Source organism: Mobula hypostoma, chromosome 2, assembly GCF_963921235.1.
Source record: "Mobula hypostoma chromosome 2, sMobHyp1.1, whole genome shotgun sequence".
In the NCBI taxonomy this organism is placed as follows: Eukaryota; Metazoa; Chordata; class Chondrichthyes; order Myliobatiformes; family Myliobatidae; genus Mobula; species Mobula hypostoma.
Window position 1 is genome coordinate 246561102 of NC_086098.1, and position 71190 is coordinate 246632291.

Here is a 71190-nt window from a genome sequence, read left to right on the forward strand (position 1 = left end):
AGGGATACGGACAGGTACACGGATAGGAAAGGTTTAGAGGGATACGGACAGGTACACGGATAGGAAAGGTTTAGAGAGATATGGACAGGTACACGGATGGGAAAGGTTTAGAGGGATACGGACAGGTACACGGATAGGAAAGGTTTAGAGGGATACGGACAGGTACACGGATAGGAAAGGTTTAAGGGATACGGACAGGGATACGGATAGGAAAGGTTTAGAGGGATACGGACGGGTACACGGATAGGAAAGGTTTAGAGGGATACGGACAGGTACACGGATAGGAAAGGTTTAGAGGGATACAGACCAAAAATGTACAAATGGGGTGGGCTTAGATGGGAATCTTGGTCAGCATGGTCTAGATGGGCTGAAGGGCCTGTTTCTGTGCTGTGTGACTCTATAACTCCAGAGTTGGACTACCCAGAAAGCAGAGAAACTGACCATGATATCCATCCAGGCTCTTTTAGTCATCCCCACATCTCCTGCATCTTTTTCCTAAAAACCCCATCCAGGTTGTTTCTGGGAAGGACCCATTCAATCTGCTGTGTCACCAGCCGCTCGACAATGGTTTTCGGTCGGGCACTGGGCACTCAGAGAGATTTGGCGGGGGGGGAAGGTGCCCGGCGCTCGGCCGGGGGCCGTGGTTGGGTGGTCGGCGACTTGGGCCGGCCTCCCCACCGGACTTAGCCTGGTGAGGAGGGTGTGAGGACACCCAGCAGGACTATAAACAACAAGACCTGACAAAGGGTGGATGAGCTCCTTGTGAGCCAACGACCACCTTCCGTGGAAGAGATTAAAGCCTCACCTCGTATCTACGAATCGTATGCTATGCACCTCGTTAGAAGAGACGTGATGAACTTGGGCACTGCATCGTGTGCCTGGACCTGCCCAAGGCCTCCGGCTAAGGAAGGGCCGAGCTCGAAGAAGCGGCTGGAGACCGACACGGTCTTGGGCTCGAGTTCGGCGGGGGCGGCGGCGGGCGGTGCCAAGGCGGCCAGCGAGAACAAACTGGAGGAGAGGCTGCACTCGGTGCTGTCACGAGATTGAAGAAGATGGAAGTGCATAGCCGCCAAAAAGGATACATGTTGGAAAAATGACCTGGGAAGTAACATCACTCAGCTCCCTTTGGAAACCATTCCCAATTCCAAACAACACAGACAAAATGCTGGGGGAGCTCAGCAAGTCGGGAAGCATCTATAGAGAGGAATAAACAGTCAGCATTTCAGACTGAGACTTTTCATCAGGACTTGGGTCCTTGACATGTTTATTCCTCTCCATAGATGCTGTATGACCTATTGGGTACCTCCAGCATTTTGAGTGTGTTATTCTGAATTTCCAGCATCTGCAGATTCTCTTCGGTTCCCAATTCTATGTGCCTCGATTGAATCTCCTCAACCTCCTGCTTGTCTCTGGCTCCAGGGCACGGAGTCCTTTAGGATCAATTGAAATGCCTGTAAATATCCTCCCCAGGTAACCCAAGGAAGGCCCAGAATTTTCAGGGGGCCTATCCTGTTTAGCAAATACCTTTCCTTCTGTACTTACTTATTTATGTAAACAATAATTTGTGGGAAGAAAAGAAAGGAGTTTGGCTATAAACCAAGCAAGATAATAGATTTTTGGATGAGATAAGAGAGCAGGGAGCTCTGCTTTGTTTCCAGGCTTTGGGTCTTCCTGGTCTCAGGCCTCATCTTGGTCCACTTAACCTCGCAATGCTCCCTACGCCCCTTGCACTTCTGGGGAGAGCTCAGGGCGCTAGTTTAAAGTTGTACGGTTAAATGATCTCTGAGTTAAGTGAAATTAGCCTGAGATTTTTATCTCCAGAGGAAGGGCGTTGTACAAGGCCTCAATGAGGCCTAGCTGTTTCCGTGGCAACTAGAGCCAGCTCCTCTCCACCATAAGGGGATATTGCGTGGATTTCTTTTTTTTTGATCAGCGAGGAGTGACCGCACTTCTATGCGTCAGCTCGTTGCTTCCTCCTTGTCGACGGTGAAGGCAGGAAGAGTTCCGTGCTAGCAGCAGAGGGCTGGCGCCTTTGGGTGAGTCGGTGAAAGTCTGTTGTGCAATGGGTTGCAGGGGGAGGTGGGTGTGCTCAAACCTGGTCTGCACTGGAGTCTGAGTGAGCGAGGGAGAATGTGTACAGTCCCCGTGTCTGCACGTTGGTGTGGAGGGGAGCGGTGGCAGGGTGTGGAGGGCCGTGGACAACTCTGGCTGCACATGTGTTCTCTGTAGGAGTTTGCGAAAATGTGTGTGCGCACAGGTGGATGAGTCTGTGTGTGCAGAGCATGTGTGTGAGTGTGTGCACAGGTCAGTGAAGCTGAGAGTGGGAGTTCAGGAGTGTCTCAGTGTGTTGTGATGTAAGATACTGTGCACATAAGTATGTGTACTTGTGAGTTGTCTGTGTGAGTGGAAATGCACGAGAGGGGGAGAGTTTGTGGTGCATGTGTGCAAGACAAAATTTGGGGTTATGAGAAAGAGGGAGTTTGTGTATCTGAGAGTACGTGAGAGAAAGAGTGTAAGACAGAGTGTGAGAGAGTGCATGGGAGAGATTGAGAGTGTGTGTGCAATACAGAATTTCTGTCTTACAGTATATGTGTGAGAGTGTGTGACTGAGAAAATGTAAGAAAGAGTACAATTGGGAGTGTGTGTCATAGTGGAGTGTGTGTGTGGGAGCACATGTAAGTCTATATGCAAGTGTATGTGTGTTTGTGTGTGTATGTATGTGTGTGTGTTGGTGTTTGGGTGTGTATGTGTGTGTATATGTGTATGAGTGTATATGTGTGTATGTGTGTGTTTGTGAGTGTGTGTGGGTGTGAGTGTGGATGTCTGGAGTTTGTGGGTGTGAGTGTGTGTGTTTGTGAGTGTGAGTGTGTGGATGTGGATGTGTGGAGTGTGTGGGTGTGGGTGTGAGTGTGAGGGTGTGGATGTGAGTGTGTGAGTGTGGGTGTCTATGTGTGGAGTTTGCATGTTCTCCCTTTGACCGTGTGAGTTTCCCCCGATGCTCTGCTTCCCTCCCACATGCCACCCATGTGTGGGGTCGGTGGGTTCTGTAAATCACCCACCTAGTATGCATGTGAGGGGGGAGAATCAGGGCGGAATTGGTGGGAACGTGGGGAGAATGGACAGGGAATTGGTGTAAGTGGCTGACTGGTTGTCGTCATGGACTCGATGGGCTGAAGGGCCTGTTTCTGTGCTGGATCGCGGGATCCTTCTCAGTGACAGGGTGTGGGTTCACCCCCTGGGTGAGGACACGTTCCCCTGCACTTTGTCCCAGAAGAGGCCCTGGTGGGGAGGTGGGCGAGAGTTGGAACGAAGGTGATGGACAGGACAACGGAGGGAAGTCCAGAAAGATGGGACTTGAGCGGAGACCTGGTCCGCTTCCACCCGACCTTGTCCACTGGGCCCCGATAACCCCCCCAAAGGTGATGGGTGAGGGGAGCTCTCTGCACACAGCAAGATCCCACGGGATGCATTGGAATGCAAAGCCTCGGCCTTCTGTGACAATATTTGGAATGAGGGCAGTTCAGTCAGCCTCAGCCTCAGAGCCCCGGAGAGATTCCCTGCCCTTCCTACCCCTCAACTTTAACAAACCAGAGTGAGGGCAGAAGGGTCAGGGAGATGAGGAAGGGGGTTAGAGATATGGGATGGGTTGCAGGGCCCAGATGGGGTCAAAGGGACAGGGTCAGGGTGGGGGGTGGTGGGTGTTAGAAAAGGAAAGGCCTTTTCAGATGATGTCAGTGGGGGTGGGGGTGAAGGTGGGGAGGGGAGGGGTGGGGTGGAAGTGCACTGTCACTTTAATTAAAGGCACCCCACCCTTTCAGCCGTCAGCCACACCGCTACGTGGGTAGGTGGCAGAGAGTGGAGGGAGACTTCCTGTCGGCTCTCTGCACTGTCCTCGTTGGTTGGGCCCCACCTACCCAGAATCTCTCGACCTCTGCAGGTAAGATCCCGTGCGCAAACCGCGGCCCCGGGGATCACTCCCCGGCGTACGCCGAGCGGGGTAACCGGACCCCCCCAGGTACACCAGCAGTGGTGGGTTCTGTGGGTAGAACCTGCAGCGAGGCCGATAATCCTTAATGAGCTACTGCCAACAGATCGTGATCATTACTGAAGCCAACGAAATGTCTGACAACTTCCTAAAAATCAGCGGTTTCACCCAGTTCACTATTAAAATGTGCTACTGGCCTGGGCCGACAAATAAGCCTGAATATAGGAACAATTGGCAGATTTCTCTCCCCCCGAACCCAATTGACTTCAGCAGATTCCCGAAATGTTTCTTTTAATTGGAGAATATGTACAGAAAATATGTCTTAAAGTGTGGCTGCAGCTTATATGTGGAGCAACTTTTTTTTTGTGGTTTCTAGACCACATCCTGGGCCTCAGAAGACAGCAGGCACTCGGGCTTGAGATCTCGATTGTTCAGTTTCCTCTCTGTAGCACCGTCTGCTCCCTATGGAGGGAAGTAAATTTGCTGAATATGCAAGATAAAATATTCAGTCTGGGATAACACAGAGTGAAGCTCCCTCTACACCGTCCCATCACACACTCCCGGGGTCAGACACAGAGTGAAACTCCCTCTACACTGTCCCATCACACACTCCCAGAGTCAGACACAGAGTGAAACTCCCTCTACACCGTCCCATCACACACTCCCGGAGTCAGACACAGAGTGAATCTCCCTCCACACCGTCCCATCACACACTCCCGGAGTCAGACACAGAGTGAATCTCCCTCCACACCGTCCCATCACACACTCCCGGGGTCAGACACAGAGTGAAACTCCCTCTACACCGTCCCATCACACACTCCCGGGGTCAGACACAGAGTGAAGCTCCCTCCACACCATCCCATCACACACTCCCGGGGTCAGACACAGAGTGAAGCTCCCTCTACACTGTCCCATCACACACTCCCGAGGTCAGACACAGAGTGAAACTCCCTCTACACCGTCCCATCACACACACCCGGGGTCAGACACAGAGTGAAACTCCCTCCACACCGTCCCATCACACACTCCCAGGATCAGACACGGAGTGAAACTCCCTCCACACCGTCCCATCACACACTCCCGAGGTCAGACACGGAGTGAAACTCCCTCTACACCGTCCCATCACACACTCCCGGGGTCAGACACGGAGTGAAACTCCCTCTACACCGTCCCATCACACACTCTCGGGGTCAGACACGGAGTGAAACTCCCTCTACACCGTCCCATCACACACTCCCGGGGTCAGACACGGAGTGAAACTCCCTCTACACCGTCCCATCACACACTCCCGGGGTCAGACACAGAGTGAAACTCCCTCTACACCGTCCCATCACACACTCCCGGGGTCAGAAACAGAGTGAAACTCCCTCTACACCGTCCCATCACACGCTCCGGGGTCAGACACAGAGTGAAACTCCCTCTACACCGTCCCATCACACGCTCCTGGAGTCAGACACAGAGTAAAACTCCCTCCACACCGTCCCATCACACACTCCCGGGGTCAGAAACAGAGTGAAACTCCCTCTACACCGTCCCATCACACGCTCCGGGGTCAGACACAGAGTGAAGCTCCCTCTACCCCGTCCCATCACACACCCTCCAAATCTTTCCTATCCGTGTACCTGTCCACATCTTACCTCTCACCTTAAACCTGTGTCCTCTAGTTTTAGACCTCACTACGCTGTGGAATAAATCTGTAACCATGCACCCTATCTGCACCCCTCGTGATTTTATAAACCTGTGTAAGGTCACCTCTCAGCCTCCTCCTTTCCAGTGAAAACAGTCGCAGCCCGTCCAGTCTCTCCTTTCAGCACAAGCCCTCTAATCCCAGTAACACCCTGTGAGCACTGAACACTGAAACGACTGGATAGATTAGACGTTGACAGTACGTTTCCACCAGTGGGAGAGTCTCTATGGGACATGTGAGCTCATTCCGATAAACTTATGGAATTTTTTCCACCCCCTCTCCAGTTTAATGAAATCCTTTCTATATCTGGGTGACCAGAGCTGTGTATGACACTCCCAGCACGATCTCACTAAACTCTTGTACAAGCACAACATGACGTCCCAACACCTGTACTCAATGCCCTATCTAATGAAGGTGCGTGTGGCGAACGCATTCTTTGCCACCCTGTCATCACCACTTTCAGGGAACCATTAGCCTGCACACCTCAGTCCCTCTGTTGTAAAACACTCCTCAGGGCCGTTCACAGTGAAAGTCCTACCTTGGTTTAACTTACCAAAATACATCATCTGAATTAAATTCCATCTGCCATTTCTCAGCCCACTTACCAGGGTGATCTCGATCCTGTTACGATTTAGGTAGCACTACACCATCAAATTTAGTGTCATCTGCTAATTATATTTTTATTTTTTATTCTGTAAAAGTGTTGAATGTATTTTGTTCTGTGTAGCACCAGCACAGCACAGTAATTTCCTAAAACATGTAAATGTACTGTGGATAAAATTGACCCTTCGTGACCTTGTTGACCCTGATGGCAATCAACAGTGGGCCCAGCTCCGGTCCCTGCGGCACATCGCCGGTCACTATCTTGCGATCACAAGAACAACCTCCTGCTTCTGTAACCAACCTGCACGCTTCCATCTGATCATTCACCCTTACAGCAGCTCCCCCTTCCCCACCGCACGTCGTAGGAGGGAACCAGAAAACACTGGGTCACAGAGAGAACATGCAAGCCACACACACACACACACACACACACACACACACACACACACACAGCACCAGAGGTCAGTCGGAATCAAACCCGGATCTTTGGGGCTGAGAGATAGTGCCTCTACCCATGTCACCACTGGACCGTGGGTGACACATGAATTGCCCGTGAACAGTTAGGTCAAGGGCCTGGAGTGGAGAAAGCAGGAAGTTTAGACTGACACATCTCACTTCAAGGAGCTTAAACCTGAAGTAAGTCTAACGTTGTTAAATTGGGTACAAGGTACAGTGAAAACTTTCTTTTACCTGAACCACACAGATCACTTCATTACACAGTATGGCTAAGGGTCTCCGCCGGTCAGGGCAACATTGGACGTAGCGCTTTGCTGTCTCGATACACAAGCCTGGGCAGTACAATACGGAGAGCAAGCTGTTGCCCAGGTAGCAAGCTCCCCCTCTCCACGTTCCCCCTCCGATCCCAAAGGAACGGCAGAGGCCGATACATTTTGACATCACCAGCATCGCAGGAGTTGCCAGTCGACGTTGAACTTAACTTAGGGACTCCAGCTCTGGATCTTTCCCTTGGGATTTACTCCTGAAGCCCTCCCCATGAGTGGGTACAGCCGCAAGGCAGCAGAGGTTTGAGATCAGAGTTTTCCTTCTCCTAGATGAGCTGCCAACCACAACTGATGAGCCCCATCTGCCTGAAGCGACTGGTTTTAACCTGCCTTTGCCCCTTCTCCTGGCAGTGGAAGCGTTTCCACCGGACGTAGTAACTAAGCCACACATGAAGGCCAGGAGCTGGACTTGGTCGTCAGAGGCTATTTGAGGCCCACGCCATTGGGAGCATTTAATAGGTAGTGGGAGTTTGTGTCCATTCCCATCCCTGGCCATAGCAACCTTAAGGAACCACTGAACAGTAGCACAAGGGAAAAACAATAACAGAATGCAGAATAGAGTGTCACAGCTACAGAGAGAGTGCAACACAGGCAGACAATAATGTGCAAGGGCATGAAAAGGTAGATTGTGAGGTCATCATTTCATACTCGGGTCTGGTAACAGTGGGGGAGAAGCTGTCCTTGGACCTGGTGGTACGAGCTTTCAGGCTTTGGTATCTTCTGCCTGATGATGAGAGAATGTCCAGGATAGTTGAGGTCTTTGAAGACGCCGGCTGCTTTACTGTGGTGAGAAGTTAGACTGAGGGGAGGCTGGTTTTGGTGATGTGCTGAGCTGTGTCCACAATCCTCTGCAGTTTCTTGCGGTCTCAGGCAGAGCAGTTGCCGTGGCAAACCATGATACATCCAGACAGGATGCTTTCCATGGTGCATTTGTAGAAACTGGTCAGGTTCAATAGGGACTTGCTGAATTTCTGTAGCCTCCTGAGAGAGTAAGGGCGCTGGTGAACTTTCTTGGGCATGGTGTCTACGTGATTGAACCAGGTCAGGTTATTGGTGATGCTTAAATCTGGGACTTTGAGATTCTCAACCCGCTTGAGCTCAGCACCATTACTGTAGGAAGGAGCGAGTGCAGCCCCTCCTTCCTGAAGTCAATGGCATCAATAATCCTGATGGGACAACTTAGTTCCTTCTGTCCTTCAACGTCCTTCCACCCGAATCTCAATCTTGCACTGAGATCCACCGGCATTTTGTACTCCACCTCAATTCAATTTGGGACAATCGGAGGTAGGCAATAAACGCTGGAATTTACAGCAACATGGGCATCCCGATAAGGGCACTGCGGTAGTCGTGTACGTGGACATCAATAAGGATCCGGTGGGAGACTGTTCCAAAAGTTTAAAGCCCATGGAATTCAGGGCAGCCAGCAAAGTGGATCGGAAATTGGCGATAGGTGGCAGAGGGTGATGGGGGAGGGTTGACTCAGAGTTTGGAAACCTGATGTACCAGCCAAATCAGTGGTGGCACTGGGACGGCTACATTGTCGATCTGGATGTGAATGTAGAAAGTGTGATTATTAGGTTTGCAGACGATACAAAGATTTGTGATGCTGTTTACAGTGAAGAGAGTGATCAGATCTAGAACAATGAGTCGGTACGCTGGGCAGAGAATATCCGAGGGAAGTAAATCCTGGCTTGGCTGTGAAGAGGTGGAGGGCGTTATTCTGGCTGGGACTCTGTGACCAGTGGCGTTCTGCAGGGATCAGTGCTAGGTCCTCTGTTTGCAGTACAAATAAATAATTTGGACAAAAATGTTGATGGATGGGTTAGTAAGTCTACAGTTGACATAAAAATTGGTGGATTTGTGGGCAGATGCAGAACAGAACAGTACAGTGAATTTCAGGCCCTTCGGCCCACGATGTTGTGCTGACCTTTTAACCTACTCCAAGATGATGGTAACCCTTCCTTCCCCCATAACCCTCCCTTTTCCTGTCATCCATGTGCCTAAGAGCCTCTTAGATGTCTCTAATGTACCTGCCCCTACCACCATGCACCCAGCACTCTGTGTAAAAAAACAAACTTACCTCCAATTCCCCCTCCTATACTTTCCTCCAATCGCATTAAAATCATGCCCTCTCATATTAGCATGGGGAGAAAGGAGCTGGTTGTCTTCTCTATCTACACATCTCATTATCTTGTACACGTCTATCAAGTCACCTCTCATCCTCCTTCACTCCAATGAGAAAAGCCCTAACTCGCTCAACCTGTTCTGATAAACCATACTCTCTAATCCAGGCAGCATCCTGGTAAATCCCCTCTGCACACTCTCTGAAGCCTTCACATCCTTCCTATAATGAGGGGTCTAGAACTGAACTCAGTACTCCAAGTGAGGTCCAACCAGAGTTTTACAGGGCTGCAGCATCACCCCGTGGCTCTTGAACTCAACCTCCCCCCCATCTAATGACGTCCAACACTTCCTTAACAACCCTATCAACTTGTGCTGAAACTTTGAGCGATCTGTGGACGTGGACCCCAAGATCCCTCTGTTCCACCACTCTGTTAAGAACCCTGCCATTAACCCTGTCCTCTGCCTTCAAGTTTGACTTATCTCAGCAGAATATAGATTAGTTGGAGATATGAACTGCGAACGGAGGTTAATTCGGACAAGTGTGAGGTGCTGCCCTTTGGGAAGTCAAATGTAAGGTGAAATACACTACAGTTAATGGCACTGAAGTTTGAAAAGATAGTGGAGTTCAGATCCACAGCTGTCTGGAAGTGGCCATACAAGTAGAGAGGGTGACAAGTCAAACGGCAGGCCTGCCTTCATCAGTAGGGACATTGAGTATAAACACCGAGAAGTCAGGTTGCAGCTGTATAAAACTCTGCTCAGGCTGCACGTGGAGTATTCTGTGCAATTCTGGTCACCTCATCACAGGGCAGCTCAGGAGGCTTTGGGGAGGGTGTAGGAGAGCTTCACCAGGGTGCTGCCTGGATCAGAGGGCATGAGCTACACGGAGGGGTTCAATAAACTCGGGCTGTTTTCTCTGGAGCAGCGGAGACCTGACGAATTACCAGAGGCATAGACAGGGTAGACAGTCAAAGTCTCTTATCCCAGAGCTGAAATATCTAACAGTGAAGGTGACAGGGCTGAAGTTCAAAGGAGATGTGCGGGAAAAGCGTTTTTCATTCAGAGACTGGTGGGTACCTGGGGTGGATATAAAGGTACAGTAGATACCACAGAGCTGTGAGACAGACACACAGTATGAATATGCCGGGATGGGGTTGCGGGGGGGGGGGGGATACGAACCATGTACAGACAGAGCAATTTAGTTTAATTTGGCATTGTGCTTGTCACAACATGGTGGGCCAAAGGCATTGTTCCCTGTGCTGTACTGTCCTATGTTCTCGGATCCAAACCTTTTCCACCTTACCCTAAGCCTATCCCTCTAGTTCTGATGCCTCGATTATGAAGGAAGGTTTCCCACTCTCCATCGTATCAATGCTCTTCATAATTCCATCCGCCTCTATCACGCTCAGCCTCCTCGGCTCCAGGAAGGACAGACCGAGCCTTTCCCGTCTTTCCTTAAAACTGAAACACTCTGTCCCAGGCAACAACCGGGAGAACCGCTCTGGATTCTGATGGGAGGTCTCAGCCTGAAACGTTGACCGTTTATTCCACGCCATAGATGCCGTCTGACCTGCTGAGTTCCTCCAGTATTTTGTGTGTGTTACCCTGGATTTCCAGCATCTGCAGAATCTCTCGTGTTAATGACTTGGTGTTCTTTAATGCTCCCCGGGGTCCTACCATTCCTCTTCCCTACGTGTACCATCAACATTGTTCTCGACCGTGGAACAGCTCAGGACAGGAACTGGTCCTTCAGCCCACGATATCTGTGCGGACAGTAGTGCTGAGTTAAACTGAATCCTTCATGCCTGCACTTGATCCACATATCTCCATTTGCTGCATATTCATACTTTCCTCCAAACTCCTTAAAATTATGCCCAGACGAGAGAAAACCTGAAGGTGCTGGAATTCCAAGCAACACACACAAAATGCTGGAGGAACTCGGCAGGCCAGGCAGCTTCTCTAGAAAAGAGTACAGCCGACGTTACGGGCCGAAACTCTTTGGCAGGACGGCATAAAGTTTGGCCCTTTTGTATTAGCCATTGCCGCCCTGGGAAAAAGATGCTGGTAGTCCACTCTGTCAAAGCATCTTATCACCGATACACCAAGGAAACCGCCAGGAATCCATCCACCTCCCAAGGAAGCCCCGTGGGTTGGAAGGGAAATTGTTCCCCTGACTTTCAATGGCTATTAGGCTATCCCAACATACATAGCGACAGGGAAAGCCCTCTATCACAGCAGCAGTCACCGGCGAGCTTGTCCTCCCTCTCAGACATATACGGTCTGGGGGGTGGGGAACAATTTTCAATGGAAAATTAACCCAATGACTCATGCACCTCCAATTCAATTTCAAGTTTATTGTGAGAAATGCCTCGAATATTAGCTTCCTGCTGCAGCAGCACAGTGCATTGCAAATGTGACAAGTGTTAACATGAAATTAACAGATAATTTAAATAACTAATGACAGAATAAACAAAATTAACAATAACAGTACTTGGCAAGTGGAAGGAACCGGAGTCTGAGGTCGTGTTAGGGTTTTTCAGGTGTGTTCAGGAACCTGACAGCAGTGGGGAGGAAGCTGTGGTTGATCCTTGAAGTGTGGTTCTCCAGGGCTCCTGCACCTCCAGCCCGAGGGCAGCCCTGAGAAGACAGCTTGTCTTGGGTGGTGGAGAAGCCCTAATGGGGGCCGTCACTGTCCTGAAATGCCACCTCTTGTAGATATTCCTCCATGGTGCGGCGGGGAAGCAGTACTGGAGTGGAACTGGCAGAGTCCTAACGCTCTCTGAGGAGATGCCCTCGGTGATGGTGGGGGGAGCTGTACCAGGATGGAACTGGTTGAGTCTCACTGCTCTCTGCAGCCTCTTGCATTCCTATACGATGGTGTTCCCACACCAAGGTGTGATGTACCCAGTCAGAATGCTGTCCACTGCACGTCTGTAGAAGATTGTCAGAGCTTTCGATGAGAATTCTCAAACATCGGGGTATGTGGTATGGAACTGGAAAACTCTGAGACTAGGAATATCTAATATATTATTGAACATATTCAATTGTGCGGTTGAAATGCTAACCTGGAGTATTGTGTGCAGTTTTGGTCCCCTAATCTGAGGAAAGACATCCTTGCCATAGAGGGAGTACAAAGAAGGTTCACCAGATTGATTCCTGGGATGGCAGGTCTTTCATATGAAGAAAGACTGGATGAACTGGGCTTGTACTCGTTGGAATTTAGAAGATTGAGGGGGGATCTGATTGAAACGTATAAGATCCTAAAGGGATTGGACAGGCTAGATGCGGGAAGATTGTTCCCGATGTTGGGGAGGTCTAGAACGAGGGGTCACAGTTTGAGGATAGAGGGGAAGCCTTTTAGGACCGAGGTTAGGAAAAACTTCTTCACACAGAGAGTGGTGAATCTGTGGAATTCTCTGCCACAGCAAACTGTTGAGGCCAGTTCATTAGCTATGTTTAAAAGGAAGTTAGATATGGCCCTTGTGGCTACAGGGGTCACGGGGTATGGAGGGAAGGCTGGGTTCTGAGTTGGATGATCAGCCATGATCATAATAAATGGCGGTGCAGGCTCGAAGGGCCGAATGGCCTACTCCTGCACCTATTTTCTATGTTTCTATGTTTCTATATTTCATCTGTTTAAACTTCCTGTGATGCTTTCCTTGCCTAACCAAGCCATAACATCTTCTCACAGTTCCAGTCGGTCACAAGGTACCGATTGCCTGAAGGAGCCTGAAGTCCCACACCACCAGGTTCAGGAACAGCGACTTCCCTTCAACCGTTCCGTTCTTGAACCGACCATCACAGCCCTGATCACTGTCTCAATAACAGAACACTACAGACCACCTCACGGGCTTGTTTCTGACTGTTGTTTTCCGTGTGGCCTCCTGTCCCATGATCCTCTCGTATCCCTTTTGCCGATCACCTGTCCAGCTCTTGGCTCTATCCCTCCCCCTCCTGTCTTCTCCTATCATTTTGGATCTCCCCCTCCCCTTCCCACTTTCAAATCTCTTACTAGCTCTTCCTTCAGTTGGCCCTGACGAAGGGTCTCGGCCCGAAACGTCGACTGTACCTCTTCCTAGAGATGCTGCCTGGCCTGCTGCGTTCACCAGCAACTTTGATGTGTGTTGTTTTCCCTGTGGTTTGTTTTGCACTGATAGGGTAGAGAACAAACCTTTGGCTCACCATGTCATGACAAACTCCTTAAGCTGGTAATTATTAAATAATCAGCGTGGCAGGTCATGCCTCAGGAGCCTGGAGGAGTTTTTCGAGCAGCTGACAAAACAAACCAATGAAGGTAGAACATGTCTATGGATTTTAATAAGGCAACACCATGGTAGGTCGTCCAGAAAGTCAGGTGATATGGGATCCAGGGAAACTTGGCTGCGTGGAATTCAGAACTGGTTTGCCCGTAGAAGGCAGAGGTTGGTATTAGATGCAGTGTGTTCTGCCCGGAGGTCGGGGACCAGTGGTGTTCCTCAGAGATCTGTTCTGGGACCTTCCTCGCTGCGATTTTTATAAAAGGCTTGGATGAGGAAGTAGAAAGGTGAGTGAGTAACTTTGCAGATGACACAGAAGTTGGTGGAGCTGGGGGTGGCGTAGGTTACAGCACCACGGTGACAGGATGCAGAGCTGGGCTGAGAAGTGGCAGGTGCAGATCAAGGCAGGAAAATGTGACGTGATTCACTTTGGAAGGTTGAATTTGAAGGCAGAGTTAAGGTCAACGGCAGGATTGTCGGCAGTGTGGAGGAACAGGAGGATCTTGGGGTCCACGTTCATGGATCCCTCAGGGTTGCCACACAAGCTGATAGGGTGGCTAAGAAGGCATTTAGTGTGTTGGCCTTCATTAGTCAGGGGATTGAATTCAAGAGCTGTGAGATAGCGTCACAGCTTTATAAACCCTGGCTAGACCACACCTGGAGTACTGTGTTCATTTCTGGTTGCCTCATTACAGGAAGGATGTGGAAGCTTTAAAGAGGGTGCAGAGGAGGTTTACCAGGATGCTGCTTAGATTAGGGAGTGCACCTGATGAGGAGAGGTTGTGTGACCTAGGGCTTTTCTCTTTGAAGTGAAGGAGGATGAGAGGCCATGGAGGCGTACAAGATTATGGGAGGCAGAAGCAGAGTGGACAGTCGGCACCATTGTCCCGGAGTGGCAATGGCCAATACCAGAGAACATCCGTTTACCGTGAGTGGTGGAATGTTTATGGGAGGTATTAGAGGTAGTTGTGTTTTTAAGCAGAAAGTAGTAAGTGTCTGGAACGCACTGTCTGGAGTGGTGGTAGAGTCTGATATGTCTGACACAACAGGGACATTTAAGAGACTCTTAGGTGCTTAGATGTTATAGGCCGTTGAGGAGGGGAGGGTGGGGTAGGTTCAAAGATCGGTACAACATTCTGGACCAAAGGGCCTGCGCTGTGTTGTACTGTTCTATGTTCAATGTTATACCCCTAACTAAACTGTTCCCTTCTGTCTACACTATGTCCAATTCCCTCTCACGTGCCTCTTCAATGCCTCGATTGTATCTGTGTCCACCATCACCCACCTCTCCCCATGTCAAAAACATTGCCCGGTACACCTCAAGTTCAAGTTTATTGTAGAATCCATGTTTGTCCGGACCACGGTGTGCCCACAAAACATGTCTCACACATAGCACACAAACCAAAGTATTACCACAAATAAGTTAAAACATAATTCACAATGTTTGCAGCACAGGTAACAGTAAGCAGCTTGCTGTCCCAGTGACGAGACCTTGGTGGTGGCAGGGTATTTATTAGTCTCCGAGCCTGAGGGAAGAAGCTATTCCCCAGTCTGGCAGTCCTAGTCCTGATGCTCCTGTACCCCCTTCCAGAGGGTAGTGGGTCAGAGAGATTGTGGGATGGGTGGTAGGGACCCTCAACAATGCTTTGGGCCCTTTATCTGCAACACTCCCGTTAAATGTCACAAATGGGGGGTGGGGGGGGGCAGGACCTCCATGATCTTCTTAGTGACTTTTGCTGTCCTCTGTGGGTCTTGTGGTCTGATGCCTTGCAACTTCCATACCACACAATGATGCAGACAGACAGGACACTCTCGAGGGAACTCCTGTAGAAACTTGTTGGAATGGGGGCAGGGAGCCTTCCACGGCTCACTCTCCCCGTAAACTGTGGGCACTGCTGTGCCTTCTTGACTAGGGAGGAGATGTGGGTTCAAGTTAGATCACCCATCCTATGTGCACCAAGGAACTTTGTGCTCTTCGCTCTCTTCATGGCAGAGCCATTAATGTGTAATGGAGAGTGCTCAATCTGTGACTTCCAGGAGTCCACACTCATCTCTTCTGTCTTGTGCACGTTGAGATTCGTGTTGTTCTCACACCATTTGACAAGTCTACCTCCTCCCTGTTGCTGGTTCATCATTGTTGCTGATGATGCCACTGCTGTATCACCGGTGAACCTGATGATGGGGTTTGAGCTGGATCTGGTGTTGCAGCCGTGAGTCAGGAGCATGAACAGCAGTGGCCTGAGCCACTGAGATGTTGCAGCCAACTTGAACTGACTGGGGTCCTTCCATTAAGAAGTCCAAGACCCTGTTACAGAGAGAGATGTTGAGACCTTCACAAGGACAGCTCACCCACCAGCCTCTGAGAGATGATCATGTTAAACGCTGAGCTGAAGTCGATGAACAACATCCTGGCGTGCGAGGTATCATTTTCTAGGTGGGATAGGATGGTGTGTGGGGGGGAGGGGTGAGGCTATAGTATCATCAGTGGACCAATTTGAGTATTAGGTGAACTAGAAAGGGTCCAATGTAGCTAGAAGATGGAATTTTATATGATTATTACCAGTTGCTGAAAGCACTTCATGATTGGTGAAGTCAGTGCCCAGTGCCACTGGGTGGTAATCGTTTCGGCCAGTTACCATTGCTCTCCTTTGAATTTTTCTCCTCACATCTCAGATGCACACCCTCTGGTATCAGACTCTGGGATAAAGACTCCGGATATCTGCTCTGTCTCTGCCTCTCATTCCGTCAGGTCTTCGATGCTCCAGAGGAACGTCCCAACATTGTCCAGCCTTACAGGCTCATACCCTCTAATCCAGGCAGCAGCCTGGTGCACCCCTTCTGCAGCCTCTCCAAAGCCTCTGCATCCTTCCTGTAATGGGGCAACCAGAACTGAGTGAATAACATTTTGCACAGCCCTTTTCTTCATAGTCTGTACAATTTATATTCTGTGTGTGGCCTGTCTCTAAGTGACACTGCTGCATGCAAGTTTTTCATCACCCCCGTACCTCACTGTAGTTGTGCAAATGACAATAAACTTGAATGGCTTGATTCTTTGCACCAGTTCAGTGAGGTAGACATCAAGCAGTACAGAGTGGGTACAGGTCCTTCCGCCCATCCAATCCACACCAACCACAGTGCTCACCAAGCTAGCCCCAATTTCCGATGTTTGGCCCATATCCTTCTAAGCCCTGCCCCTCCTTGTGTCATCTAAATGTCGTCAATGTACCTGCCCCAACCACTTCCTCTGGCAGCTTGTTCCATAGACTGTCCATTCTCAGCATGAAATAGTTGCCCCTCATTTACTTACTTACTGCCATTATGCTGCTGGTATGTAGGGCAGGAATGAAGGTCCTCCATCTCTGGCGGTGTTCAGGGCTTCCTTCGTCATGCCAGTAGCTTCCTCTCAATTTCCACTACTCTCAGCCACACAAGTCCCGGTCACGACTCAGGAATACCGTCACGCTCAGATGTAGAAGGATTCTTCATTGCTGTTTCCATAACAGTTTTGTTTGACCAGTCGGGGTTGTTGGCCCTGAGCTGAACCCCTGAAACCGGAGGACTGGTGGACCACTCTTAGCCTGGCCTCTACCCTTTGACCTGTTTAGCATGGGTGACTCTACCAAGAATTAAACCATAAAGTCCTGACTCCAGCCAGCACAGCTCTCTGGGTCATTGAGGCACACAAGCCTCCAAACCCTACAACCCGTCTTGGAGGGGTTCCCCTCAGGTTTCTTTTCACCCTAAACCTCTGCACCCCACCTTTTATTTCAGACTCCACTACCCTGAGGAAAAGACTGTTACCATCCCCCTCACCATGCCTCTCATCCTTTAATGGGCAACACAGTAGTGAAGTGGTTAGCATAACACAATAACAGCACCAGAGACTTGAGTTCAGTTCTGCAACTCTTTGTAAGGAATTACTACGTTCTCTCCCCCCAGATGCTCTGGTTTTCTCCCATATTCCAAAGACAAACAGGTTAGTAGCTTAATTGGTCACCTGGGTGTAATTGGGCAGGAAGTTCTTGTTGGGTGACGGGCCTGTTACTACACTGTATCTATAAATTCTTATTCTCCAATGTCCCAACAAATAAAAACTTGGCCAACCTCTCCCTATAAATCAGTCCCTTTAGTCCTGGCAACTTTTCAGTTTAATGGCATCTTTCCTATAGCAGGTGACCAAAGCTGCACACAATACTCCAAATGCAGCCTCACCAACATCTTATACAACTGTAACATCCCAACTCCTACACTCAGTGCCCTGACTGACGTTGGCTAGAGAGCCAAACACCTTCTTCTCCACCCTGTCTACCTGTGAGCGTACTCTCAGGAAACCGTGTGCCTGTATCCCTGGTCCTTCTGTTTTACAACACTCCCCAGAGCTCTGCTGGTCAAAGTGAAAGTCCTGCCAGCATCTGAGTTCCCAAAATGCAACACCTCACACTGATCTGAATTAAACTGCACTTGCCGTACCTCAGCCCACTTACCCAGCTGATCTAGGTCCCTCTGTAACTCCTGATGACCATCTCCTCTGTCCACAACAACACCGGTTATAGTGTCATCTGCAAACTCGCTAACCACACCTTGTACATTCTCATCTGAATTGTACATATAGTAACATTTGTGAATAGTGATGTCTCCTGAATTCTGAAAATAGAAGACATCTCCTCCTCAAAGTCAAAGTCGAGTTTATTGTCGTCCGCACAAGACTGTGTGTGCACAGGTTCAGTGAAAAACTCACAGCAGCACCACAGCCACAGAGCAAAAACTTAAAGCAACATCACATCAGGTACACAACATTCACAAGGAAAACATAAATTAAACATGATTCTTACAAGAAAGAGAATAATTATAACATGAAGAACACATTGTAGTACAAAGTGGTCACAGTGTTGCTGTACTGAGGTGGTGATTGGGGTTGTGCCGGTTGGTTCAAGAACTGAATGGTTGAAGGGAAGTCGCTGTTCCTGAACCTGGTGGTGTGGGACTTCAGGCTTCTGTACCTCCTGCCCGATGGGAGCTGTGAGAAGATGGATGGTGGGGATCTTCAATGATGAACGTTGTCTTCATGAGGCAGCGTCTCCTGTAGATATGACCAATGGTGGGTAGGGATGTGTCTGTGATGCATTGGACTGAGTCCACCTACTCTCCGCAACATGCCTGTGCGACTAAGTTGCCATAGCAGACCGCGATACAACCACTCATGATTCTTTCAACAGTACATCTGTAGAAATTTGTAACAGAGTTCAGTGACAAGCTGAACTTCCTAAGAAAGTCAACTTTGACTCTCAACTTAAGTTCAAGGATTCAAAGTATGTTTATTACTGCGGGACCGGACGGCATCCCAGGGCGGGAGCTCAGAGTGTGTGCGGCACAACTGGCAGGTGTGTTTACAGACATTTTTAATCTCTCCCTCTCCCAGTGTAGAGTGCCCTCCTGCTTCAAAACATCCACTATGTTCCAGTACATAAAATGACCAAGGTAACACATCTGAACAACTGGCATCCTGTCACACAATAATAAGCAAATGCTTTGAGAGGTTGGTCAAGAACTACATCTGCAACATGCTACCACCCACACCTACAATTCACCTACCGACACAACCAATCAACCGCTCTATGCACCATCTTTACACACCTGGAGAAGAAGGATGCTTATGTGAGAATGCTGTTCTTGGACTGCAGTTCAGCATTCAACACCATAATTCCCTCCAGGCTCGACAAGAAGCTCAGAGACCTTGGCCTTCACCCTGCCTTGCGCAGCTGGATCCTGGACTTCCTGTCAGATCACAGGCAGGTGGTAAGAGTGGGCTCCCTCACCTCTGCCTTCTGACCCTCAACACAGGAGCCCCTCAGGACTGTGTCCTAAGCCCCCTCCTTTACTCTCCGTATACCCATGACTGTGTCACCACCCACAGCTCCAATCTGCTGATTAAATTTGCCGATGGCACTACATTGATTGGCCAATCTCAAATAATAATGAGGTGGCCTACAGGGAAGAAGTCATCTCTCTGACAGTGGTGTCAAGGGAATAACCTCTCCCTCAATCTCACAAAAACAAAGGAGCTGGTTGTGGATTACAGGAGGAATGGAGACAGGCTAACCCCTATAGACATCAATGGACCTGGGGTTGAGAGGGTGAACAGCTTTAAGTTCCTTTGCATTCACTTCACCGAGGACCTTACGTGGTCTGTACACACCACCTGTGTAACTGGCTGCATCACTGCCTGGAACGGGAGCTGTACCTCCCTTAATCACAGGACTCTGCAGAGAGTGGTGCAGACAGCCCAGCGCATCTGTAGATGTGAACTTCCCACCATTCAGGACATTTACAAAGACAGGTTTGCAAAAAAGGGCCCGAAGGATCAGTGGATATCTGAGTCACCCCAACCACAAACTGTTCCAGCTGCTACCATCCGGGAAATGGTACCGCAGCATAAAAGCCAGGACCAACAGGCTCCGGGACAGCTTCTTCCACCAGGCCATCAGACTGATTAATTCATGCTGATTTGAGTGTATTTTGTCATAGTCATGGTCATACTTTATTGATCCCAAGGGAAATTGGTTTTCATTACAGTTGCACCAACCAAGAATAGAGTATAAATATAGCGATATAAAACCATAAATAATTAAATAGTAATATGTAAATTATGCCAGGAAATAAGTCCAGGACCAGCCTATTGGCTCAGGGTGTCTGACCCTCCAAGGGAGGAGTTCTATGTTACATTTACTGTTCCATTTATTATAAATTACTATGATTGAACATTTCACATTTAGACAAAGACATAAAGATTTTTACTCCTCATGTGTATGAAGGGTGTAAGAAATAAAGTCAATTCAATTTCAATTATTATCGAAGTACGTATACAGAATACAACTCTGATATTAATCCTCCCTCAGGCAGCCATGAAACAGAGAGAAACCCCATGGAAACCCTTCAAGAAAACATCAAACAGACAATGTGGAAAAAAAAGAACAGATTGTGCAAATGGCAAAAAGCCAGCAAACAGCTCATAGACAATCAACCATCACACCAGAAGTCCAGTAGTATTTAATTTAGTTCAGTTCAACACCACACCACTAGCCCACTGCAGGCCTGCGCCCCTGTCCGTATCGATCGCCCCGATCAAACCGCTCAAAAGCAGCAAAATAAGTAAGCCAAGTCTAGCAACACATGCAACATGAACCTTAAAGCCCACAAAACAAGTCCACAGCCTTGCCAATCAATCCTGGCGACGTGGACCTCAGGACTCCAGCAGTTTCCTGCGACCAGTCAGGTGCAGACAGACAGCACTCTCATCCTTGCCAACTTCAACCTTGTTCGATGCCTCAACCAGACAGAAGCAATGGAGTCAATCATGGCTTCCCGTCCCACCTCCAGGCTTCCTGGTGTCCAGGCCACACGCTCCAAAACTGACCAAACTCCCTGGGGGACATGTCGTGATGTAACCGGCAAGGGAGAAATTGGTTTATTATTGTTATATGTACCGAGGTTCCATTATTTAGCATGTCATCCCTACAGATAATTTCATCCCGTTGGTGCATTGAGGTAGAGCAAAGGCAAACGACAGCAGATTGCAGAATAGAGTGTTACTCTGCGGAGAGAGTGCAGCTCAGGTAGACAATAAGGCGCGAGGGCCACAACAAGGTAGACTCTGAGGTTAAGAGTCCATCTTACCATACGAGGGAGCCGTTCGACAGTCTTTCAACAGCAGGATAGGTGGTGTTTTTGATCACTTCACTGAGACAACAAGAGGCACAGACAGAGAGGAGAAGAGGCTGGTTTCTGCCATGTGCGGAGCCCCATGCACAACCCCCCGAAGTTTCTTGCAGTCAGGGGCAAAGCAGTTGCCTTACCAAGCCATGCAAGAAAATGAATCTTGGAGTTGTATACGGTGACATTTTAATAATAAATTCACTTTGAGCTTTGAACTTTGAATATATCTGGATAGGATGGTCTCTGTGGTGCATCTGTAAAAAGTGGTGAGGGTCCAAGGGGATATGCTGAATTTGTTTAGCCTCCTGAGGAAGTAGAGATTCTGGTGCATTTTCTTGGCCGTGGTTGGACCAGGATGGGCCACTGGTGGTTATACTGATGTCCTCTCCTCTTGTGCTCACTCGCAGGGCGTCATGGAGTCGTTCAGCTCGAAGGATCTGGCCCTCCGCACACAGAAAAAGGTGCTGAGCCGGATGGCATCCAAGACTCTGGCCCAGCTCTTCATCGATGACACGAGCAGCGAGATCCTGGACGAGCTGTACCGGGTGTCCAAGGAGTTCACGGGCAACAAGGCAGAATCGCAGAAGGTGCTGAAGAACCTGGTGAAGATCGCGGTGAAGATCGCCGTCCTCTACCGGCACCAGCAGTTCTCCACCGAGGAGCTGGGCATGGCGGAGGACTTCAAGAAGAAACTGCGTCAGGGAGCCATGACGGTGGTCAGCTTTTATGAGGTGGCCTTTACGTTCGAGCAGAGCGTGATGGCGAGCATCCTGGGAGACAGCCGGGACCTCCTGCTCAAGCTGGTCTCTAGCCACCTCACGCCCAAGTCCCACGGCCGCATCAAGCACGTCTTCAACCACTTTGCCAACCCCGATCTGCTGACCAAGCTCTACGGTCCTGATGAGCCATACAGGTCCCACCTCAAGAAGATCTGCACGGGCCTAAACAAGTTGCTAGAGGAGGGCACGCTATAGGGGGTGGTGTGGTCTCTAGGCCCACCCTAACCCTCCCCCCTTCCATTCCTGGCGATGCCCTCTCTTCCCCTCCCCTCCCCGCACACCTCAGGATGTCATCCCTCTTGCAAACACATGGGACCTCTTCACTCGCACCCATCATTGGGAGTTTCTTCACCTCCATCACAATCCAAAAGTTATGGGAGCAGGGATGACAGCCACTCAAACCCTCTTACCCTGTCTTTCCCCTTCACCATCCCATAAGGTAAAATTTTCCCCCCTCTAACACCTCTCCCCGCCCCCGCCCACTGATTCTCACACTCAGGATGCCACATCTCAAGAGGACGTGGTACCTTTCCAAACAACACCACCCCACTCAACCATCCTCAGGAAGTCCTTCTCCATCCACCACAAACTGAAATCTTGGAATGGGGATGATGGCCACTTGGCCCCTCTTATGCCAAGTCTATCTCCCTTTCACCGTCCCGCAAGGTCAATCTTTCTTTCGATGCTCCCCCACTCTCCCAGAGGTTAAGACTCTCCAAGGACTCCCAGAACTTTGGAAAGAGATTCACCCACCCCACTCTCTTCTATCCTAAACGGGTCTTCCCTACACCTTCACCGGTTAATTGGTGTACCAAGATTCAGTGAATTGAGTCTGCCTTTGCACCATCCCAATAGATCATTCCATACATTAGTACACTGAGAACAGAATGCAGAATAGAGTGCTACAGTTACAGAGAAAGTGCAGTGCAGGCAGACAAGTACAAGGGCCACAATGACGTAGATAGGGCGATCAAGAGTTCATCTTTCAGAGTGTGAGAGGTCCGTTCAACAGTCTGGTAACAGTGGGGTAGAAGCTGTCCTTGAGCCTTGGTGGTTCATTCTTTATGGTTTTTGTATCTTCTGCCTGATGGGAGGAGGGAGAGCAGAAACTGTCCGGGGTGGGTATGCTCTTTGATTGATGCTGGCTGCTTTCCTGAGGCTGAGAGAGGTGTAGACAGAGTCTACAGAGTGGAGGATGGTTTCTCTGAGGTGCCGAGCTGTGTCCACAACTCTCTGCAGTTTCCTGCGGTCAGGGGCAGAGCAGTTGACGTACCAAACCGTGATGCATCCAGGAAAAATGTTTTCTGTGGCGCATCTGTAAGAATTGGTGAGGGTTAATAGGGACATCCCAACTTTCTTTAGCATCCTGTGAGGTATTGGTGAGCCTTCTTAGCCATAGTGTCTATGTGGTTGGACCAGGGCAAGTTGCTGGAGATGCTCACACCCAGAATCTCAATTATCACCATTAATACAAACAGGGAGCACCCCACCCTCCCACACACACACACAAATTCGTCTTGTGCAAACTGGCCTGTGGGGTAGTTCTCCTCCCTTCTCTTTCCCATGAAACAGAACAGTTACTTTATCCTACAGATTGTCCCCTTGTCACTTTGTAGAGTTGGACCTGGACAAAGAGAGAGAGGGAGATACAGAGAGATAGATAGATGGAGAAATGAGACCGTGTTAGCACAGGACAAGAAGGCAGGATGGCTAAAAAGCCTACTCGACAGCTTGCTAGGGATGGGATGCCTGCCCCCTGCCTCCCAACCAAAGTCTGAAGTCAGCAAGATGAAGCACGGTTAATATCGAGAGTTTACAAATGGAATCCACACAACAGGCCAGGAAGGAATTAATGGGACAGAAGAACTAGACTGACTGAATGGCCTACTCGGCTGCTCACTGAAGTCGGCAAGACTAAGAACGTTTAATACTGAGCGCTTACAAATGCAACCCACGTGGCAGGTCTGGTAGGGGCTCACCAGCCAGAGCTATCTCCTGTCTTGGGTCTAGACAGATCATTCCGTGCATGAGTGAAAGGGGAGCAGCATAGAGTGTCACAGCTGCAGAAAAAGGGCAGTGCAGGCAGATGAACAACGTGCAAGCTGGACTGGGAGATCAGGAGTTCATTTTTAGTGTATGAGAGGGGTTCAAGGGTCTGCTAGCAGTGGGGTAAAAGCTGTCCTTGAGTCTGGTGGCTGGTGTTCTTTCAGGCTTTTCCAGACTGGGGGGTGGTGGGGTGTGGAAGAGATTGATTGACCGGGGATGAGGGGGAAGAGAGAGACATTAACTGGGGTGGGAAGGGAAAGATTGACTGGGCTAAGAGGGGTGCTTGATTAACGTTGGCTGCTTTCCTAAGGCAGCAAGAAGAGTAGATGGAGTCACTAGAGGGGAGACTGGCTTGAGTGGTGTGGCGGAGGGTCGTGAAAACCACAGTCTCTGGAAATTCACAGACCTTGAGACGAAGTGCACGACACTATCGCAGCTCGGGCCGTCTGGAGTTCAATTCCGGCACCATCTGTAGGGAGTCTGTACATCCTCCCCGTGGAATGCTTAGGCTTCCTCCCAGAGTCCAAAGACGTACCGGCTGCGTTAATTGGTCATTGCAAATTGTCCTGTGATTAGGTTCAGGTTAATCGGGGGTTCTGGGGCAGCCTGACTCGAAGGGCAGGAAGGCCTGCTCGGCACGATATTGCTAAATAAATGGAACTCTGCTGAGATACGAGCAGATAACATTCTCACACAGGCATGGGACTCTAGCCCACCTCAGGAATAGGGAGTATTTTCACAAGACTGAGCTTCACCTGGCCACACAAAGATGTCAAGGGGAGAGACCCTGTCCAACTGGATGTAACTTTCCCCAGGGGACTCAGAGTGCTGATAGTCATGGTGGGGTAGATGTAGTTCACTTAGACTTCAGGAAGGACCAATAAGGTTATATCTCATTGTGGATCCATGGATCAAGACAAGTTGGAAAAATGGATCTGAATTCTGTAACGGGACTGGCAGTCTTCTGCAAGGATGAATACTAGGACCCTTAATTATAACATTATCAAACTGGTTGTGAATGTACAGTATAAAAGAGAGGGGACTTGCAGATCCTATCCCGGTTTTAAACATCCCCTTTCTTTTCAGGGGCAACTAGAGATCATGTTTCAATGCACAAATTAACTCCCTCCTACCCATCGAGATTTCAATGCCTTTTATATCTTCAATGAACCTCAGTGACAGCCCCAGCGCCTGACCTGGGAACAAGTTCACTCCTCTCTCTCCCCCCACTGTGCTCCTACCACAATCTAACCGGGGTACCCCCACTTGGGGGTCTGTGACAGAGCAGCAGACAGGGAGCTTTGCTACGTCAACTCTTTCTTAAAATTAAAATATACTTTATTCATTAAAATATGTATATATGCAAATGTTTAAGTAAACATTTTCCTAACAAATAATGTTATTCCATTGCTTAACCATGTGCACATCACCACAACCCCAGGAGTGTGTGATGGGACTGTGTAGAGGGAGCTTCACTCTGTGTCTGACCCCGGGAGTGTGTGATGGGACAGTGTAGAGGGAGTTTCACTCTGTGTCTGACCCCGGGAGTGTGTGATGGGACAGTGTAGAGGGAGTTTCACTCTGTGTCTGACCCTGGGAGTGTGTGATGGGACAGTGTAGAGGGAGCTTCACTCTGTGTCTGACCCCGGGAGTGTGTGATGGGACAGTGTAGAGGGAGTTTCACTCTGTGTCTGACCCCGGGAGGGTGTGATGGGACGGTGTGGAGGGAGTTTCACTCTGTGCCTGACCCCGGGAGTGTGTGATGGGACGGTGTAGAGGGAGCTTCACTCTGCATCTGACCCCGGGAGTGTGTGATGGGACGATGTGGAGGGAGTTTCACTCTGTGTCTGACCCCAGGAGGATGTGATGGGACAGTGTGGAGGGAGTTTCACTCTGTGTCTGACCCCGGGAGTGTGTGATGGGACGGTGTAGAGGGAGTTTCACTCTGTGTCTGACCCCGGGAGTGTGTGATGGGACGGTGTGGAGTCTCACACCGTGACTGATTGTTTTATTTTACCGTAACAAGTTTATTATAAATACTGCAACACTACATTACGTCTCTACAAGCTACAACAAAAACGAAACTTCAGCTGAACAGAACTATTCACACTCTGATCCTAGGTACTATTTTTTTCTTGCGGTGCCGAAGGTTCCAGAAACAGATTCCGCATGTACTCGTTCCTGTTATAGCTGGGCAGTGCCCTCGGCTACCTGCCTCCGTGATCCAAACGTAGCTAGTTTGGCCAGCCCCAGGACCAGGGTGAGCAAGACCCCATCCTCTCCGCACAGGGACACCAAATGTTCAGAGGCTAGGGGTAAATGCCACCAAAGGTGAGGAGCAGCCACTTCAGGTAGGTTAGAATGTGCTGTGTCCGGATATCCTCCAGGCATGTTATAATACACCAGCAGACAAGAATCAGCTTTATCATCACCGACATACTGTGTGTCATGAAATTTAATGTTTTGTGGCAGGGGTACAGTGCAAGACATTAAAAAAAAAACTATCAGTTACAAGAAAAGCTAGTGCAAAAGTGAGGTAGTGTTCCTGGACCATTCAAATGGCGGAGGCAAAGCAACTGTGAACACGACATCGTCCCGTCACACAGGATTCTGTAGCTGCTGGAAATCCAGAGTCTCACACACACACACACACACACACACACACACACACACACACACACACACACACACACACACACACACACACACACACACACACACACACACACGAGGCACTCAGGTCAGGCAGGGCCATAAACAGTCGATGTTTTGGGCCGAGACCCTTCATCAGGATCGATTCCTCTCCGTAGCTGCTTCCTGACCCCGCTGAGTTCCTCCAGCATTTTGTGCGGCCAAGAAGCTGTTCCTGAATCGTCGCGTGGGGGTCTCCAGCTCGTGTACCGCCTCCTCGATGGCGGTCATGAGAAAAGGTTCACTGTACACCGGTAGAAATGTGATAGACTCAATCTTCTCATGAAGTACAGCCACTGACGTGCCTTCTTTGTGACCGTATCTTTGCACTGGGCACACGATAGATCTTCTGCAATGCTGACACCCAGGAACTTGAAGCGACTGGGAAAACCACGTCGCCTTATAAACTCGTTACGGGGCTCCGCTCTGTGCAATGGCCTCCACCCCGGGTCTCCTGAAGTACAAGCGAATGGCCCTCACAAGCAGGAACCATCACGAGGGTGTGTGACTGTACAGGGCAGGTCTCTACAAGTAATCTGCATAACTTCTGGGAACTTTCATCCGCTAACGGTCAACACTGCTCAAGACTGCTTCAAGCAGACAACAGAGAGTTTGGTGGAGATAATTTTTAATTAGGTATCAAAGTATTCTATACAGCAATTGACTCGCAGTGGGTCCCCGAAGGGATTTATTTACAGGCGTTGCAGAGAGCGAGCGCCTTTGGAAGGCGTTCCAGTCATCCCAGCGATGGTTGGGGTTCCCCGTGCGTTCGGTTTCCAAGCACGCTGGTTTCTGACTTCTGGACAGCCCTTACCTCTCGTTATCTAAACCGTTCACAGTTTAATAAATAAAAATTAAAGGGGGTGGGGTGTCCCTTCCCCTGCAGTAGTCCGGGGGGGGGAGGGGAAGGGTCTAAACTTGCTAGGAGTTAATCAGGAACAGAGTGAGGCGACGGGTGATCGCTCCTCTGCGTTCACCCTCTCTCCAAGGCTCTGCTCCTGCAGAGTGAGTGTCTGACTTCGGAGGGGAGTGCAGGGCAACTTGTGAGGGTTGGGGGTGCGGAGCTCAGACTAGGTGATTAGCCCCTCCCTTCCAAACGCAGCCGTTGGCTCCCTACGGAGAAGGGGACTGAATCCTGGGTTGAGCGATCAATCCACTCGAGACTCGTTCTCCTGGAGTTTTCTCACCACACCGAGCCCCACTGATTTCTGGAAGACTATTCCATATTGCACATTTCCCGTAAAGAAGAAAAGGACTGGGGGTGGGGGGGGTCTCCAGGATTTAGCAGCAAGGCAGGGAGGGGGTGCTGTAAACAATGAAGAGACAGAGGATCCTTACCCTGGGGTGGGGTCAATAGTTGGAGAGCAGCATCTGGGGACCTCACCACCTCCCTCCCAATCCCGGCCTGTTCCAGCCCCAACAAAGCGGATTGGAACGTAGCTGGAAACTGGAGGATAACAGACATGTCTCTGGGGAAGGAGGACAGACGGGGAAGAGAGCTCACCCTTCCCCCTCGGCCATCGGAAGCGTGTTCACTCTGTATGTGCTTGGGGGTGGGGTGTAGTGCTGGGTTAGCACAGACGCACACCCATCCATTTCAAGAGGTGATAGAGTAGGGAGAGGCCGGCAATGGACACACGTCGGGTCGGAGACAAAGTGCGACTCTCCCCCCACCCCTCACCACGCCCACGTAACTCCTTATTTGCGGGGCTGGGGAGGAGGGGCTGTAGGGTGAACTTATCGCAATGGGTGCTGGTTTACTGCTTCACAGGGTGAAGGGGTGGGGCTGGGGAGGGGGGCACGGTAAGGGGGCAGAATCTCCATGACGACACGGCGTGGGGGGTGGGGAGGACACTGTAATGGGGTGGTCTCTGCAGGACGACGGTGTGAGGGTGGGGAGGAGGACACAGTGAAGGGGCGATTTGGGTGATCCAGCACTGTAGGCAGGATGTGGGTGGTGGGTGGGGGGGGGGCGGAGGAGAGAGGAATAATGGAGAGGTGAAGATACAAGCACAGTCTCTCCCAGGAAACAGGGTTTCTACACAGAGACACACACACACGATGGGGGAAGAGTGGACACACACAGGGCCAGGGAGGGGGACAGAGGGAGGGGAGAGTGTGAGAGAGGGAGGGGAGAGTGTGAGAGAGTGAGGGGGGGAGAAGAGAGAGACACACATACTAGGGCACAGAGGGAGGGAGAGAGACACACGTGAAGGAGGAAGGTGGGTTTTGGGGAGAGACAGACAGACACACAGGGGGAGAGGGAGAGGCGCACACACACACACACAGGGCACAGAGAGAGGAACACACACCTCCATCCTAGACCTTCCCTGTGAGCCCGGCTCACTCAAGACCTTCCTCTGTCTCCGGCGCCATCTCGGGACCCGGGAAACTCATTGCCCAGACGGGATTCTCCCACCATCCCAGCCGTGACTCAGGCTGTCACCTTCACGGTGGGGCAGGTGCGGGAGCGTCTTAGTGTTGGGGAGAGTGGCTACCCAGGGTCAAAGGTGAAAGATCTCATCCTCTGTGTCCTGCAGGCTGGTCACCCGGGTAGTCTTGGTGAGGCGGGCGGGTCCTAGGAGAGCTCGCTGGGACGTGGGCACCGGCCTGCACAGAACAGAGGGGGGGCTCCCGTCAAACCTGGGGGGAGAGGGAAAAGAGAAACAGTGTTAGCAACAGTCTCAGGGAAGGGGTGGGGTGCGTCGAGGGTCCAACCAAGAAAAGCAGCGTTAAATCCAGCTGTAGACCCACCTTTCTCACCTCCAAGAGTCAGCCGGAGGTGGGAGGAGGTACAGAGTGAAGCCTCCATCCCCAGCCCTGTTAACCAGTACTCCCCCTTCTATCCTGGTACTCCCCGCTTTGAGATGCCTGGGTTCTGAGCCCTGAAATTCCAGCCCGCAACCTCCCTCCCGCCCGCGACCACTGAGTGTCAGGTCCCCTATCTCAGTACCTCACAAGGTGTCCCAGGATTAAAGTGATCCCGTGAAATGCAGTGAGTAGACAGGAGCTATGTTAACGGAGTTCATTGTTGATCCTTACAATCAGAATGGGAGTGTTCCGCCAACAAATTCTTGCCTTCCCAACACACACCAGTTGTCACGGCAGCTGTGTGAATGAATCGGGATTAGTCACGGATTCATTGATTCCGTGCTTTGTTTAATGAGAGACCAATGTAAAAGTCATGCGTTTGGGTAACAGGATACAGAGAGGATCAATGGGGCTTTGTGTCAGGCACAATAGGAGAGTGTAGAGGGAGCTTCGCTCTGTGTCTGGCCCTGGAAGTGTGTGATGGAACGGTGTGGAGGGAGTTTCACTCTGTGTCTGACCCTGGGAGTGTGTGATGGGACGGTGTAGAGGGAGTTTCACTCTGTGTCTGACCCCGGGAGTGTGTGATGGGACGGTGTAGAGGGAGTTTCACTCTGTGTCTGACCCTGGGAGTGTGTGATGGGACAGTGTAGAGGGAGCTTCACTCTCTGTTTGACACTAGGAATGCGTGAATTTCCCAGTCCCGTGGACGGGGGTACTTGTGGTGTCTGACCCCCGGTGCTCCTGTCCCATTACTGTCCCACCCTGCACAACCTACTTGTCTCCGTCGTCCCTCAGGTTTTTCAGCGCGGCTGCTTTGGACTGCGTGATCTGGGCATCGATCCTCCTGAGGAACTCCGAGGCGGACATCTCTGGGGTAGGGCTGTCTTTCGGTCGCCCTGCAGGGCTGCCCTCCTGGGGGCTCTCCACCGTCACCCCGTTGTGTTCCTGCTTGCTGGCCACGGGGATCATCAGGACCTCTTTCAGGAAGATGGAGTCACTGGTATAGAGGCGATTTGCTCTCTTTATCTGCTCTGTCTACAATCAGAGAGGAGAAAGAGAGAACAGAACAGAGAGCAGACCTGTCAACCCCGTACCGTAGTGTGGCACAGTCGCAAAGCTGTGGGCATAACGCTTTACAGTACCAGCTGTAAGATCAGGGTTCAATTTCAGCAGCCGTTCTTAATGAGTTAGTACGTTGTACATCTCTTATTTGTACATTAAGTTCTCATTTAAATTCCTTGGCATTAACATATCAGATAATCTGTCCTGGGACCAGCAGGAATGCTCTATCACAAAGAAGGCACAACAGTGCCTCTAATTTTGCAGAAGTTTGTATAGACATGCCACCTAAAACTCTGACAAACTTCTGCAGATGCACAGTAGAGAGTATCCAGAGAGGCTGCACCTCAGCGTGGTATGGAAACATCAATGCCCAAGAATGGAAAAGTCTACAGAAAGTGGTTTGTACAGCCCAGCCCATCACAGGCAAAGCCCTCCCCACATCTGCAGTATAGTGGAAAACTCTGAGGCACAGGGTGAGTTTGTAAATCTGGCTGGAGCAAAGGATGTTAAGTATAGCAAGGGTGAAGCTTCACAGGAGGGGCATGGGAAGGATGGCAGCAAAGGGGTGCCAGGTGCGGGGATTGGCACAGGTGTAGAAACACCTAGCCCTGAGACACCAGGCAAGGTCGCTCAATTTCAAACAATTGGTTTATGATCATTACATGTCTCTCTGGTGCTTCCTGCTCCCATCCCTCTCCTTTCCCTTTTCCCAACCATGATTCCCCTCTTCCTGCCCCCTTCCCACTCTCAATCCACAAAAGACCCATATCAGAATCAGGTTCATCATCACTCACATATGTCATGAAATTTGTTTTTTGCAGCAGCAGTACAGTGCAATACATAAAATTACTACACTACTGTGAAAAGTCTTAGGCTCCCTAGTTACTCATACGTGGCCGAGACCTTTGCACAGTACTGTACAGTGAGCACTGCCACAAGACAGCAGAATCCATCACCAGGGACTCCAATCATTTGACCCATACTCTCTTCTCACTACTGCCATTGGACATAAAGTACAGGAGTCTCAAGTCCCACACCACCAGGTCCAGGAACAGTCATTACCCTTAATCATGTGTTCCCAACGTTTGTTAGGCCATGGACCCCTACCTTTAACCGAGGAGTCCAAGGACCCATAGGTAGAAAGCTGAGAAGCAAGACCTACCAGGTAGTAATTTCTGGATTGCTGCCTGTACCACGCGCAGTGAGGGTAGAAACACGATGATTGGCAGATTAATGCATGGCTGGGGGGGCAGGGGAGGCAGGACTTCAGGCTCTTGAATCATTGGGATCTCTTCTGGGGGAGGTATGACCTGTTCAAAAGAGATGGGCTGCACCTGAACCCGAGGGGGACCAATATTCTCGTGGGTAGGTTTGTTAGAGCTGTTGGGGAGAGTTTAAACTAATTTGGGAGAGGGGTGGGAGCTAGAGTGAAGGATAGGACAGATGGTTAAAAAAAAGCAAAGTTAGCACGGAAGGGCTGTCAGGAAGGGCAGGCAGATGATAGGACGTAATTGCAGCCAGCAGGTTGAGTACCAGTTCATCAGGGCTGCGGAATCAAGAAGGGTAGCAAATGCAGTACTCAAAGCGTTACATCTCAATGCACGGAGTATAAGAATTAAGGTGGATTATCTTGCAGCACTATCACAGGTTGTTGGGTATGACATTGTGGCCATCACTAAATCATGGCTGAAGGATGACTGTCATTGGGAGCTGAATGTCCAAGATCACACATTGTATTGGAGGGATAGAATGTGTATCGGAGGCAGAGGGGGAGGCGTGGCTCTGCTGGTAAAGAAATAGAAAGATGTGACATAGGATCAGAAGATGTTGAATCCTTGTGGGTTGAGTTGAGAAACTACACCCTGATGGCAGTTATATACAGGTCTCCCAACAGTAGCTGGGATCTGGACCACAGATTACACCATGAAATAGAAAAAGCGCAAAAGGGCAATGTTATAATAGTCATGGGAGATTCCAACATGGAGGTCAATTGGGAAAATTAGGTTGGAAATAGACCCCGAGAGAGAGATTGTTGATTGCCTATGAGATGTCTTTTTAGCGCAGTTTGTTGTTGAGCCTACTAGGGGAACAGCTATACTGGATTGGGTGTTATGTAATGAATTGGAGGCAATTAGGGAGCTTAAGGTAAAAGAACCCTTAGGAGATATTGATTACAATGTAACTTGAGCTCAACTTGAAATTTGATAGGGAGAAAGTAAAGCCTGACGTAGTAGTATTTCAGTGAAGTAAAGGAAATTATAGGGGTATCAGAGGAGTTGGCCAAGGTAAATGGGAAGGAGCTGCTGGCAGGGATGTCTGCAGAGCTGCAATGGCCTGAGTTTCTAGGAAAAATGAGGAAGATGCAGAATAGATGTATTCCAAAAACAAAGAAATGCTCAAATGGCAAAATAGTACAACTGTGGCTGACAAGGGAGATCAAAGCTAATGTAAAAGCAAAGGAGAGTGCAGATAACAAAGCAAAAATTAGCGGGAAGACAGAGGATTGGGAGGCTTTTAAAAACCTACAGAGAGCAACTAAAAGAATCATTAGTTGGGAAAAGATGAAATTTGAAAACGTTAGCAAATAATATCAAGGTGCATAGAAAAGTTTTTTTTAAGTATATAAAAAATAAAAGAAATGAGGGTGGATACAGGACCGCTAGAAAATGGGGCCAGAGAAATAACAACGGGGGTCAAGGAGATGGCAGATGAACTAAATGAGTATTTTGCATCAAACTTCACAGATGGACGACACTAGCAGTGTGCCAGATGTTGAAGGGTATGAGGGAAGAGAAGGGAGTGCAGTTACGATTACAAGGGAGAAGGTGCTGAAAAAAATGAATTGCACCCAAGGTTCTGAAAGAGGTAGCTGTAGAGATTGTGGAGACATTAGTAGTGATATTTCAAAAATCAATAGACTCCGGTATGGTGCCAGAGGACTGGAAAATTACAAATGTCTTTCCACTCTTTAAGAAAGGAGGAAGGCAGCAGAAAGGAAATTATAGACCAGTTAGCCTGACCTCAGTGGTTCGGAAGATGTTGGAGTCAATTGTTAAGGGTGAGGTGATGGAGTACTTGGTGACACAGGACAAGATAGTAAAAAGTCAACATGGTTTCAAGGAAAATCTTGCCTGACAAACCTGTTGGAATTCTTTGAGGAGATTACAAGTCGGATAGATACAGGGGATGCAAAGGATGTTGTATATTTGGACTTTCAGAAGGCCTTTGACAAGGTACCACACATGAGGCTGCTTACCAAGTTAAGAGGCCATGGTATTACAACAAAGTTACTGACATGATTAGAGTATTGGCTGATTGGTAGGAGGCAGCGAGAATAAAAGGATCTTTTTCTGGTTGGCGGCCAGTGACTAGCGGTGTTCCACAGGGGTTGGTGTTGGGACTGCTTTTTATGCTGTATGTAAATGATTTATTTGATGGAATAGATGGCTTTGTTGCCAAGTTTGCAGATGATACAAAGACTGGTGGAGGGACAGGTAGTGTTGAGGAAACAGTAAGGCTGCAGAAGGACTTAGACAGATTAGGAGAATGGGCAAGTGAGCAGCAAATGAAATACAATGTTGGAAAATGGATGGCCATGCACTTTGGTAGTAGAAATAAATGTGCAGACTATTTTCTAAACAGGGAGAAAATCCAAACATTTGAGATGCAAAGGGACTTGGGAGTCCTTGTGCAGAACACCCTAAAGGCTAATTTGCAGGTAGTCAGTGGTTAGGAAGGCAAATGCAATGTTAACATTCATTTCCACAGGTCTAGAACACAAGAGCAGGGATGTGATGCTGAGGCTTTAAGGCACTGGTGAGATCTCACCTTGAGTATCGTGAACAGTTTTGGGCTCATCTAAAAAAAAATGTGCTGGCATTGGAGAGGGTCCAGAGGAGGTTCACAAGGTTGATTCAGAGAATGAAAGGGTTATCATATGAGGAGCGTTTGATAGCTCTGGGAACTTGCTGGAATTTAGAAGGATGGGGTGGGGGGGGGATCTCATTGAAAGCTTTTGAATGTTGTAAGGCCTAGACAAAATAGATATGGAAAGGATGTTTCCCATGTGGGGCAGTCTAGGACAAGAGGGCACAGCCTCAGAATGGAGGGGTGTCCATTTTAAACAGGGATGCAGAGAAATTCCTTTCGCCAGAGGGTGGTGATTTTATGGAATTTATTACTACAGGCAGCTGTAGAGTCCAAGTTGTTGGGTGTATTTAAGGCAATGACTGATAGGTTCTTGATTGGTCATGGCATCAAAGGTTACAGAGAGAAGGTCGGGGAGCGGGACTGAGGAGGGGAAATAAGGATCAGTCATGAATGAAAGGCAGAGCAGACTCGATGGGCCAAACGGCCTAACTCTGCTCTTGTGTCTTACGGTCTTATGGACCGCAGGCTGGAAATTTCACTCAACAACGTGCAGACTCACTGTCAAACACTCGACATCTGGTGTTGTCAACACCACTATTGGTCTATTTTTAAATCACATAACCTGCCTTCTTTTGCTCAATGGTCGTTTGCCTGTCTTTGTTTTTCCACAATATTCTACTGAATTCCTTTTATCCTCTAAATGTCTGAAAGACAGCTGCTCTCAGGGTAGTACAGATACGCTAACATATACACACTTTAATAAGCCCTGTGACCTCCTGGCTTTCCTCTGGGTGTTCCGGTTTCCCGCTACGCTGCGAAGACGCACAGGTTAGTGAGCTGTGGGCATGCTATCCCGACGCCAAAAGCCTGCTGACACTTGCAGGCTGCCTCCCCTCCCCAGCACACCCTCCGAATACGTTGGTCAATGACGCATTTCACGGTATGTTTTGAGGTACGCGTGACAAGTAGAGCTCTTCTTTATCTTTTCAAGACTACCCCGCTCAAGCGTTTGACACATTAATCTTGTGCTGTTTATTGGAATGCTCTCCTCAAAGTCAAGTTTATTGTCATCAAGCTTATCTGCCAAATGGTCCTTCCTGCTCTCCTTGTTCTCCTTGTAGAGTCTGTTCATATGTTCACATTTAAGTTTGATTATTGATCTTTGCACATGTGACTGTTCTGCTGTTTGTAGACTGCTCATTGCTGTTTGCACTATTGTCTTGTAGATTGTTAGTTGCTATTGTGTTGTCCTGTGCTTTATGCTCGGCACCGAACCACGATCAGTTCTGGTACGTTTCACTTACTGGGCAATAAAGTGGCTCTGACTGAGGTAGTGGAGCGGTGAGCACAATGCTTTACAGTACAGGTGACCCAGGTTCAATTCCTGCCGCTGCCTCTCAGGAGTTTATACATCCTCCCATTAACTGTGTGGGTGTTCCAGCTTCCTCCCACCATCAAAGACCTACCGGCTGGTAGGTCAATTGGTCATTGTAAATTGTCCTCTTTGATTGGGCTCCGGTTAAATCAGGAGTTTCAGGGTGGCGTGGCGTGGCGTGAAGGGCCTGTTCCACACTGAATCTCAATAAATAAATAAATTCTGATCTACATGCGTGCAATGAAAAACTTACTTGCAGCAGCATCACAACAGAAAGGTAAAGTTATAAAGGGAAGGACTGAACACAAAAAAGCCATCTATTGTAGTGCAAATCACAGACACAAGAGATTCAGCAGCCACTGGAAATCCTGAGCAACACACACACAAAATGCTGGAGGAACTCAACAGGTCAGGAGGACCTGGTGAAGGGTCTTGGCCCAAAACATGGACTCTTCATTCCCTCTGTAGATACCGCTTGCCCCGCAGAGTTCCTCCAGCCCCGTCTACGGTGCCCACTGTTGTGCAGAATGTACAGTATTTACAAGAAAGAACACAGAACAAAAAGAAATGGTGCTTGGGGTTGTGCCGGTCGGTTCAGGGACCGAATGGTTGAAGGGAAGTAGCTGTTCCTGAACCTGGTGGTGTGGGGCTTCAGGCTTCTGTACCTCCTGCCCCGATGGGAGCTATGAGAAGAGGACTTTCATATGATGAAAGACTGGATCAACTAGGCTTATACTCGTTGGAATTTAGAAGATTGAGGGGGGATCTTATTGAAACATATAAAATCCTAAAGGGATTGGACAGGCTAGATGCAGGAAGATTGTTCCCAATGTTGGGGAAGTCAAGAACGAGGGGTCACAGTTTGAGGATAAAGGGGAAGCCTTTTAGGACCGAGATTAGGGAAAATCTTCTTCACACAGAGAGTGGTGAATCTGTGGAATTCTCTGCCACAGGAAACAGTTGAGGCCTGTTCATTGGCTATATTTAAGAGGGAGTTAGATATGGCCGTTGTGGCTAAAGGGATCAGGGGGTATGGAGAGAAGGCAAGTACAGGGTTCTGAGTTGGATGATCAGCCATGATCGTAATGGATGGCGGTGCAGGCTCGAAGGGCCGAATGGCCTACCCCTGCACCTATTTTCTATGTTTCTATGGCATGGCCCGGAGGGTGGGGATCTTTGATGATGGACGTTGCCTTCTTGAGATATAACTGATGGCGAGGAGGGCTGTGCCCAGGGCTCTCAATCCTAGGTGCTTGAATTTCCGCACCAGACCATGTTGCAGCTAGGGTTACCCCGTATGTACCAAGGCCCAGTGAAAAATTTCGTTATGCGTGCTATTCAGACAAACCATTCCATCACATCAGAGCATTGAAGTCCTACGAGAGAAAACAATGACAGAATGCAGAGTAAAGCGTCACAGTTACAGACAGAGTGCAGTGCAGACAGTAAGGTGCAGGGGGCAAAACAAGGTCGATCACGAGACCGAGTTAATCTTTTAGTACAACCCACCCCACAATCAGTAGTGTCTACAGGTGTTACCACCTCAGGAAGGCAACATCCATTACAATCCACTGTGTTTTTGTTGTAGACTGTATAAATTGTGTTCAAATCACTTTTCTCTTGTAAATATCCACGTCCCTGACCTGGTGTGCCTGTGATGCAGTGTCCCGACGCTTGTGACCATACTAAAGTAACCGTGAAACAAGGTCATCATTGAAATCGTTGTGATGAGGGGGCGTAGAGTGAGCCCTTTTGCCAGGGGAGTCTGGAACTAGACAAGAGGAGCCAGGTTTTCCACCCAGAGGAATGTCAGTATGGAAACAAGCTGCCAGAGGAGGTACAATTTGTTTAAAAGGCGTATGGAGGGGCAAAGTGCAGAGGGATATCAAAGTTCAAAATACACTTATTAGCAAAGTATGTTTATGTTACTATATTTACCTTGAGATTCATGTTGTAGGCATTTACAAGAACAGGACAGTCTGGGATTTTATGAAAAAACTACACAATACATACACAAATACCGACAGCGATGTGCAAAAGGTGGCAAACTGTGCAAATGGAAAAAAAAATCGCACCGAGAACACCAGTTGCAAAGAGTCCTTGAAAGTGAGTCCGTAGTTTGAGGATTCAGTTCTGGACGTTATCAGGAGCCCGATAGTTGTTATTGTTCCTGAACCTGGTGGTGTGGGATCTAATCCTACCCGATTGACATCAGTTTTGTCACATGTACATCCAAACGTACCGTAAAATGTGTCGTCCGAGGACTTGCTGGGGGTCAGCCCCCAAGTGTGGCCAAGCTGTCAGCGGCAACGCAGCATGCCCACAACTCATTAACCCTCAAGTCTTCGGAATGTTGGAGGAAACTGAAACACCCAGAGGAAACCTCCACCATCACAGACAACAGGATCTGACACTGTAAAGCAATGTTTCCCAACCCTTTTTAGCCCAATGCCCCCCCTAAAGCACCTTCGTACTTGCCAAAGCCCCTCTTAGGCACAATATACTTTCCGTATAAATCACATCAATCAGACTAACATGAGGAAAATGATTCTGCTTTAAATTTTTATTTGTCTCTAAACCTAGCTTACATAGTACCTGTGCACTGTACAGCAGTTTCAATATCAACGTGATCCTTGAACTTGATGGTTTTTAGCAACAGATGAAATATCTGGTTCAAGTTGTGACAACAAAAACCTCAAGTCCCCACCTGTAACAATGTCCAAGCAGTTTCTGTTTGTTTGTGAGGATGTGGGTTCACTGCACTGAAGCCTCTCTCAACAAGGAAGAGGATGGAAATGCAATGAAGAGCAGTTTGGCTCTTCCCCAAAGACCAGGAAACTTTGTGAGACAGTCTAGCCACATACCACAAAAGCCAACATTTTTGAAAAGCATTCTTGCTGCTTCATCATTCTGAATTTCAATAATTTCTTCTTGCAATCTCTCTTCCTGTTCTTCTACCTTGCAAAGAAATGGGTTAATTACCCAGTCCAAAATTTCTAGATTGTTCAATTCCTTGAATTGATCTTGAAAATCCTTTTTCAGTGACCGAAGGTGTAAGGAGTACTCATGCAAATCACCATCTGTGAAAGGGAGTGCCATACTTTCCATGCAGGGAAAATGTAAGAACATTCTCCTCCCAGTGTTTTGCTTATATATTTCCAATTTTTTGGATAAAAGTAAACACTGCACTTTTTGCTTGGATTAAATTGAAATTCGCACCCTGCAGTCTTATATTTAGAATGCTCATTTTCTCATACAGATTAGCTAGGTTTGCCACATCTCCACGCAGAAGTTCAATCTTGTTTCCCAAGCTCTTGTCAAATTTGAGCAAAAATTCAACCACAGTGTCAAAAAGATCAAAGAAATGTATTAAGCAGCAGCCTTTTGGCAGCCAACACACTTCAGTCTGAAGAAGCAAGTGTTCAAACTCTTCATCATTACCTTGGCGTAAATGACGGAATATTTTGCAACTTAATGGATGAGCTTTAATTTTGTTGATAGCAGACATTACAAGAGTCGTGCTTGAAAAACAGTCACTGGCTGAGGTTTTTGGCTGTGAGATGCCAACGATGAATTACCCAATGGATTGCAAACAGACTTGGAATTACTTTTTTCATAAATACCACTAAACCAGCATGACAACCTGTCATATATAGTGCTCCATCTGTTGTACAAGAAATCATAGAAACATAGAAACATAGAAAATAGGTGCAGGAGTAGGCCATTTGGCCCTTCGAGCCTGCACCGCCATTTATTATGATCATGGCTGATCATCCAACTCAGAACCCCGCCCCAGCCTTCCCTCCATACCCCCTGACCCCTGTAGCCACAAGGGCCATATCTAACTCCCTCTTAAATATAGCCAATGAACTGGCCTCAACTGTTTCCTGTGGCAGAGAATTCCACAGATTCACCACTCTCTGTGTGAAGAAGTTTTTCCTAATCTCAGTCCTAAAAGGCTTCCCCCTTTATCCTCAAACTGTGGCCCCTCGTTCTGGACTTCCCCAACATCGGGAACAATCTTCCTGCATCTAGCCTGTCCAATCCCTTTAGGATTTTATACGTTTCAATCAGATCCCCCCTCAATCTTCTAAATTCCAACGAGTACAAGCCCAGTTCATCCAGTCTTTCTTCATATGAAAGTCCTGCCATCCCAGGAATCAATCTGGTGAACCTTCTTTGTACTCCCTCTATGGCAAGGATGTCTTTCCTCAGATTAGGGGACCAAAACTGCACACAATACTCCAGGTGTGGTCTCACCAAGGCCTTGTACAACTGCAGTAGTACCTCCCTGCTCCTGTACTTGAATCCTCTCGCTATAAATGCCAGCATACCATTCGTCTTTTTCACCGCCTGCTGTACCTGCATGCCCACTTTCAATGACTGGTGTATAATAACACCCAGGTCTCGTTGCACCTCCCCTTTTCCTAATTTGGAATTGATACTATCCCTAATTTCTCTTGTCAGCCACGGGTGCACTACCTTCCTTGATTTATTCTTTTGCCAAACTGGGATGAACAATTGTTGTAGTTCATCCATGCAACGTTTAAATGCTTGCCATTGCATATCCACCGTCAATCCTTTAAGTGTCATTTGCCAGTCTATCTTAGCTAATTCACGTCTCATACCTTCAAAGTTACCCCTCTTTAAGTTCAGAACCTTTGTTTCTGAATTAACTATCTTACTCTCCATCTTAATGAAGAATTCCACCATATTACGGTCACTCTTACCCAAGGGGCCTCTCACGACAAGATTGCTAATTAACCCTTCCTCATTGCTCAAAACCCAGTCCAGAATAGCCTGCTCTCTAGTTGGTTCCTCGACATGTTGGTTCAAAAAACTATCCCGCATACATTCCAAGAAATCTTCTTCCTCAGCACCTTTACCAATTTGGTTCACCCAATCTACATGTAGATTGAAGTCACCCATTATAACTGCTGTTCCTTTATTGCACACATTTCTAATTTCCTGTTTAATACCATCTCCGACCTCACTACTACTGTTAGGTGGCCTGTACACAACTTCCACCAGCGTCTTCTGCCCCTTAGTGTTATGCAGCTCTACCCATATCGATTCCACATCTTCCCGGCTTATGTCCTTCCTTTCTATTGCGTTAATCTCTTCTTTAACCAGCAACGCCACCCCACCTCCCCTTCCTTCATGTCTATCCCTCCTGAATATTGAATATCCCTGAAGGTTGAGCTCCCATCCTTGGTCACCCTGGAGCCATGTCTCTGTGATCCCAACTATATCATATTCATTAATAACAATCTGCACTTTCAATTCATCCACCTTATTACGAATGCTCCTTGCATTGACACATAAAGCCTTCAGGCGCTCTTTTACAACTCTCTTAGCCCTTGTACAATTATGTTGAAAAGTGGCCCTTTTTAATGCTTGCCCTGGATTTGTCGGCCTGCCACTTTTACTTTTCTCCTTTGTACTTTTTGCTTCTATGCTCACTTTACACCCCTCTGTCTCTCTGCACTGGTTCCCATCCCTCTGTTGTGAACTAACCTCCTCACGCCTAGCCTCTTTAATTTGATTCCCACCCCCCAACCATTCTAGTTTAAAGTCACCTCAGTAGCCCTCGCTAATCTCCCTGCCAGGATATTGGTCCCCCTAGGATTCAAGTGTAACCCGTCCTTTTTGTACAGGTCACGCCTGCGACAAAAGAGGTCCCAATGACCCAAAAACTTGAATCCCTGCCCCCTGTTCCAATCCCTCAGCCACGCATTTACCCTCCACCTCATCGCATTCCTACTCTCACTGTCGCGTGGCACAGGCAGTAATCCCGAGATTACTACCTTTGCGGTCCTTTTTCTCAACTCCCTTCCTAGCTCCCTATATTCTCCTTTCAGGACCTCATCCCTTTTCCTACCTATGTCATTGGTACCTATATGTACCACGACCTCTGGCTCCTCACCCTCCCACTTCAGGATATCTTGAACACGATCAGAAATATCCCGGACCCTGGCACCGGGGAGGCAAACTACCATCCGGGTCTCTGGACTGCGTCCACAGAATCGCCTATCTGACCCCCTTACTATCGAGTCCCCTATCACAACTGCCCTCCTCTTCCTTGCCCTACCCTTCTGAGCTACAGGGCCAGACTCTGTGCCGGAGGCAGGGCCACTGTCGCTTCCCCCGGGTAAGCTGTCCCCCCCAACAGTACTCAAACAGGAGTACCTAAGGGGCACAGCCACCAGGGTACTCCCTATTACCTGACTCTTCCCCTTCCCCCTCCTAACCGTGACCCACTTGTCTGCCTCCTGTGGCCCCGGTGTGACCACCTGCCTGCAACTCCTCTCTATCACCTCCTCACTCTCCCTGACCAGACGAAGGTCATCGAGCTGCAGCTCCAGTTCCGTAACGCGGTCCCTTAGGAGCTGCATCTCAATGCACTTGGTGCACATGTAGAGGGCCTCCCACATCCGACAACGAGAACAGCAAACTGCCCTCACACTCATACTGCTCCTCTCCTCAAATAACAACAGAAAATGAATGTCAAACCTTCCTCGCCTCGCCCGCTTCCGCCTATCATGTCCCTAATCGGAATACTTTTATCCTCAGTATACAATTTGAGCTAGTTGCAGATTGATTCTTCATGGATATTTGTTTTTAACTTTTTATAATAGAAAATCTCTTCATAAACTTTTCCATTTTTGAGAAATCATACAAACATCATTAGCACGGCCTCGTTGTCTCGCACAGTTGACTCATCCAGTTTTTTGTAGCTCTGTGCATAGTTGATACTAAATGTCTTAACTAATTTCATCAATACGAGCTACAGTGTTATTACTCAGAGGAATTGATTTTAAAATACTGGTATACATTTTGAGAACAGTGGTGAGCACTTCTGACACAGCAGGCGTTATTAATCTTTCACCAATTGTATGAGATTGTCCACACTTTGCTATCATTTGATTAATTGAACAAATGATACAATTGGTTCCAAATTGTATCATTTCTTAATGCATGCATTACTAAATGACAATAAAAGAGGACTACGTGTCCTCATAATCTAATCTAATCATTTTGGAAATGTTATAAGAAGCAATGAGATCACTCAGGATCATTTTTAGCTTTCTTGGCAAATGACTCGAGTGTGCAGCACTTTACAAAAGCTTCTTTCATCGTCTGGAAGTGAGTAGTACCCTAAGTAGCCTTTTCAAGGTGACTTCTACAGAAGTGTTCCTGCAATCTTGATGGTTCAAGTTTCATTAGACGACAATATTACAAATAAGATACACAGGGCCTCATTGATCTGACGGGAACAGAATAAAACCGTACAAAACATTGCAACGATGCACTATCTGTAGTTTCTGTTCCTTAGCAGGATTAGAGTTCAAAGCTTCACTGCCTTCAGACTCACAGGATTCACGCATTACACATTTATCCATCATTTAAAATAAACTGAAAGATGAACACAAACTGGGAATGCCTATTGGATGATGACAATAGCAGCGAGTTGGCACAGTTGATCGGGTCTCGAGCCTCGAGTTAGGGTGCCACTTTCTGGCCAGCCAAGAGTCTTGAATAGTCTCCATTTCTATTTCTGCTAACGCCCCCTTAGGACATGTAACCACCCCCACTGGGAATCACTGCTGCAAAGCATTCCTCTAGTCCCCACAACACCGTGTCAAAGCCTGGAAGCAAGTATCAACAGCCTCCAGGACATTGACAAGGCCCCCAGTACGAGTCTTGACCTCACCAAATACATCGTGATGATCCTGCACCTCATTGTTTACCTGCACTGCACTTTCTCTGTAACTGTAACACTTTATTCTGCATTCTGTTACTGATTTACCTCGTTCTACCTCCACGCACAGTGTAATGATGAATTGATCTGTATTAACAAATATTTAAGTAAATTTATTAACAAAATACATTTATGTCACAATAAGCAACCCTGAGATTCATTTTCCTGGGGGCATACTCAGTAAATCAGTAATAGAATAATCACCGTAATAGAATCAATGAAAGACTGCACCAACATGGTTGCTCAGTCAGTGTGCAAACGACAACAGACTGTGCAAATGTAAAAATAAAGAAATAGTAATAAATAAATAAGCAATAAATATTGAGAAGATGAGATGAAGAGTCCTTGAAAGTGACTCCATCGGTTGTAGGAACAATTACAGTGACGGGGCAAGTGAAATTATCTCTTTTGGTTCAGGCGTCTGATGACTGAGGGGTTACGCAAACACGAGGAATTCTGCAGATGCTGGAAATTCAAGCAACATACATCAAAGTTGCTGGTGAACGCAGCGAGCCAGGCAGCATCTATACGAAGAGGTACAGTCGACGTTTCGGGCCGAGGCCCTTCGTCCTGACCAGCAGCCAGAAGACAGCATGTCCTGGGTGGTGGGGGTCCCTGATAATGGATGCTGCTCTCCTGCCCCATTGTTGCAGACCATTGAAAAGGGTCCCTGGTGCAAAATGGAGTCCTGACCTCACCATATCCTTCATTATGGTGTTGCACCTTTTGGCATTTCACCCCTTACTAATAACAATTTGTTTTATTACTCTTCCTCTGAAGAGGATAACCTCACCCTGTCCTCTCACATTACACTCCATCTTGAAAACCGAGAGTCAGCAGCGCTACATCGAGCCCACTACACACTCCCCTGACCCAGTGTCCCTGCCATGACCCCACTGCACGCCCCTCTCACCCCAGTGTAGCTGCGTGGACCCCCGTGATTGCCTCCTCGTCCAGTGTCTCTGCATTGTCACCAGTGCACGCTCTGTATCGAGTTCACTGCACTGAAACCAGCATACGTCCCCTTCACTCAGTGATGCTGCATTGACCCCAGTGCACACCCCCGACCCAGTGTCGCTGTGGTGAACCCACGATACACGCCCCTGACCCAGTGTCACTGTGTTGACCCCAGTGCACACCCCCTGACCCAGTGTCGCTGTGTTGACCCCAGTACACACCCCCGACCCAGTGTTGCTGTGTTGACCCCAGTGCACACCCCCGACCCAGTATTGCTGTGTTAACCCCAGTGCACACCCCCCGACCCAGTGTCACTGTGTTGACCCCACGACACACACCCCTGACCCAGTGTTGCTGTGTTGACCCCAGTGCACACACCCCTAACCCAGTGTCGCTGTGTTGACCCCACGACACACACCCCTGACCCAGTGTCGCTGTGTTGACCCCACGACACACACCCGACCCAGTGTCGCTGTGTTGACCCCAGTGCACACACCCCGACCCAGTGTCGCTGTGTTGACCCCAGTGCACACACCCCGACCCAGTGTCGCTGTGTTGACCCCAGTGCACACACCCCGACCCAGTGTCGCTGTGTTGACCCCAGTGCACACACCCCGACCCAGTGTCGCTGTGTTGACCCCAGTGCACACACCCCGACCCAGTGTCGCTGTGTTGACCCCAGTGCACACACCCCTGGCCCAGTGTCGCTGCATTAATCCCAGTGTCGCTGCTCCAATGCCCCGTACTCACAGTCACTCCGTATCGTAGCGCCAGCCCCTGCAGGGTATCGCCAGGCTGCAGCCGGTGCTCCAGGTGCCGGCCGCAGGCGGGCGAGCCGGGGCGCCGGGCAGTGCTGCCGTACGAGCGGGTACGGCCAGCCACTGAAGCCCGCAGCGCCCCGCACTCGTTCGCCGCGGAAGAGCCACCGCCGCCGCCGCCAGTCGCCATCAACAGCCGCAGCTCTCTGGACCGGACGGGGCGGAGGGGTGGGCGCTGCCAGGCACGTTGAGGGTTGTAGTTTAAATGCTCCGTCACCACATCCGCTTCCGGCGCCAGCCGCACAACCTGGGACTACAACTCCCGGCAGATTCCGGGGCTCCCTGAGCTTCAGGAGATTCGGCGCCATTTTGAAAAGAGAGGTTTATGATCGACTTTAACTGTTCATTTTTTTCTGGTCTGGATTCAGAACTAATTCTTTCCCGCTGTCTTCTTTCGCTGTCGCTTTTCTTCGGTGATTACTGAGAAACCGGCTGCCGTGATGGCTATTGGGCAATGTAGTTCTGACAGCACCCAGGGCATCTAGGATATTGTAGTCCGTGTCCCGCTACCCCGCCCGCTGCCGCCGCAGGGCACTACAAGTCCCAAGATCCACTGCGCTCGGCCAGAAGCTGATGCCGCCGGTCCACACGCCATGGCCTTCAAACGGGATGGGGATGATCTGAGTCAACTCAACGTCCTCAGGGTGGGTCCGGGGACGGGAGGGGAGGGGACGGGACGGGACGGGACGGCGGGGGGTTCCGGGTCCACAAGCGGGCGTGGGCCGCCGTGGCGATGGTCCTGTCCCCCAGGACCATCCTGTCTCTCTCACCCAGAGGCAACCGGTTGCTATGAAATGGCCCCATCATTCGGAGACCGCGGGTTGTCAGGGCAATGACCCCCGACACCTGGAGACCGCGGGTTGTCAGGGCAACGATCCCCGACACCTGGAGACCGCGGGTTGTCAGGGCAACGACCCCCAGAACCGGAGTCCGCAATGTCGATGTCACCTGAGATACCGGTCCCTCTGCCATTGACGGCTGTTTCTTCAGCTGTCCGGCTCCTGAGCTCTAGAACTCCCCCCTGTGCCTGTCCCTCCCACCCCCCTCATCCCAGCACCCCGGGGGAGGGCTCCCACTCGGGGCGTTCCCAGGGAACGCTCTCCCCGCCGTGAAGTCAACGGGACCGTGTCCCTGCCGACAGTAACCTCCCTCTCCCCACAGAAGCGCCGGGTGGCAGACTTGCTGGCCAGCTACATCCCCGAAGACGAAGCCATCCTGCTGAAGAGCGGAAGGTGAGGGAAGCATTCGATATCTTTGCAGGAGGGGAGGGGTGGGGTTTGGTGGACGAAGATGGAACGGGTAGGGGTAGCAGGAGGAGGATGGTGAGTGTAAGGAACGAGCTGACAGAGGAAGTGATTGCGGCAGCTACATTAACAACATTTAAAAGGCACTTGGACAGGTACACGGATAGGAAAGGTTTAGAGGGATACGGACAGGTACACGGATAGGAAAGGTTTAGAGGGATATGGACAGGTACACGGATAGGAAAGGTTTAGAGGGATATGGACAGGTGTACACAGATAGGAAAGGTTTAGAGGGATACGGACAGGTACACGGATAGGAAAGGTTTAGAGGGATATGGACAGGTACACGGATAGGAAAGGTTTAGAGGGATGTGGACAGGTACACGGATAGGAAAGGTTTAGAGGGATACGGACAGGTACACGGATAGGAAAGGTTTAGAGGGATATGGACGGGTACACGGATAGGAAAGGTTTAGAGGGATACGGACAGGTACACGGATAGGAAAGGTTTAGAGGGATACGGACAGGTACACGGGTAGGAAAGGTTTAGAGGGATATGGACAGGTACACGGATAGGAAAGGTTTAGAGGGATATGGACAGGTGTACACAGATAGGAAAGGTTTAGAGGGATACGGACAGGTACACGGATAGGAAAGGTTTAGAGGGATATGGACAGGTACACGGATAGGAAAGGTTTAGAGGGATACGGACGGGTACACGGATAGGAAAGGTTTAGAGGGATACGGACAGGTACACGGATAGGAAAGGTTTAGAGGGATACGGACAGGTACACGGATAGGAAAGGTTTAGAGGGATACGGACAGGTACACGGATAGGAAAGGTTTAGAGGGATACGGACAGGTACACGGATAGGAAAGGTTTAGAGGGATACGGACAGGTACACGGATAGGAAAGGTTTAGAGGGATACGGACAGGTACACGGATAGGAAAGGTTTAGAGGGATATGGACAGGTACACGGATAGGAAAGGTTTAGAGGGATATGGACAGGTGTACACAGATAGGAAAGGTTTAGAGGGATACGGACAGGTACACGGATAGGAAAGGTTTAGAGGGATATGGACGGGTACACGGATAGGAAAGGTTTAGAGGGATACGGACAGGTACACGGATAGGAAAGGTTTAGAGGGATACGGACAGGTACACGGGTAGGAAAGGTTTAGAGGGATATGGACAGGTACACGGATAGGAAAGGTTTAGAGGGATATGGACAGGTGTACACAGATAGGAAAGGTTTAGAGGGATACGGACAGGTACACGGATAGGAAAGGTTTAGAGGGATACGGACAGGTACACGGATAGGAAAGGTTTAGAGGGATATGGACAGGTACACGGATAGGAAAGGTTTAGAGGGATACGGACAGGTACACGGATAGGAAAGGTTTAGAGGGATACGGACAGGTACACGGATAGGAAAGGTTTAGAGGGATATGGACAGGTACACCGATAGGAAAGGTTTAGAGGGATATGGACGGGTACACGGATAGGAAAGGTTTAGAGGGATACGGACGGGTACACGGATAGGAAAGGTTTAGAGGGATACGGACAGGTACACGGATAGGAAAGGTTTAGAGGGATACGGACAGGTACACGGATAGGAAAGGTTTAGAGGGATATGGACAGGTACACGGATAGGAAAGGTTTAGAGGGATACGGACGGGTACACGGATGGGAAAGGTTTAGAGGAATATGGACAGGTACACGGATAGGAAAGGTTCAGAGGGATACGGACAGGTACACGGATAGGAAAGGTTCAGAGGGATATGGACAGGTACACAGATAGGAAAGGTTTAGAGGGATATGGACAGGTACACGGATAGGAAAGGTTTAGAGGGATATGGACAGGTACACGGATAGGAAAGGTTTAGAGGGATAGGGACAGGTACACGGATAGGGAAGGTTTAGAGGGATACGGACAGGTACACGGATAGGAAAGGTTTAGAGGGGTACGGACGGGTACACGGATAGGAAAGGTTTAGAGGGATATGGACAGGTACATGGATAGGAAAGGTTTAGAGGGATACGGACAGGTACACGGATAGGAAAGGTTTAGAGGGATATGGACAGGTACACGGATAGGAAAGGTTTAGAGGGATACGGACTGGTACACGGATAGGAAAGGTTTAGAGGGATACGGACGGGTACACGGATGGGAAAGGTTTAGAGGGATATGGACGGGTGTACACGGATAGGAAAGGTTTAGAGGAATATGGACAGGTACACGGATAGGAAAGGTTTAGAGGGATATGGACAGGTCATGGACAGGAAAGGTTTAGAGGGATATGGACATGTCACGGACAGGAAAGGTTTAGAGGGATATGGGTCAAGTGTGGACAAATGGGATGAGCTTAGAAGGGTCGAGGACCTCATTGACTCATTCCTCCCTTCTCTCGTTGAGTCTAATGAAGTTGAGTTTATTGAGATGTGCTGGAGAGAACTGGGTTCGATGGTGACCTCCGTTGCTGTGTGTGTGGAGTTTACAGAGTTTACCCTGTGACCACATGGGTTCTTTTCTTCCCCCCCCCCGCCCCCATCCCGTGCTCCTGTTCCCTCCCAGATCCCAACCACGTGCAGGGTCGGTGGGTCAATCAGCCAGTGTAAATCACCAGCCCCACCCCTCCCACCACTACCAATTGTTGTCACATGTGCCAAGGTATAATGAAAAGGTTTTTCTGTTGGTGATCAGCTGGACGGATCAGTACACGGAGGGAGTAGAATGAAAAATAGAGTGTTACAGTTACAGAGGGAGTGTGCAGTGCTGACGAGAGTGGGGCAGACGTTTCTTGAGCAGGGTGGGTGGTATCCTTCATGCCCTTACTGGCCCTTTTGGCACCTTCCTGTACACTTGTCCTTGGTGCTGGGTAGGCTGGTGCCAGGGATGCGCTGGGCAGTGTTGACCACCCTTTGCAGAGCCTGTCTGCCGCAGGGATGCAGCTTGTTCGGACGCTCTCCGCCGCACACCTGCAGGAGGTAGTGCGTATGGATGGGCATAATCTTTATACTTCATTGTCGCCAAACAATTGGTACGAGAACGTACAATCATCACAGTAATATTTGATTCTGCGCTTCCCATTCCCTGGATTACAAATATTAAATATTAAAAATATTAAATATTAAAAATTTAAACTATAAATCATAAATAGAAAATAGAAACAAACCGAGAGGCAGGTCCGGATATTTGGAGGGTTCGGCCCAGATCCGGGTCAGGATCCGTTCAGCAGTCTTATCACAGTTGGAAAGAAGCTGTTCCCAAATCTGGCCGTACGAGTCTTCAAGCTCCTGAGCCTTCTCCCAGAGGGAAGAGGGACGAAAAGTGTGTTGGCTGGGTGGGTCGTGTCCTTGATTATCCTGGCAGCACTGCTCCGACAGCGTGCGGTATAAAGTGTAATCCAGCTGCCTTTGGCCTTGTCAGAGAGTGGAAATATTGGTGAGCTTTCCTGATCGTGTAGGATGTCTTGTGGGACCACGAGGTGCTCACTCCCAGGAGTTTCCACAGGCGTGCCATTGGTGTAAAGGAGGCTGTGAGTGGTGTGATTTCTGCTGAAGTCAATAACCATCTCCTTTGACTTATTGAATTTAAGGAAGACTTTATTTGCCTGGCTCCAGGCCTCAAGTTCTTCGACCTCCTCTCCGCGAGTCATCTCATCGTTGACTGTCATGTCATCGGTGAACTTGACAATGTGATTACTTGGGTGTTCGGCCATACTGTGTGAGCGGAGCGTACAGTAATGGGCTCAGAACACAGCCCTGGGGGCAGCCATGTTGAGGATGATGGAGAGGGGGGAGTGGTTGTGCAGCCTGACTGTCTGACGTCTGTTGGTTGGGAAGTCCAGTACAGTGGTGTATTCAGACCAAACAGTCCGAGTTTGTTCACCAAGTGTGGTTGCAGGTGGAGCAGTTGCTGTACCAGGGGGTGGTCCATCCGGATAGGATATTTTCTGTGTGTGGGGGGGGGCAAAATCTGGGGAGAGTGAAATGGGGACGGCAGGGAATGGGTGGTTGGTCAGCACGGACTAGATGGGCTGAAGGGCATGACACTGTGCTGCTTCGCCCTGAGGGTCAGGGGTGGTGGGGGAAACTGTCTTTGGAAGGCTGTGGAGCCTGTGGCTGACTGTACGTCTCCCGACTGTACCTTCACTGGGCTGTGTCTCCCTCTCTTTCCCAAGGTATGCCTGTTCCGTATGTTCCTACCGTCCCGTCTTCGACACAGTCGACATGCTGGCTGTTCACAGGGCAGGGAAGAAGCACATTGCCAGTAAGTGGTAAGCGGGAGAGGGGCTGAGGGCGGAGGGACGAAATCAGACCAGGTTTAATTTTCAGGCGTCGTATTTTGAAGGTGTCCTGGATACGGTACAGCTGAAGAAATTGGTGACATACCAAGTGTCCTCAATCTCCAAATGAAATATATCTAATGGGGATGTTGGGAGGGAGGGAAGGCCACAGGAATGGAGGGAGTGAGGATGATGGGAGGAAGGGCACAGGGCAGGAGGGAGGGAGAGAGAGAGCCTTGCAGACAGGGTGGTGGCGTCAGAAGGGGTGGTTCAGCGTGGGACGGTGGGAGGGAGAGGGCGCCGCAGGAGGGTGTATCATGGTTCATTTTGGGGAAGATGATCTCCGCCCGTCCACTGCTCCTGTTTCCCCATGACAAGGTTGACCACTCCCGCTGCTGATCGATTGTCGTGTGCATTAAATAACCACTGACCCATCCCTCTCACCCCAGGCCTCCAGCAGTTCTACGGACGGAAGAGGGAACTACAGATGGCAGTTCAGAAGCACCGGCACCGGAGCCACATCCAGGAGGAGGAGTCGGGCTCAGAATCCAGGCCTGAGCAGGTAAAACCCGGTGCACGCTCACTCCGGAATCCCAGAGTGGATAAAACCCAGCACAGGCTCACTCCGGAATCCCAGAGTGGATAAAACCCGGCACAGGCTCACTCCGGAATCCCAGAGTGGATAAAACCCGGCACAGGCTCACTCCGGCATCCCAGAGCCGGTAAAACCTGGCACAGGCTCAGTCCGGGATCCCTGAGTGGGTAAAACCCGGCACCGGCTCACCCCGGAATCCCTGAGCGGGTAAAACCCGGCGCACGCTCACTCCGGAATCCCTGAGCCGGTAAATCCCAGCACAGGCTCAGTCTGGAATCCCTGAGCCGGTAAAACCCGGCGCACGTTCACCCCAGAATCCCTGAGCCGGTAAAACCCGGCACGTGCTCACTCCGGAATCCCTGAGCCAGTAAAACCCGGCACAGGCTCACCCCGGAATCCCAGAACCGGTAAAACCCGGCACAGGCTCACCCCGCCATCCCAGAGCCGGTAAAACCCGGCACAGGCTCAGTCCGGAATCCCCAAGCGGGTAAAACCCGGTACCGGCTCACCCCGGAATCCCTGAGCGGGTAAAACCCGGCGCACGCTCACTCCGGAATCCCTGAGCCGGTAAATCCCAGCACAGGCTCAGTCTGGAATCCCTGAGCCGGTAAAACCCGGCGCACGTTCACCCCGGAATCCCTGAGCCGGTAAAACCTGGCACGTGCTCACTCCGGAATCCCTGAGCCAGTAAAACCCGGCACAGGCTCACCCCGGAATCCCAGAACTGGTAAAACCCGGCACAGGCTCACCCCGCCATCCCAGAGCCGGTAAAACCCGGCACAGGCTCAGTCCGGAATCCCCAAGCGGGTAAAACCCGGTACCGGCTCACCCCGGAATCCCTGAGCGGGTAAAACCCGGCACAGGCTCACTCCGGAATCCCTGAGCGGGTAAAACCCGGCACAGGCTCAGTCCAGAATCCCCGAGCGGGTAAAACCCGGCACAGGCTCACTCCGGAATCCCTGAGCCGGTAAAACCCAGCACAGGCTCAGTCTGGGATCCCTGAGCGGGTAAAACCCGGCACAGGCTCACTCCGGAATCCCTGTGGAGAGTGCAGAGCAGGCAGGCAAAGTGCAGGGGTCACTATGAGGCAGACTGGGAGATCAAGATTTCATCTTTTAGCATACGAGAGGTCTGATGACAGCAGGATAGAAGCTGTCCTTGAATCTCTGGTATGAATTTTAAAGCTCTTGTCTCCTCTACCAGGTGGGAGAGTGGGGAACGGAGAATGCCCAGGGTTGGAGAGATCTTTGATGTTGGCAGCTTTCCTGAGACAGTGACATGTGGAGACAGAGTCAGTGGAACGGGAAACGAGATCCCGGTGGGTTTGGAGGGAGTGGGAAACAGGGTTCCTGGTGGGTTTGAAGGGAGTTGGAAACAGGGTCCCCAGTAGATTTTAAATGAAGCAAGAAATGGGGCTCTCGTTGGATGAGAGGAGAGGGAACAGGTTTTTCAGATTTATTCTTGGTGCCCTGACTGACCAAGGCAAACATCCGATCAGCCTTCAGTACCACCCCATCCACCTGCGGCTGCCCCTCGTGAGCCACAAACTGTGATCCGAAGATCCCCTGGGCGGGGAAATAGGAGCTGCTGTCCCTGTATTTTTCATTGAGCCCCATCCCGGCAGCAGTGTGAGGGATTACTGACCGAGATCTCGGCCTGGTTCATTGCAGGAGCCGCTGCCGCCTCTCCTCAGGAAGACCCGACAGATAGCTCACCACGCGCTGCTGACAGCGGCCCCCTACAACAGCTGCTGCAAGCGGAAACGGTACCACTGCATCATCATTCTCGCTGTCCGCCACGCTGCGGGGTTGGGGGGGGGATGTGGGAACAACAGGGAGGTTCACCGGCGTGTTGCCGAGAATGGAGGGCTGGAGATGTCAGGGGAGATTGGGAAAGCTGCCCTTGTTCTCAGGAGGCTGAGCGGTGACATTTTAGGTGCATTGATCGGACAGATAGTGAGAAACTCCCCCTTACCCCTGGGCCCATTACAGTCTAAGACCACTGAAACAGGCCCTGCAGCCCAACTGGTCCAAGCCGACCAAAATTCCCACCTAAGGTGTTCCATTTGGCCCATATCCTTCTAAACCAGGGGTTCCCAACCTTTTTTATGCCATGGACCAATGCCATTAAGCAAGGGGTCTGTGAAGCCCAGGTTGGGAACTCCTGCTCGAAACCTTTCCTAACCGTGTACCTGTCCAGGTACCTTTCCAGTGTTATTGTACCTGCCTCAACCACTTCCTCTGGCAGCTCACTCCATAGACTGACCACCTGCTGGGTGAAGAAGTTGCCCCTCTGGTTCCTATTAAATCTCTCCCTTCTTACCTTAAACCTGTGCCCTCGAACCCTGGGGAAAAGACTGTGTACATTCACCATATCTCATGATTCTCTACACTGCTATAAGGCCACCCTTCAGTCTCCTATGCTCCAAGGAATAAAGTCTCAACCTCCCTCCATAACTCAGTCCCCTGCGTCCTGGCAACTTCCTCCCCTCTGCACTGTTTCCGGCTTAACGGCATCTTTCCTGCAGCAGGACGTCCAAAAGCAAACACAATCTTCCAAATGTGGCCTCACCAGTGTCTTGTACAACTGCAGCCTAACATCCCACCTTCCATTCTCCAGGCCCTGACTTTCTTCCTCGCCCTCCCAGCCTTCCCTGAAATGGGATGAGCAGAACTGGGGGACAGGGTGGTGAAGAAAGCGCTTGGCACGTTGGCCGCCTTCAGTCAGGACACTGAGTGCTGGAGTCGAAGCGACGTGTTACAGCTGTCCAAGACGTTGGTGAGGTCGCACTTGGAGTACTGTGTGCAGTTCTGGTGGCACAACTATAGGAAGGATGTCACTAAGCTGGAGACGGATGTTACTAGGACTGGAAGATTTCAGTTATAAGGAGAGACTGGATAGGCTGAGACTGTTTTTCCCAGAGAGACGGAAGCTGAGGGGTGACCTGATAGATGCTTCTAAAACCATGAGAGGTGTAGATAAGGTAGATGATCACACACATTTTCCCCCAGGGTAGAGGAGTGAAAACACAGGAAAATTGGAACTAGCTAAGGCAGACACATTGGTTAACACGGATAAGGTGTTTCTGTACTGTACAACTTGGAGAACTCTGTCCCAGATGTGAGACCCGTCAGATCTGGAGGCAAGGAGCGAGTGCCATGCTGCTGGAGGGGCCACAGAGACTGCAGAACCCCAAATGGCCCAGGGAGCAGAGTATGATAGACGTTTCGAAGTTTATCTCAGGCATCTGTACCAGCACCCTGCAGAGGGTGGTAAATTGTTCCTGGGCTCACACGCTCCACGTAGAACTGCAGCCCTGCCTGCCCCGTAACCCCTCACCCTTGCCTCAAAGGCAGACCCTGTCCGTGAGGACTGGGCGTCTCTTCCTCTCTCCCTCCCCATGGGGACATCATGAAGGTGGTCAGAAATGGGTTGGCTCTTGCTTCCAATATTAAGGGTCCTGAGGGGAAGGTGCAGAGAGGGTGTCGAGCACTGGGGGTCACTCTTTTAAAGTGAGGTGGCAGCCATTTAAGACAGGGTTGAGGAGAAAGGTTCCCTCCTGAGCCAGTTGAAACTCTTTGCCTCAAAAGCAAGGCCTCTAAGATGGCAGGAGATCTGTTTTCAACAGAATCAGGTTTCATATCACTGGCAATACTTAATATCATGAAATTTGTTGTTTTGCAGCGGAAGTACATTACAATACTTAAAGTAACTCTAACCTGCAATAGGAAGTATATATAAAAATTAAATAAGTACTGCAAAGAGAGAAGAATAGTAAGGTTGTGTTCATGGGTTCAACATCCATTCAGAAATCTGATGGCAGAGGGGAAGAAGCTGTTCCTGAAACATCGAGTGTGTACCTTCAGATTCCTGTACCTCACCCTTGATGGTAGCAATGAGAAGAGGGTGGGGTTTCGAGAAGGTTTATGAAAATGATCCCCATAATGAAAGGGTTAAAGTACGAGGATCATGGATGTCTCTGGGCCTGCACTCAATGGAGTTCAGAAGGATGGGATAGGGGCAGGAATGCCATTGAAGCCTACCAGACATTGGATGGAGTGGACATGGAGAGGATGGTTCCATCATTGGGAAGGTTCAGGATCCGAGGGCACAGTTGATATTAAAGCCCTGTGAGCTGGCAGTCGCGTCATGTCGGGACGATCTGACCCCTGCGCCTCCCACGCCAACTGTGCACCTGTCCTCCTCCTCAGATCTGGCGACGACCACCCCAGACAGGTGCCTAGCCCCAGCCCTGCGGAGGGGGGGCAGCCGCCAGTGGGGGCACTGAGCGTGGCCTCAGGGCGGCCAGGGACGTGTGCCGACGCCTGGGGGGGCGGCCAGCAGCCCCGAGAGGCATCAGCAGGTACCGGGATGAGAACTCAGGATGGGGGAAGTGAGGGTGGGAGTGCTGTTGGGGAAGTGGGGAAAGAGGTTAATGGGGCAGGGGTTGTTCAGAGAGAGCGGGAGGGAGGGAGGGAAGGGGGGAGGGAAGAAAGGGTGAAGGGGAGGAGAGGGATGGAGTGAGGCGGAGGGAGAGAAAGAAGATGGAGGGAAGGAAGGGAATACAGAGGGTTGGGAGAGTGAAAGAAGGAGGAAGAAAATGGGGAGGGAGGGGGATTGTTGTGAGGGGGGGGTTAAGCGTGCACCTCCTGTCACTATCCCTCCTCTATCCCCACAGGATCCCACTCCTGGACTGGGGCTGACGCTGATGCTGGGCGCAGGGGCCGCAGGAAGAGTGACCGGTACCACCCTCCCTCACCCTCACCCGTGGCAGAGGTGGACCCTGCCAGGCAGAAGCTGCTGGAGTACCAGCTGCACCTGAGGAGGTGAGGCACTGCGGACGGAGAGATCTCCCCACCCCCACCCCTTACCGTCACACCCTCCGCCCCCACCGATGCAGAGTGAGCTGTCCGCCGTGGCAACCGCTTCACTCCCCCGCCCAGGGGAGGGGGCGGGGGGTTGGGTTTAATGCCACACCTCCTCAGCCCGTGGATAAAGGGTCTGTACTCTGCATAGTAAGATGCCACTGTGACAGGTCATCGTGGTGGTGGGGGGACACAGTTGCCCAGGGTATGTGGGGAGGAAATGTCCTCCTTTACAGCATCCCCTCACTGTCCATCACTTCCACCCCACGGTGGCCCCTCCCCACTGCCCCCCCTCACAGCCCATCGTCCCCTCCCCAACCCCTACTAATTCCTCCACTCTCAACCCACCTCCCTCCAAATCCCACTAATTCCACCAGCGTTAAGCTCCTTCCCTTCCAACCCGTTCGCACGGGGAAGATGCTTGGTGCTCACTCCCTCCCCTCTGCCTTTCTCCCCACAGCTCCGGTTGGATTCCGGACTCTGACGGGAAGTGGGTGCGGGATGCGGCCGTCGAGTTCGACTCAGATGAGGAAGAACCTCCAGCACTGCCCCCACCCTGAGGCCAGGCCACCACCTCCTCTCTGTGTCACCTGCTCTGCCTTCTGTCAACCAACACCCCCCACTCACCCCTCACTCTCCCTCCTTCCTCCCTCGCCCACTCACCCCTCATTCTCCCTCCTTCCTCCCTTACCCCTCACTCTCCCTCCTTCCTCACCCTTCACTCTCCCTCCTTCCTCCCTCGCCCCTCAACCACTCTCCCTTCACCCTCTGTTCCTCACCATGATGCTCCCTCCTCTGATCCACCTTCCCCCCACTGCCACACCTCCCCCTCTCAGTGAAGTTGGGCTGGGCTGCGAGCAGGATAAAATGGGATCAGTGTGACTGGGAGGGTGCGGGGTAGGAGGGGTTAGCAGGGATTTGAGGTACAAAGGGCCTGTTCCTGTGCATAATCTTTCAACACGACCAGGAGTTTCATTACTGGTGATCTCTAAGGGTCAGGCCCAACTGAGAGACACCCATTCTCCCTCCTCCCTCCCCAATCCCTGCTGATTCCTCCACCATTCATCACCTCCCTCCCCAACCCCTCCCACCCCCACCCACTCCCTCCTATCCAGCCTTCACATCTACCACCTCGGCACAAAGTACCCACTATCTTCAACAACTGTTAAAGCCAACTGTCTCAGATAACCTGCCATCCTGTTTGTGACAGAGCTGATGTGCTGGATGACTGTACCACAATAACTGGGTCAGAATCTGAAGAACACAATCACGGTGGGGGGAGAGGACGCTGATGGGTCTGGTATGGTGCGACAGCGACCCCCCCCCCCAGAAAGAACCCCACATTGATGCCGAGTAGTTGAACTGACCAGTGAACAAGTGGCAAAGGAACTGGATGATTGTGACTGTAATGGACCAGAGTGAACTGTAACCAATGGGAATATCACGGTCTACAGTTAAAATGCGTCTGACTCTTCAACGGTGTGAAACCTTCTGTGTAGTTGGGGTAACCTCCTGACCCTCTAACCCGTGTGTGTGTACGCACGCACACGGCTGGATATGCAGTCGTCTCTAGCGTTGAGGCGCAGTGTGGAGCAGCCTGGGTGTCAGGAGGTGCGAAGGGCGGGGGCTCCCATTTCCTCTCCCTCCCTCCCACTTACCTCCCCTTCTCCCTACCTGTGCGTGCTTGGTTCATTGTGCCGAAGGTTATTTGCACTGAGTTTCCACGTTTGTGTAAGAGTCCGTGGTTAAATACACATTGATATGTGTGCGCGGGTTATTTGCACGCCCGCTTGCACACTTGTATGCATGCCATCGTCAGATGCGCGCCAGTGTGCCTGTCCGGGTTATTTGCACAAACGCGTGTGCGCGCACTCGGTGAATAGTTGTGCATCTGCATGCGTGACAGCGCACGATCTTCTGTACGCGTGTGCGCGGTTGGTTCTCAGCAGTGTGCACGAGTGTGTGCTCCTTTGCACATGTCTGTGTCTATACGCGTCTGACTTGGAACCAAAATAAGATCGGTCTCCCTCCAAATCTCCATTGCCAAACATGGTCCTGAGTTATTTTTACCCCGAGAGAGGGGAGGGTGGGGGCAGTTTGCGGCTGCGGCCGGCTTCTCGGGTTACTGATCCGACTGACCGGTGCGGCTGGGCAGGCAGGGGGCGCCGGCGGCCGCTTCTCCGCGCCTAGTCCGGTTCCGAGCGGTCCGGATTCCTGCGGAGCGGGTACGAACCAGCTCCTCGCCGCCCCTGTATGTGAACAAGACGGTGGGGGTGGGGGGAGAGTGGTCTTAACTCGGAGAGAAAGGGTGCGTGCGCGGCCTGGAACGCGTGCACGACGGAACAGGGAGGTGGTGCGCGCACCACAGGATCCCACCGCTCAGGTCGGCGCCCGATACGGGCTGGGGGAGGGCTGGTGTGGTGGGGGATCTCTCCACTCCCGACAGCAGTCCTGGTCGCAGTTACTGTCTCCAGCAAAGAAATAGGCCCTTCGGCCCGACTGCTCCTTGCCGAACCAGGTGCCTCACCAAAACTAGCCGCATTTGCCCGTGTTTCGCCCACATCCCTTTAAATCAGGGCTTCCCAGGTTTCTCTCTGCCAATTAACTACCCTGGAGCCCCGACTCAGAACCTTTCCTATCCGTGTACCTGTCCATATCCCTCTAAACCTTTCCTATCCGTGTACCTGTCCATATCCCTCTAAACCTTTCCTATCCGTGTACCTGTCCGTATCCCTCTAAACCTTTCCTATCCGTGTACCTGTCCATATCCCTCTAAACCTTTCCTATCCGTGTACCTGTCCATATCCCTCTAAACCTTTCCTATCCGTGTACCTGTCCGTATCCCTCTAAACCTTCCCTATCCGTGTACCTGTCCGTATCCCTCTAAACCTTCCCTATCCGTGTACCTGTCCGTATCCCTCTAAACCTTCCCTATCCGTGTACCTGTCCGTATCCCTCTAAACCTTTCCTATCCGTGTACCTGTCCCTATCCCTCTAAACCTTTCCTATCCGTGTACCTGTCCGTATCCCTCCAGACCTTTCCTATCCGTGTACCTGTCCGTATCCCTCTAAACCTTTCCTATCCGTGTACCTGTCCATATCCCTCTAAACCTTTCCTATCCGTGTACCTGTCCATATCCCTCTAAACCTTTCCTATCCGTGTACCTGTCCGTATCCCTCTAAACCTTCCCTATCCGTGTACCTGTCCGTATCCCTCTAAACCTTCCCTATCCGTGTACCTGTCCGTATCCCTCTAAACCTTCCCTATCCGTGTACCTGTCCGTATCCCTCTAAACCTTCCCTATCCGTGTACCTGTCCGTATCCCTCTAAACCTTTCCTATCCGTGTACTAAACTGTTCCTATTAAATGTGCCTTTTAAATGTTGTTAATGTACCTGCCGCAACCGTTCCACATACTGACCTCCGAGTGAACAATTTGCCCCTCAGGTTCCTATTGGATCTCTTCCCTCTCACCTTAAACCTCTAGTTTTAGTTTCCCTCGTCTGGGTGTGTGTGTGGGTGGAGGGGGGGGGGTGAAGACCGTGGGGATTCGCCCTATCTCTGCTGCTGCTCATGACTTTATTCACCTCGGTAAGTCCCCTGCACTCCAAGAAATGACCTCCCAGCCTGTCTGACCTCTCCCCATAATTCTGGCAACATCCTCGTCAATCGGGTTTACTGTCTTGTTGTGCATCAAGACTACACAATGTAAAGTCTCCTCTCAGCTTAAACCTGCACCCTTTAGTGTTAGACTGCTCTGTGCTGGGGGAAAAGGACAGTGAGCATCCATCTTATCTCTGCCCCTTACGATTTTATAAACTTCTGTGAGCTCCTTCACTCCAGGGAAAACAGTCCCAGCCTGTCCAGTCTCTCAGATCTCAAACCCTGCAGTCCTGCTGAATGATCCCTGCTCCCTCTCCAGCTGAAGTACATTCTCCCCGTAGCAGTGTGACCAGAAGTGCACACAATACTCCCAGTGCGGTGTAGAGCTGTAACATGTCCCCGCTCCTGTACTCCGATCCCCGCCCGCTGAAGGTCAGTGTGCCAAGCTTTCGCCACCCTGTCTTCCCGAGACGGGCTGGTCCCAGGGAAATGCCGAGGAAGGATTACTGGAACTGGTGGTAAGGGGCCGGGGCTGTGGAGGTGGGGGGCGCTTGGTGACTTCCCAGGTTAGGTTGGGAAGGGTTGGGTGACAAGATCAGTAGCGAAGGAAGGGGAGACGTTTTCATTAGCAGACTAATAAGGTGTTGCTGGCGGGTATCTGCCAGATCCTGGATGCACGATGGAGGATACAGATCGGTGGGACAGATCCCGATTTATCCCGAAAGGGATTCGTACAGATAGGCTGGACAGACCCCCGAACCCGTTCTGGTGCCGTGTAATTCCCACACTTTACGACGAGACCGCATTGGTTGGAAGCCCAGCTCTGAAACAGGCCCTTCCGTCCGTTAGGTACGTGCTGTACCTTATATACACAGACTATATGGTGGGGCAGTTGAGGAACAGTGGGAGACTTTCAAACAGATTTTTCACGGTGCTCAGCAAAAGTCTATTCCAGTTAAAAGCATGGACAATAAGGCTGGGGAGAGCCAGCCTTGGATAACTGAGGAAATAAAAGAAGATATCAACTAAAAGCTCGTACAAAGTCGCCAGGAGTGGGAAACTGGAAGACTGGAAAGACTTTAAAAAAACAACAAAGAACCACCAATAAATAAAGAAAGGGAAGACAGATTATGAAAATAAACTGGCACAAAATATAAAAATGGATAGTAAATAAATAGGCATCTGTTAGTCTCGTGAGACAAGGGATTTGTGCCTTGGAAGGTTTCCAGGGCGCAGGCCTGGACAAGGTTGCATGGAAGACCAGCAGTTGCCCATGCTGCAAGTCTCCCCTCTCCACGCCACCGATGTTGTCCAAGGGAAGGGCATTAGCACCCATACAGCTTGGCACCGGTGTCATCACAGTGGTTAAGTGCCTTGCTCAAGGACACAACACACTGCCTCAGTAGACAATAGACAATAGGTGCAGGAGTAGGCCATTCGGCCCTTCGAGCCAGCACCGTCATTCACTGTGATCATGGCTGATCATCCACAATCAGTATCCAGTTCCTGCCTTATCCCCATAACCTTCGATTCCGCTATCTTTAAGAGCTCTATCCATCTCTTTCTTGAAAACATCCAGAGACTTGGCCTCCACTGCCTTCTGGGGCAGAGCATTCCATATATCCACCACTCTCTGGGTGGAAAAAGTTTTTCCTCAACTCCGTTCTAAATGGCCTACCCCTTATTCTTAAACTGTGGCCTCTGGTTCTGGACTCACCCATCAGCGGGAACATGCTTCCTGCCTGCAGTGTGTCCAATCCCTTAATAATCTTATATGTTTCAATCAGATCCCCTCTCAGCCTTCTAAATTCCAGTGTATACAAGCCCAGTCGCTCCAATCTTTCAACATATGACAGTCCCGCCATCCCGGGAATTAACCTACGCTATACTCCCTCAATAGCAAGAATGTCCTTCCTCAAATTTGGAGACCAAAACTGCACACAGTACTCCAGGTGTGGTCTCACCAGGGCCCGGTACAGCTGCAGAAGGACCTCTTTGCTCTTATACTCAATTCCCCTTGTTATGAAGGCCAGCATGCCATTAGCTTTCTTCACTGCCTGCTGTACCTGCATGCTTGCTTTCGGTGACTGATGTACAAGAACACCCAGATCTCGTTGTGCTTCCCCTTTTCCTAACTTGACTCCATTTAGATAATAATCTGCCTTCCTGTTCTTACCACCAAAGTGGATAACCTCACATTTATCCACATTAAACTGCATCTGCCCACTCACCCAGCCTGTCCAAGTCACCCTGCATTCTCATAACATCCTCCTCACATTTCACACTGCCACCCAGCTTTGTGTCATCGGCAAATTTGCTAATGTTATTTTTAATTCCCTCATCTAAATCATTAATATATATTGTAACCAGCTGCGGTACCCCACTGGTCACCGCCTGCCATTCCGAAAGGGACCCGTTAATCGCTACTCTTTGTTTTCTGTCAGCCAGCCAATTTTCAATCCATGTCAGTACTCTGCCCCCAATACCATGTGCCCTAATTTTGCACACTAATCTCCTATGTGGGACTTTATCAAAGGCTTTCTGAAAGTCCAGGTACACTACATCCACTGGCTCTCCCTTGTCCATTTTCATAGTTACATCCTCAAAAAATTCCAGAAGATTAGTCAAGCACGATTTCCCCTTCATAAATCCATGCTGCCTCAGACCGATCCTGTTACCGCTATCCAGAAGTGTCATAATTTCATCTTTTATAATTGACTCCAGCATCTTTCCCACCACCGACGTCAGGCTAACTGGTCTATAATTCCCTGTTTTCTCTCTTCCTCCCTTCTTGAAGAGAGGGACAACATTAGCCACCCTCCAATCCACAGGAACTGATCCTGAATCTATAGAACATTGGAAAATGATTACCAATGCATCCACAATTTCTAAAGCCACCTCCTTAAGTACCCTGGAATGCAGACCATCAGTTCCCGGGGAATTATCAGCCTTCAGACCCAACAGCCTATCTGACACCATTTCCTGCCTAATATAAATTTCCTTCAGTTCATCCATTACCCCTAGGTCCTTTGGCCACTATTATATCTGAGAGATTGTTTGTATCTTCCCTAGTGAAGACAGATCCAAAGTACCTGTTCAACTTGTCTGCCATTTCCTTGTTCCCTATAATAAATTCACCCACTTCTGTCTTCAACGGCCCAATTTTGGTCTTAACTATTTTTTTCCTTTTCACATACGTAAAGAAGCTTTTACCATCCTCCTTTATATTCTTGGCTAGTTTACCTTCGTACCTCATTTTTTCTCCGCGTATTGCCTTTTTAGTTACCTTCTGTTGCTCTTTAAAAGTTTCCCAATCCTCCGGCTTCCCACTCGTCTTTGCTATGTTATACTTGCTCTCTTTTATTTTTATACTGTCCATTACCTCCCTTGTCAGCCACGGCCTCCCCTTACTCCCCTTAGGATCTTTCTTCCTCTTTGGAACGAACTGCACCTTCCGCATTATTCCCAGAAACTCTTGCCATTGCTGTTCCCCTGTCATCCCTGCTAGGGTATTGTTCCATTGAACTTTGGCCAGCTCCTCCCTCATAGCACCATAGTTCCCTTTGTTCAGCTGTAATACTGACACTTCCGAGTTTCCCTTCTCCCTTTCAAATTGTAGATTAAAACTTATCATATTATGATCACTACCTCCTAATGGCTCCTTTACCTCAAGTCTCGAACTAGCGACCTTCAGACCGACGCCTTAACCGCTTGGCCATGCGCCAAAATGGCTAGTAAACGTTTTTATAATTATATAAAGCAGAAAGGGTGGCTAAAGTGAACATTGGTCCCTTAGAGGATGAAAAAGGGGAATCGATATTGGGTAATGAGGTAATGCAGAGGATTTGAATGACCATTTTGTGTCGGTTTTCATGGTGGAGGGGGTAAGGTATTGATGTGGATAGAGAATTGGTTAGCAGACAGGAAGCAAAGAGTGGGAGTAAACGGGACCTTTTCAGAATGGCAGGCGGTGACTAGTGGGGTACCGCAAGGCTCAGTGCTGGGACCCCAGTTGTTTACAATATATATTAATGACTTGGATGAGGGAATTAAATGTAGCATCTCCAAGTTTGCGGATGACACGAGGCTGGGCGGCAGTGTTAGCTGTGAGGAGGATGCTAAGAGGATGCAGGGTGACTTGGATAGGTTGGGTGAGTGGGCAAATTCATGGCAGATGCAATTTAATGTGGATAAATGTGAAGTTATCCACTTTGGTGGCAAAAATAGGAAAACAGATTATTACCTGAATGGTGGCCGATTAGGAAAAGGGGAGGTGCAACGAGACCTGGGTGTCATTATACACCAGTCATTGAAAGTGGGCATGCAGGTACAGCAGGCGGTGAAAAAGGCGAATGGTATGCTGGCTTTTTTAGCAAGAGGATTCGAGTACAGGAGCAGGGAGGTACTACTGCAGTTGTACAAGGCCTTGGTGAGACCACACCTAGAGTATTGTGTGCAGTTTTGGTCCCCTAATCTGAGGAAAGACATCCTTGCCATAGAGGGAGTACAAAGAAGGTTCACCATATTGATTCCTGGGATGGCAGGACTTTCATATGAAGAAAGACTGGATGAACTAGGCTTGTACTCGTTGGAATTTAGAAGATTGAGGGGGGGATCTGATTGAAACGTATAAAATCCTAAAGGGATTGGACAGGCTAGATGCAGCAAGATTGTTCCCGATGTTGGGGAAGTCCAGAACGAGGGGTCACAGTTTGAGGATAAAGGCGAAGCCTTTTAGGACTGAGATTAGGAAAAACTTCTTCACACAGAGAGTGGTGAATCTGTGGAATTCTCTGCCACAGGAAACAGTTGAGGCCAGTTCATTGGCTATATTTAAGAGGGAGTTAGATATGGCCCTTGTGGCTAAAAGGATCAGGGGGTTTGGAGGGAAGGCTGGTGCAGGATTCTGAGTTGGATGATCAGCCATGATCATAATAAATAGCGGTGCAGGATCGAAGGGCCGAATGGCCTACTCCTGCACCTATTTTCTATGTCTATGTTTCTAACATGCTGAAGAGCTATCACTAAAGAGGTAGAGCTGAGCAAACTTGTGGGCCTGAAGATAGACACGTCACCTGGTCCTGACGGAATGCATCCAAGGGGGACTGAAAGAAATAACAGTGGTAGAGTCTTTGGTGATAATTTACCAATTCTCTGGACTCTGGGCAGGTCCCGGCAGATTGGAAGACAGCGAATGTCACACCACTGTTGGGGGGAAAAAAAGGAGGCAGGCAAACGGCAGGTAACTACAGGCCAGTTAGTTTAACATCTGTAGTTGGGAAAATGCTTGAAGCTATCATTAAAGAAGAAATAACGAGGCATCTGGAAAGAAATGGATCCATCAGGCAGACACAGCATGGATTCAGCAAAGGCAGGTCCTGTTTGATAAACTTACTGGAGTTCTTTGAGGATATAATGAGTGTAGTGGATAGAGGGGGACAGATGGAGGTTATTTACTTGGATTTCCAGAAGGTGTTCGATAATTGGTTAACTAATAGAAAGCAGAGAGTTGGGATACTCAGGTGTTACTCTGGTTGGCAATCTGTGGTGAGCGATGTGTCACAGGGGTCTGTGCTGGGCTGGCAACTGTTCACGATCTACGTTAACGATCTGGAAGTGGGACTGGGTGTAGTATATCTAAGGCTGCTGATGAGACTAAATTGAGTGGAAAAGCAAATTGTGCAGAAGATGTGGAGCGTCTGCAGAGAGATATAGATAGGTTAAGTGAATGGGCAAGGGTCTGGCAGATGGAGTACAGTGTTGGTAAATGCGAGGTCATCCACTGTGGAAGGGAAAATGGAAGAGCAGATTATTGTTTAAATGGTAAAAGATTACAGCATGCTGCTGTGCAGAGGGACTTGAGAGTGCTTGTGTATGAATCACAAAAGCTTGTTTTGCACGTGCAGCAGGCTATCCAGAAAGCAAATGGAATGTTGGCCTTCATTGCCAGAGGGACTGAATTTAAGAGCAGGGGGGTTATTCTGCAACTATACAGGGTACTGGTGAGGCTGCAGCTGGAGTACAGGTAAGATAGAGGCAGGAAAGTTGTTTCCACTAAGACTAGAACTAGGGGACATAGCCTTAAGATATGGGGGAGTAGAGTTAAAAAATACACATGGACTAAGATGTTAACTGTCCTGTGCTATCACCAGTGGGATCATCCGTTGATCTGCCACCTGTCCTCAGGAGTTTCGGCCCACTTATGATCAAGACTCCCTTGAGGTGGTGGGCCGGCAGTGCTAAAGCACCACCTCCCACTGGTGAGCTTAAAAACTTGACATCTGCCTCTATCAGAGTTGTTGGTCACTTCCATCCAACAGATAGTCTGCTCTCCAGGTGTCTATGCAACTACTGAAGGGTTTGCAAAAGATGTATACGCTGTCTGACTATCTGCCCCTCTGGACATACTTGGTCCACACCCATGCTGATCCTGTCTCTGCTGCCTCAGCTACAGCCCTGCTGGTTGACTTGATCTCTCTTCTAGAACGGAGATGAAGAGGAACTGCTTTTCCCAGAAGATGGTGAATCTGTAGAATTCTCTGCCCAATGAAGCAGTGGAGGGTACATAGAAACATAGAAAATAGGTGCAGGAGTCGGCCATTCGGCCCTTCGAGCCTGCACTGCCATTTATTATGATCATGGCTGATCCTCCAACTCAGAACCCCGCCCCAGCCTTCCCTCCATACCCCCTGACCCCCGTAGCCACAAGGGCCATATCTAACTCCCTCTTAAATATAGCCAATGAACTGGCCTCAACTGTTTTCTGTGGCAGAGAATTCCACAGATTCACCACTCTCTGTGTGAAGAAGTTTTTCCTAATCTTGGTCCTAAAAGGATCCTCTATCCTCAAACTGTGGCCCCTCGTTCTGGATTTCCCCAACATCGGGAACAATCTTCCTGCATCTAGCCTGTACAATCCCTTTAGGATCTTATACGTTTCAATCAGATCCCCCCTCAATCTTCTAAATTCCAACGAGTACAAGCCCAGTTCATCCAGTCTTTCTTCATATGAAAGTCCTGCCATCCCAGGAATCAATCTGGTGAACCTTCTTTGTACTCCCTCTATGGCAAAGATGTCTTTCCTCAGATTAGGGGACCAAAACTGCACACAATACTCCAGGTGTGGTCTCACCAAGGCCTTGTACAACTGCAGTAGTACCTCCCTGCTCCTGTACTCGAATCCTCTCGCTATAAATGCCAGCATACCGTTCGCCATTTTCACCGCCTGCTGTACCTGCATGCCCACTTTCAATGACTGGTGTATAATGACACCCAGGTCTCATTGCACCTCCCCTTTTCCTAATCGGCCACCATTCAGATAATAATCTGTTTTCCTATTTTTGCCACCAAAGTGGATAACTTCACATTTATCCACATTAAATTGCATCTGCCATGAGTTTGCCCACTCACCCAACCTATCCAAGTCACCCTGTATCCTCTTAGCATCCTCCTCACAGCTAACACTGCCACCCAGCTTCGTGTCATCCGCAAACTTGGAGATGCTGCATTTAATTCCCTCATCCAAGTCATTCATATATATTGTAAACAACTGGGGTCCCAGCACTGAGCCTTGCGGTACCCCACTAGTCACTGCCTGCCATTCTGAAAAGGTCCCGTTTATTCCCACTCTTTGCTTCCTGTCTGCTAACCAATTCTCCACCCACACCAATACCTTACCCCCAATACCGTGTGCTTTAAGTTTGCACACTAATCTCCTGTGTGGGACCTTGTTAAAAGCCTTTTGAAAATCCAAATATACCACATCCACTGGTTCTCCCCTATCCACTCTACTAATTACATCCTCAAAAAATTCTATGAGATTTGTCAGACATGATTTTCCTTTCACAAATCCATGCTGACTTTGTCCGATCATTTCCATCGCTTTCCAAATGTGCAGTTATCACATCCTTGATAACTGACTCCAGCAGTTTCCCCACCACCGATGTTAGGCTAACCGGTCTATAATTCCCCGGTTTCTCTCTCCCTCCTTTTTTAAAAAGTGGAGTTACATTAGCCACCCTCCAATCCTCAGGAACTAGTCCAGAATCTAACGAGTTTTGAAAAATTATCACTAATGCATCCACTATTTCTTGGGCTACTTCCTTAAGCACTCTAGGATGCAGACTATCTGGCCCGGGGACTTATCTGCCTTCAATTCCTTCAATTTACCTAACACCACTTCCCTACTAACATGTATTTCGCTCAGTTCCTCCATCCCACTGGACCCTCTGTCCCCTACTATTTCTGGAAGATTATTTATGTCCTCCTTAGTGAAGACAGAACCAAAGTGATTATTCAATTGGTCTGCCATGTCCTTGCTCCCCATAATCAATTCACCTGTTCCTGTCTGCAGGGGACCTACATTTGTCTTTACCAGTCTTTTCCTTTTTACATATCTATAAAAGCTTTTACAGTCCGTTTTTATGTTCCCTGCCAGTTTTCTCTCATAATCTTTTTTCCCCTTCCTAATTAAGCCTTTTGTCCTGCTCTGCTGAACTCTAAATTTCTCCCAGTCCTCAGGTGAGCCACTTTCTCTGGCTAATTTGTATGCTTCTTCTTTGGAATTGATACTATCCCTAATTTCTCTTGTCAGCCATGGGTGCACTACCTTCCTTGATTTATTCTTTTGCCAAACTGGGATGAACAATTGTTGTAGTTCATCCATGCAACCTTTAAATGCTTCCGTTGCATATCCACCGTCAATCCTTTAAGTGTCATTTGCCAGTCTATCTTAGCTAATTCACGTCTCATACCTTCAAAGTTACCCCTCTTTGAGTTCAGAACCTTTGTTTCTGAATTAACTATGTCACTCTCCATCTTAATGAAGAATTCCACCATATTATGGTCACTCTTACCCAAGGGGCCTCTCACGACAAGATTGCTAATTAACCCTTCCTCATTGCTCAAAACCCAGTCCAGAATAGCCTGCTCTCTAGTTGGTTCCTCGACATGTTGGTTCAAAAAACCATCCCGCATACCTTCCAAGAAATCCTCTTCCTCAGCACCTTTACCAATTTGGTTCACCCAATCTACATGTAGATTGAAGTCACCCATTATAACTGCTGTTCCTTTATTGCACACGTTTCTAATTTCCTGTGTAATACCATCTCCGACCTCACTACTACTGTTAGGTGGCCTGTACACAACTCCCACCAGCGTCTTCTGCCCCTTAGTGTTACGCAGCTCTACCCATATCGATTCCACATCTTCCCGGCTTATGTCCTTCCTTTCTATTGCGTTAATCTCTTCTTTAACCAGCAACGCCACCCCACCTCCCCTTCCTTCATGTCTATCCCTCCTGAATATTGAATATCCCTGAACGTTGAGCTCCCATCCCTGGTCACCCTGGAGCCATGTCTCTGTGATCCCAACTATATCATAAATATATAAAGTTGGATATATTCTTGCATGGTAGGGGAATTAAGGGTTATAGGGAAAAAGCAGATAGACAGAGATGAGTCCGTGGCCAGATCAGTTATGATTTTATTGAATGGCGGAGGAGGATAGACGGGCCAGATGCTCCTAGTTGCTCCGATGTTCTTATGTCCGAAGCCAGCCGTTTTGCGCCGATCCAATCTTCAGCGGTTCGGAGCAACTTGAGCAATCGCCGCCTCTCACAGCCACGCTGACCCATTCCCATTGCCTCTCACCCGCATCTACTCCTTCCCCTTGCCCCTCTTTACTGGCCACCCCCGGCTGTGTCCTCTCAGACCAGGTGAAAGATGTCGGCCCTCCGTTTCCTTCACGGATGCTGCTCGATCCGCTGAGATCCCCCCCTTCCCAAGCAGCTTCCAGATTCTAGCGTCTCCCGTCTGAAACTCACACCTTCACCCTGCGACTCCACCCCGGGTGCTCCGGTTTCCTCCCGCGTCACGACCACGTGCTGGTCGGTGGGTTAATTGGCCCCTTAGTCTGTGTATGTGGGATGGAATTTGGGGTTAAATTGATGAAGAATGAAGTGAGGATCGGTGTGAATGGGTCGGTATGCACTCGACAGGCCGAAGGGTCTGTTCCCGTGCTGGATCGCTCTGTGACTCCACGGAATCCCCTCCCATTAAGTGTAATTGAAACCAACCCGTTAAAGGTATTGTGGGGGGAGGGGGTAGATATTGTTGTTAAGGGGTCGGGGCGTGGGAAGAAGACTGCATCAGAAACAACCCGGATAGAATCGAGGGGCTGAATAGCCTATTCCTACTACCCACACGCGACTCGAGGCCCTCTCCTCCGGGACTCGAAGAAACCCTGCCTGCCTGGTGGGATTTTGATCGCCACCGATCAGGAATGCCAGCTGTCGGGAGGCGGGAGGAGGAAGATAAGGTTCCGATACAACGCCACCCACGGTACACAAGCCAGGGGGCATGGGTGGAGCCCGTCTCACGTTGAGTTTCCTTCCCCAAAATGGGCCAGGCAACTGAATTATCCGATAGTACGCTGGCCGGCCATTCGGCCCACCGCGCCTGTGCTGGCTTATTTGCGCCCATCCCCGCCGCACTTCCCATCTACTGCCCCCCCCCCCCAGATTTCACAACCCATACCACACACACACACACACACACACACACACACACACACACACACACACACACGTGTAGAGGGCGATTTACAGCGGCCGGCTAACCCACCGGTCTCGCCACACACAAAGCTGGAGGTCAGGATCGACTCCGAGTCTCTGGCGCTGTAAGGTATTCCATGTTGTGACAATAAGCTAGAGAAGGGTCTGCTGTGAATGGTAGGATCCCGGGGAACCGGGAGATCTAGGAGAACGAGTGCATAGATCACTGAAAGCGGAGTCACAGGTTGACAGGGGCGGTGACGAGTCAACACGAGATTCTGCAGATGCTGGAAATCCGGAGTGACTCACACAAAAAGCTGGAGTGAGCATCGAGGGGTGGGGGTCGACATTTCGGGCCGAGACCCCTCCTGAGGACTGGCAGGGAAGGTGAAACATCAACCGGGGCACAAAGGGCAGGAGTCGGGACGTTGTGTTGCGGTATTGGTGAGGCCGGGCGCGGACTACTGTTATGGTCTTGCGCGCCCTGTTATGGGAACTCAACTGGAAGGAGTGCAGGAAAGATTTACCAGGATGTTGACTGGACTTGGAACCCGAATTACAAAGGGAGGTTGCATAGGCAAGTCCCTGGAATGCAGGAGGTTAAGGCCGTGTAGAAGATCATGAGGGGCATAGAGAAAGCACACAGTCCTTTATTCCCAGGGAAGCGGTACTGAAACAAGAAGGCACAGGCTTTAGATAAGAAATTTAAAAGGATCATC

General features: G+C 49.8%; 3 protein-coding genes across 4 annotated transcripts; 2 read left to right on the plus strand and 1 right to left on the minus strand.

The window, feature by feature from the left end:
* The first annotated feature begins 1890 nt into the window (after positions 1-1890).
* tnfaip8l2b (tumor necrosis factor, alpha-induced protein 8-like 2b) lies at positions 1891-25412 on the plus strand. 2 transcript variants are annotated; one of them, XM_063032582.1, is made up of 2 exons: positions 1891-2036; positions 21558-25412. In XM_063032582.1, exon 2 carries the CDS (start codon positions 21564-21566, stop codon positions 22122-22124), a length of 561 nt encoding a protein of 186 aa, XP_062888652.1. In that variant the 5' UTR covers positions 1891-2036; positions 21558-21563; the 3' UTR covers positions 22125-25412. The 2 variants fall into 2 exon arrangements, with proteins under 2 accessions (XP_062888652.1, XP_062888661.1); XM_063032591.1 differs by lacking the exon at positions 1891-2036 and adding an exon at positions 3818-3937.
* A 475-nt stretch (positions 25413-25887) lies between these two features.
* On the minus strand, positions 25888-45530 carry lysmd1 (LysM, putative peptidoglycan-binding, domain containing 1). The gene is made up of 3 exons (XM_063041919.1): positions 45254-45530; positions 30253-30512; positions 25888-29309 (listed from the first exon to the last, which is right to left on the minus strand). Exons 1-3 carry the CDS (start codon positions 45449-45451, stop codon positions 29171-29173), a joined length of 597 nt encoding a protein of 198 aa, XP_062897989.1. The 5' UTR covers positions 45452-45530; the 3' UTR covers positions 25888-29170.
* A 348-nt stretch (positions 45531-45878) lies between these two features.
* On the plus strand, positions 45879-58385 carry scnm1 (sodium channel modifier 1). Its single transcript, XM_063032600.1, has 8 exons — positions 45879-45965; positions 46483-46553; positions 50752-50840; positions 51306-51418; positions 53122-53216; positions 55663-55814; positions 56130-56277; positions 56777-58385. The coding sequence occupies exons 1-8, from the start codon at positions 45915-45917 to the stop codon at positions 56874-56876; spliced, it is 819 nt and encodes a 272-aa protein (XP_062888670.1). The 5' UTR covers positions 45879-45914; the 3' UTR covers positions 56877-58385.
* The last annotated feature ends 12805 nt before the right edge of the window (positions 58386-71190 follow it).

Coding starts and splice junctions, on each gene's coding strand:
- tnfaip8l2b (XM_063032582.1), top strand. CDS start 21,564: ATGGAGTCGTTCAGCTCGAAGGATCTGGCCCTCCGCACACAGAAAAAG.
- lysmd1 (XM_063041919.1), bottom strand. CDS start 45,451: ATGGCGACTGGCGGCGGCGGCGGTGGCTCTTCCGCGGCGAACGAGTGC. Junction 30,513..45,253: donor CGCTACGATACGGAGTGACT/GTGAGTACGGGG, acceptor CTCTGATTGTAG/ACAGAGCAGATAAAGAGAGC. Junction 29,310..30,252: donor CTGAGGGACGACGGAGACAA/GTAGGTTGTGCA, acceptor CTCTCCCCCCAG/GTTTGACGGGAGCCCCCCCT.
- scnm1 (XM_063032600.1), top strand. CDS start 45,915: ATGGCCTTCAAACGGGATGGGGATGATCTGAGTCAACTCAACGTCCTC. Junction 45,966..46,482: donor GTCAACTCAACGTCCTCAGG/GTGGGTCCGGGG, acceptor CTCTCCCCACAG/AAGCGCCGGGTGGCAGACTT. Junction 56,278..56,776: donor TACCAGCTGCACCTGAGGAG/GTGAGGCACTGC, acceptor TTCTCCCCACAG/CTCCGGTTGGATTCCGGACT.